Source organism: Diuraphis noxia, unplaced genomic scaffold (assembly GCF_037042655.1).
Source record: "Diuraphis noxia isolate RWA-SAM2 unplaced genomic scaffold, SU_Dnox_SAM2 contig0001, whole genome shotgun sequence".
Lineage (NCBI taxonomy): Eukaryota > Metazoa > Arthropoda > Insecta > Hemiptera > Aphididae > Diuraphis > Diuraphis noxia.
Window position 1 is genome coordinate 1,901,901 of NW_028301711.1, and position 61,074 is coordinate 1,962,974.

Sequence of the window (61,074 nt, forward strand, 5' to 3'; positions counted from 1 at the left end):
AATAAAATACTTCCATTAAAAACAGATGAAGCCTTACTGGAATTTGAAAGTAAACTAGTAGATAATGTTTTCAGATCAAAAGTGGTGAATATGATATAATAATTTATAATAATAATAATAATATAATAATTTATTAGATACAGTGGCGTATATAGGAATTAATTTCGAGGGGGGGGGGGTTTATAAAAAAAATGTATTTAAGTATTATTATAATAATTAACTTTATTAAAAAATTCATTTGAGTGTGCCGTACCAACAAAAAATTTCGGGGGGGGAGGGGTTGAACCCCTACCTCCCCTATATACGCCACTGATTAGATCAGGACTTAGATTAAAATGTTTATCTTTCTTTAGATATACAGTACAACATTGAACATTCTTATAAGATACTCTTATACCAGAATATTGATTATAATTTTAAAATGAATTTATTCATTAAAAAATGTATACATATATAAATTATACTATGAGCTTATAACTACATAATATATACGTATATTTACATCAGAATTTAAAAATGTTTTATATAATAAATTATTTAATATAATAATATATAATTAAACCTTTAGGTACATGAAATTTTTAATACTTTTATTATTATAGGTCATAGAGTTAAGTCGGTATGGACGTGTGACATTACCAGCTACTATTCGCTCTATTATGCGCTATATATTTACTGACAATTTATTTAAAAATTATAGTTATAAAGGTCAAAAGAAGAAACAAAATTTTTCATTGTTGGCGGTGAACTCTATGATATTTGGTGAGATATTTTGTATTTTGAAAGGTTCCTTATTGGGTATTATTGAAATGAATTTATCACATAATAGTATAATACACTTACACATATATAATATGATGATACCCGATAATAACTACAATAAAATTTAGTAAAATATTATAATGTGAACTATTATTGAAGGTATCTTATTTATACTAAAAAAAAAGTGATGGAAAATTATAAACCATTTCAATAAACTGAAATATAATGTATTATTTAAACTAAAATAGTTAATCTGAAAATTTTAAAATTAGAATAATTTTGTTTTTATTATTTTAAGACTGGTCAATATATAATGGGCCATTGATGGGTATACAAATAATTTTTTTAAACTTAAATCTCATAAATCAATTTTAATTTTACATTCAATATATTGTGGATTTTCCCTAAAGGTTTTTCAGATTTTTGAGTGAATAGTTTGTTAGTCGTTTATAAATAAATAGTAAATACCTAGCTATAGTGTATATTATTAAGTATTGTTGAAGTACACCAGATACACAGAAGCTAAAGGTAAATAATAATAAGATCGGATATATGTAATAATATAATAATAATATGTATAATTGATACGAATAACTATAGTGCTCTGAGGCGTAATATAAAACAACGACTAATCGTCCTACAGGCTACTACATAGAACGAATATAATGCTAGTAATACAAAATGCCTAATCAGCGTCTGCTGTACTACAGTGTGAATAATTTTACTTATAATCTACATACTATAGGGTGTGTTGTTTACATTCAACACTTCCCCTTAAACAATATACCCTAACTTAGAATTAATACCGTAAAACGGGGTAACTCCGGACAAAATTTACAGTTTTTTTTTAATATTTCTGAAAATAATGAGTCTAAAATTCTGTAAAAAATGTACAATACAGCCAATACATGTAAGAAGATGACGAAAAGCTCCTAAAAATTATTATCGTCATATATGAGCTTTTATATAAAGTTCAATATTGTCCGGAGTTAACCGTAAAATGGGGTAACTCCGGACACCTATAAAAATTCATAGAAAAACGATGTTATTATTTGAGTGGTTAACTCCGGACATTATTTCACGTTTTTAAAAAAGTGCATTGATGATTTGAACAAAGTTTAAAGTTTAAAATAATATAATATATAAAAAAATACTAAAATAAAATATGTTTATTAATCCCAAAACTTGGTAAAATGTTATGAATTAATTAAATATCCAAAAACACAATAAAATAATAAAATAAAATGAAGTAACTATACCAAACTCTGGTTAACATGTTTAAAATTCAAAAACTTAATAAATAATAAAATGTTACCTACATATTATTATTATAAAGTCAATCAATTAAAATTATATGAATCTATAGGAAAAGTGAATCGTCCACGTTTCAATGATTTTATTGGGACAATTTTTCGAACAACCTGAGACATCGTAATATTACTTTTGTCTGGAACTTGTGGGAAAATAAAAGTGCTTGACCCGTCAAAACATTTTTTTTTTCTAAGAAAGTTGACTTGAAGTAATGGAGTATTTACTTTCGAAATCTGGCCAATGTACAAAATATTTCTTTTTGTTACTTCGTATTTAACTATAATAAAATCGCCGTCATTTAATTTTGTTTTTTTACTATTAATAGTTTCATTTTCGTTAATTTTTTCCAAATTTATTTCTTTGTCTTTAGTTGCTAAATCGTCTTCCGAATAATCTTCATCATCTCGTATAAGCCGGGGTTTTTTGTTTTTGTTATTATAATTTGTTTGCGTTCCACTTGTTGAAGGTAAATGTATATCTTCTATGATTTCGTCACCATCCATTACTTTGTCATCGGGTTGATCAATATTAATGTCTTCTAACCTTATACTTTTTCCTGCCTCAATATTAATTTTTTTCCCCTGGGTTTTTTAGGTGTGTCTTTTTGAGTTCTGTAGTCGGATAAAATGTCAACGAAAGCTTGAGTCCACGAAGCGTTTGTACCAATACTTGTAGTTGATTCATCTTCATCTGTTAAACTTGGGATTTTTTTTAAAACAATTTGGTCGTTGTATGGATAAATTCCGGTTGCTCTAAAGCCAGACTTAATATTGTCCGACATATTTGTAACATTTTCAACTGTCTTTTTAAGAAGCTTGGGGAATTCAGCCTTAGGTATTGTGCCAAAATGCTTATCTTTCCAAGTATCTAAAACTTTTCTCCATTCTCTTTTAATAGGCCTAAAAATGGCCACATCGAGAGGTTGGCACAAATGTGTAGCATTCGGCGGCAATAATACAAAACGAACATTATTCGCATCGCATAACTTTATAACTTCTAGTGATAAATGGCTTGATAAGTTGTCACCAATTATCACCTTGGGCCCATCTAAATGTCTAATTGCTGGTAAATAACACGAAATAAACCAATCCTCGAAAATCGGCATGTCAAACCATCCACTATCGTTTCTGTTATAACCAGCCCCTTCTATACCACCATCAACCCATGTGGGATAAAGATGTTTTGCCTTATACACAGTATATGGGGGTAATATTTTTCCATCAGCGGACACACAAAACATCACAGAAACACTTGTTTTAGAGGTGTCCCTAACTACCTCCGGATGTTTTGTACCTTTCCTTACAACAACTAGTTTTTTTCCAGGATCATCCACAAAATTAGTTTCGTCATAGTTAAAAATATTGGTTGGTGGGACATCCTTAAGAATATCTTTTATATTATTAAAATATAATTGTAAAGTTGTTTTCGTTATACCTGCACGAACCCTTTTAATATTCTCACCAAAACGTAATGTCAAATTTTGATGTCTTCGGAGAAATGAATTAATCCAATCCTTACCTGGAATGTTATTTATAAAACGATTGCGATGACTTTTCCCTAACCTATCTAAAAACGACTTTACAACTAGCTGAATATCTCTACACTTTAGAGGAAATCCCCATTCAGAAAAAATTAATAGCCCTTGAACAAGTTTTTCCTCCTGGTCAGTATTTAAAATTGTGGGAGTACCTGGTTTATGAATAATGTTATTTGATTTGTGTGCCTTCAAGTGGTCACTTATTGTACTTCTTGGTACCTGAAATTGTTCAGCAGCTTGTCTTATCGATATATTTGTTTTCAATATAGCATTTAAAGCTTTGTCCAAAGACTCAACATTATAGTTTTGATAAGGCCTGCCGCCAACTTTTCGCACGTATGTTCTCGGCATTATACCTATTACGCACTAAATAAATTGTGTCCGGAGTTATACACCAAACACAAATTTTCGGAACTTATTAAAATCACAACTTAGGTTTTTATATAATCTAAATTGTAACTAAACCCACTTGTAGTGTACAAAAATATGAAGATAATGATAAAAACCACACTCCGATCACATTATCACACAATGTGCTGTGACTGTTATCAGTTTTGAATTTTACAAACGGCATTTTTGATTATCAACCGTTTACCTCCATACAACACGCATATTATGGAGGTCGAATATGCCGACCGATGCAAATCATTTGTTCGAGATACCCACCGATAATATTTGATAACAGTGTTATTAATTTATCAAAGCGCTTATCAAAATGATCCAATATAATTTAAAAATTGTTTAGTCCGAAGTTACCCCGTCTGTCCGGAGTTACCCCGAATTACGGTATATCTTATTCCCATCATCTCCCTGAGTTCCTGGAATCTTGGTCGTGGAGTTGGCTTAGTCAATATGTCAGCTAACTGCTCCTTGCTTGGCACATACTCCAGAGAAAACATCCCTTCACTGAACTTCTCACGAATGTAATGATAGCGAATATCGATGTGTTTTGTTCGCTTATGGTATTCTGGATTTTTCACTAGTTTGATGGCGCTTTGATTGTCTGCTTTTTTATATATTGAATAATCTACACCATACCTTTTTCTTGCATCTTCTTCAGTTTCTGAACTTGATTTTGTAAGAGCAGGTTTTTTCGATTTTCCGGTCACAACATCAAATATATCGGCTGCAGTCATCATGACTTTTATTTGGAATTTCCATGTTTCCCAATTGTCATTACCGGTTAGTTTATTAATTTTTATAGATTCGTTTTCCATAATAACAAATTATCTGTACAATGTCTGTACACTATACATGTAATAATAACAAACACAATTGCTGCGCTTCACACGATCGATGCACTAACCACGCACTGCACTATACTTCGCGAATTATTATTGCTGTACACTGTCTGTACACAAACACGCGATTCGTAAATCAATAATTATTGTATCAAACATACACGACTTTATTATAATTACCTTACTATACTGGGCCCATAACCTGTTGAAGTACACCAGATACACAGAAGCTAAAGGTAAATAATAATAAGATCGGATATATGTAATAATATAATAATAATATGTATAATTGATACGAATAACTATAGTGCTCTGAGGCGTAATATAAAACAACGACTAATCGTCCTACAGGCTACTACATAGAACGAATATGATGCTAGTAATACAAAATGCCTAATCAGCGTCTGCTGTACTACAGTGTGAATAATTTTACTTATAATCTACATACTATAGGGTGTGTTGTTTACATTCAACAAGTATAATTATAAATGTGTTAAAATTCTAGAATTTATGATCAGTTTTATTATTGTAATATTTTTTATACATAACGATATTATTGTACCATAAATATGAATATCAGAATATATAGGTACTTTCAAAATGTGCAAATCTATAAAAATAAACATACCCAGTTTAAAATTAAATTTCTAATGAAAAGCTAAGCATTAGCCACTAATACGTTTAACTTTAAATAAAAAATAAAATTGTAAATATATAACAATTATCTGTATACTTTAGTTATAAATGAAAATTTAATTTAATACCATTGGTTGTAGGTTTAGGTATTGATTATATGTACTCATTTAATCTCCAAAAAACTATCTTCAGACTATTTTTATGTTTTATAATACATTTTTTTTTGTTTAAGATGCCATTAAACGTATGAAACGATTCCAAAAATTTGACACCATTGAAGTTGAAGACCCGATCAAAATATTTTTAGCAGGAGCTAAATTCAGAGAAAAACTTTAAATAATAAAATTAACATACCCTATATATATAATGTATATTATGCTATAATCATATAAAAACATGTAATAATAGACATAATATACATATGTTAAGTACCTTATAAGTAATAATATAATGTAACATTATTCATGCAGTTCAAAATCGAATATAACGTTTAAATAATATGTATATAGTCTTAAAAAAATTGTGTAAGAAACCCAATGTATTATTCTATAATTTAATATTGTAATAATATTTAATTTGACTACCGCAATAAAAGAAATTATGTAACTACATTTTTTAATTTCTTTCAATTATATAGGTGTAACATGCTTTTCTCCAGTATATTTTCCACAGGAACAGTTTTTTTTTTTTTTTAATTTGGATGTTGAACAATAATTATCATTTTTATATTTAAAAAAAAAAAATGTTTGTTTGATTTTAAAAATTTTGGTTGTTGGGATGAGAGGTCCGGAACCTTGGACTTCCCCCCAATCCCAAATATAATTTTGTAATGATAATATTATATTATTATAATAATAATATTTTAAAACAAAAAAAATTAAATTGCTGCCAGAGATGTTACGGCCTTCTTATTTATTAAACATTATGATTTTAATGTTAATATGATGTCAAAGATAATTGTGAAATTATTATTTTCAAAATAATATTTTATTTTGTTACATTTTTAATAATAATATAATGATATTGTTGGTGCCAAACAACATTATATAGATATCAATAAAACATTTTTTGATCACTATATGATGAGAAAAAAACAATAATTTAATCATATAATTAAAAAAAAAATATTTTCTTATTATAAATAAAATATCATCTTGCTATCTGGGTCCTGCTTTAAATTGGGCCAGTTAAATTGCCGTTTAATTTTTTTATATGTTCTATGTATTCCTGCGTGACCTCCTAAAGTAATGAATCATGAAATTGTTTAAAAATAACTAATTTTTCCTCCTTACTGTATTCTAATTTAGTACAGATTATTATCTCGGTGTTTGTGTTACGAAACACATATCGTATCATAGATCGAACTTTTGCCCAATCTAAACCGTCTTTTCGCCCTAACTGGTTCATAGCTAACTTAGTTAATGAATGTTTTTCGCAGAAATATTTTAAATTCAATAATGCAAGATGCATATTTTCATACGTCACTAATTGCTTTTGTTTACTTTTCGTTATCAAAAATATTATATATCTATCGTCCGTTTTAAATTTTACAACGCCCCTGATATCCTTATTCGATTTTAGCGTTTTATCCTTTCCGAATCTTTGTTTTAGTTTGTAATTTATTCCTGACCTAAAATTATAATACTTTTCTATTTCTGACACTATATTGTATTCATTTGGTGACTCTATTAGTTCACCGTGTACCTCTTTCACGTTTCTATTGGTTATTATCATAGTTTCTGATATTTCAAGAAAGTTTGCGTAACTTTCATCTTTTATTTCTTTAATATTATACATCCAACTTAACGCGTCTACATTCGCGTTTTGTACACCTGGTTTATACCTAATTTAGTAAAATCGTGATATAATCATAGATAATATATACATGCATGGATAGGACATACCATGTATTCAAGCACAGAATAGGTGTTTTTTACCTATTCTGTGATTCAAGTGTGACCGAAGAGCATACTAGTTACCAAAATGGTTAATTAAAATTAAGGTGTGGTATCAACCATAGGTGATAACGAAAACGCAATTTTTGGCGCACATCGAAGAGAAAAATCTGGATAGTGATATTATTTATTATTTGTATTTTGCATTAAGTTGCTTATAAGTTATAACATGTTCAATAGTTTACATTTAATTGGTAAAAGAAATATCATTCATTTTTTTTATTTCGTGAAACATTCTGATGTCCAAGTATTTGTATATCACTAAATTTGTTAACTTACTGGTATCTATGAGTATTTTAAATAAACAATATTAATAAATAAATAATGAATTAAGATGAAATTAATAATTGTATTGATTCAAAAATTTTTTCTATCTATCTATATTATATTGTATGTATTCATTAAACATTAGTCAGGAGAAAAAATAAATTTAGTATACAGCAAATACACACTTATAAGTAACATATTATATATAAACCTAACCTAACCTATATTTTACACTTCATGATTATTTTTTTATAAAGTTCATTTAATTCAGATAAAAATAAAATTATATACAATACAGTTGGTTAACAATGTTAACATATTTGATTATTAGATTTTTTCCGTCTATGTTTCTATGATATGATTTAACATACTGTGTGTTTGTACTAATGTATTTTGAAATAAAATTACAGACAATGGATTCTGTTATGGATTTACACACAACACAAAATAAAATGTACGCACCAATTGAAGATTAAAATAATGAATGTATTTTTATTAAAATTGGTAGTAAAAATCTTAAGTATAGCTACAAATTGTTAATCGGACACTGGTTATTCTACGACTGTCTGACTCCCCTGTGTGTTGTCGTGACGGTGCTCCGTCTCACATAAAGAAAACCCTTATTCAGCGGTTCCCACGGTAGCAACGTCGTACGACACACACTCTGCATTATCGTTGTAATAAAATATGTGTTAATATATGTTAATAACATATATAGATATATAAAACTAAAATATGTACCATTCAGGGGTTCTTAACAATTCAAAAAACAAAGATGAACTTATGAATAAATACCAATATAATTTACAAATCATGGAATCATTAAAATTAGAAAATATTGAAGATAATAAAAATAATATATTAGAAACAAAAGAAATTAATAAAAAATTAAAGAAATAAAACATAGCATTTATTTAATAAAAATAAGTTCATCATCAAATGAATTTGAAATCAATAGATTTGATAAATTGTTTACTTTAAAAGAAGAGAAAAGAGAAATATTTAAAGGACCATGAAAGGAATAAAAATCATATTTTTTAATTTTAATGAAATCAAATAATGCATGAAAAATAAGAATGTTCGGTGGTCTCAAAATTTTTATCTGACCATTTTAGCTCCCCGTAAATTGATTAGTTTTGTTTTACGTGTGACGTCACTGGTGCGCCGCCGCCACGCGTCGCTGCCGTCACCGATCATCACTCCATGCCTCGCTGCGACGCAAATAATAGTATTATTTTTACTATTAGTGCATGATAATAATTACTAGTGTACACAGTACACACGAATATCAGTATTTGCATTATATAATATTACACACGGACACGGACGACGTACTACTTCATACTGGTTAGTGGTCATAGGCGTGCGCACGGGTGCAGCGAATGCTGCTCTCGCTGCACCTGACAATTTATATTGGATTTAGTGGGCTGGTAAAAAAATATATGGAATGATATTATAATATAGAACGAATAATTTTAAACATATTATTGAGTTTATAATTTAAAAATATAAAATATGTTCAGCGTTATTCAAATGAAAAATAATATTATTTTATCAATTCAAGTCTAAAAATAAATGGGTAATATTGGAGAAATTCGACGTACACTAGATTACAGACACTGCAGAAACAACAACAGTCAACAATGACAATTGCGCATTAATCATCCATCCAGTGCAGCGAATTCGGGGGGGGGGGGGACCCCGATTTTTATTAAGGAAATAAGTAGGCTGCTTATTGTTCATTAGGGCCGGTTAAAAATGTATGCTGCACCCGACACAAAATCCTGCGCACGCCTATGTTAGTGGTTTTATACTTCTAATAGGTAGGTACTAGGAAAGAATAAATATTTAAATATTTAAATATTACCATAAAGACTTTAGTTTTTTATAATAGCAATATTTTATAATTAATGTTGTGATATTTTGTGTTTTTTATTTGTAATTGAGTTTACATTATATCTATATAATTATAGCTTATAATATAATATATTATAGAAAACATTAAAGGTATAATACTACTATTTTTATTTTATATGATGTTACTCTGGGAGTTTGTTGTTTTCTTTGAAGCCAACGTAATTTCCATTATTTTCTGGATATTTTTTTCGAATCGCTTTCACTACACATGCTGGAATACATATTCGATTACCTGTAGAAATTATTACAATTTACTGGTCCGCAAATAATTCATTAAAACAACCTATATAAACAAAATATGTTTTAATTATTATAATATACCTTTTCCTATTGCAGACCATGAGTTTATCCAGTGAATAAATTGTTTATAGTATATAAATCTCCAAGTTTTATTCTGGGGACATGGACTTGAAAGCATTTTTTTCTTGTTACTGTTACGAGCTTTAATAATAATTTGATGCCTGGTGATGTTGAGAATTTCCTCGTCCATAATAACTTTTCGAAAAGATGGAATGTTAGTTATACAATTTTTTTACCATGCAATTTAATCAAATTGTCAAATTCGAAACAACAAACACATTCTTTATCAGTTGTCATAGTTGTACATTTCTTGCATGAACACCAATCTTTGATTTCCTTTTTTGTTCTTTCGTCGCAACTAATCGCCACTAACGGATTAACCGATATTGTTTCTAACGTTGTTTCATCAATATCTTGTAGAGTAGGTTCAAAACAATAAGGCTGTAAACTCATTTTTCCAATTCATTTTTAAATAATATACAATATAACAATTAATCACGATGGTCACAAATATGCACTGTAGTGAGCGTTATTGATGACACACCGACGACTGGCAACAACGCTTATTGACTGTGTGTAATATAATATTATTATCTGTATTTATTTTCGTAAGGGTGACCGCACACTGGTAAAGCAAAACTGCTTTAAAGCGACTAAAGTCGCTTTATTATGACTAATCAAAAATAAAACCTTTATATTTTATGGAAAACACGCACACTGATAAAGCGTAGTCAAAACAGAACATTTTTGTCTTCAGTCATGACTAATATTGTTTTATTGAAATAGAACGTGCGCTATTTTCATTAGTCATTGTCCAAGCAGTCACTGGATAATTATATCAAAATTATGCCAAATATTATTTATTTATAAATTGTCTAGAATATAAAGGTAATTATACATTATATATTATACATTATTCACTATATCTACAAGTACTGAAATACGTAATTTTGCATTGAAAACATTTATTTGATTTTTTGTTTTTATTTTTAAGTAATAATTTGTGAACAAAATATAAATATCTATAACATTCGTACAAACTAATTATTTTAACTATAATATAATATAATAGTTCAAAACATGTTAGCATATTTATAAGCATTATTTTACTTTATTCTGGGATTTCCACATTAAGTTTTTCGAGCATTGAAAATTCAAAAAATGATAAGTGTCACATTGCACTGCAGAATTCTTAAATATCTATGATTGCACATTATTTTATTCAATAGGATTATAAAATGTCGATTGAGCATGAAATGAACATCGAACATTTAATATCATTAGTCCAAGAACGTCAGTGTCTTTATGATTAAACACAAAAATTATAGCAACAGAAACATACAGGAACAATTATGGACAGAAATATCGGATATTCTAAAAATACCAGGTCTTTATATTTTTATATTTTTATATTCTTTATATTTTTACGATAGTAAAAATAATATAATAATAAAGTAGGTACTTAAAATAGTTATTAATTGATCAATTCTTATTATTTAATAATTTTACTATACAGTGTATTTATTTTGCCAGGATACAGAACCTTTATTTGAATTAAAATATTCTGTAAATTTATTTCGAAGTGATAATGCTGCTGTGGAAGATCTATTATTAGAAGATCTAATTCTACTGATATCTTGTTCAATTATTTCATTCTGTTGTTGAGAATTTATAAATTCTTGAATATCAATACAATGTTGCTCTCTCGTCATAATTAAGTTATGTAATACACAAATAGCTTTTACGATTTGGGTAGCTTTTTCTGGGCTGACCACAATTTTGTTTTCCAGCACTTTAAATTTCTTAACCATAATTCCGAATGCGCATTCTACTATTCGTCTTGCCCGCGACTGTCGATAGTTAAAAATACGTTTTTCGTTTGTTAAGTTCCTACGCGGAAAAGGTCTCATCAGGCCTGGTAATAAAGGGTATGCTTCATCCCCAACAAACACAAAAAGATATTCTTCATTGATATCATTATGAATTTTTCTTGGTGGTGGCAAATTTAATTCATTGTGTAGTAACATTTTACCAAAACTAGATTCATTAAATATTCCACTGTCACTGGACCGGCCATAATCCCCAACATCGATTGTTATAAATTTTGCGTGAGCATAAACCACTGCTTGAAGCACAATTGAGTGAAACCCTTTATAATTAAAATACTCGGAACCAGCACATGGTGGACATTGAATAGTAATGTGCTTACCGTCAATTGCTCCTGTGCAATTAGGAAAATTCCAAATTTTATTGAACTCATTTGAAATTTTAATCCAGTCTTTTTCTTTAGGCGTTAGCAAATAAATGGGTGATAATAATTTCCATATAGCAGTACATACTTCATTAGTTATCAATCCTATTGTCGTAGCACCTAGGCGAAATTGGTAATGAAGACGTTGAAATCGCTCTCCCGTTGCCAAATAACTAAAAACATTAAAAAAATTTGTTTTAAAAAAAAAAATTAAATAAAACAAAATAAAAATAAAAATTTGTATTGTAATTAGTATCCAATTTGTTGATTAATTACAGCTAATGAATGCAAGGCAAAATGGACCACGCTTCGAAATTCATTTTCAAGGCAGCTGCGTGAACGAAAAAAATTGCCATCTGGGTCCGGAGCATCATCAAGAAAAAGAAAATGGTATTTGTTTGATAATATGTTGTTTCTCTCTGATTACGTGTTGCAACACAAAAAAATGGAAAGCAATTTGAATAGTTCCCATATAGATAATGTCTTAGAAAACGATAGTTTCGTTGAAGAACCTATAGGTAGTGCCAGATACTGAACAAAATTTAGAAACAGTTGAACAAGAAGTGATTTCACAAACAATAGTTGATGAAGATGCAGAAAATGAAAAATCTAGTAATGAACCATTATTTAAAAAACCAAGAACAAACCGAAAAATGTTACCCAGTGAAAGAGTGGTGGAACCAATGTTGGAATTTCTAAAGACAAGAACTCAACCAAAAAACAATAACGAGGATACACCTGAACTTTCTTTTTTTAAAAGTATTATTCCAGATTTTTTAAAATTAAATGATAAAAATCAACGTCAATTCAAAAAAATTGTATTAAATACCATTGATCAGCTTCTCGACAGCCAAGAAACGTCGTATGAAATGCCAAGATACAATAATGCGCCACATTCTAATATTATACCTCATTTATCACCAGATCAGCAGTTAAATGCAAATCAACAACCGCAGCAATTTAATGCAATTCAGTACATTGCGAGTTCTCCAGATTTCTCCTCGTCGGATAGTTCAAGTTCTTATATTTTGCATTAATACAGTTGATTTTTCATTATAATAAATTATCATTTTTAGTATTGTTAAAAATTAAGTATAACCTTATTAAGTGTTAACTCATTTTATTATAATAATATTATAACAATAAAAAGTAATACGTTCAAGAGAATTCGCAAGTCTAAAAGAATTATTTTTATACTACCTGCTATTTTAAATTCTGAGTGGAGCGAAAAAATGAAAATGTAAAAAAAGTTGGACAAGTGGGTACCGCTCTGCTGTTCAGTAGTTGTCAAGCATGTCGTTGTAATGGATATGTTATATTTTAATTCAATGATAAATCATTGTATAAACGATTTTTTTTTTTTTAAAACACATCATTGTAAAATCAATACATTATTTCGCTATGCTCCGCTTAGAATCTAATATCTAATTATTTAGAATGTATTATTAACTTACCTCAATGTCACCAATAATTTCTCTTCTGGAGTGATACTTTTTCTGAAATTAGTATCAGGTTTTCGAATTTCATCGTTAATTATTTCTAGAATATAATCAAACGTGTCGGTACTCATTCGTGTAAAATTTCTAAATTTACATTCGTCATTTCGAAGTTCATGAATAAAACATTTAATTGTATTATTTTCAGTTCGTTTCAAGTTCAAAGGATGAACCCAAAGTTTTTTTTTATTTTCTTCCTGTTCAATTTCTCTTAAAAGAAACCATAAAATAGGAATAGCAACGTCCTCCTCGTCGGACGACATTTCGACGACTACTTGATATAGGTACTTTGATTTGACTAACTATGTTTTATCTAGTGTGCGACAACAATGCTTTATTATGACTAAAAGCAAAATGACTAAATATGACTTACATTTCTTCAGTCAATTTTGCTTTACCAGTGTGCGGTCACCCTAACGCTAAGGCTCTATATATACGGGTATGCTCATCCGCCATTTTCTATCCAATCCTATGTTATCATAATAATCGTAATCAGAATATTGTATTGCTTACGCCTTATATTTTGTTTTAAAACTTTAATAATGTGTTAAATATTAAATTACAAGTTAAAGCATCAATTAAATTAATCAGAGCTTTCATTTACGTATTTTAATGATACAGGAATGTTAATTTAATAGTGATTAATAAGTTTATTTCAGGCTAATGACCTTCGCTGTTGAGCCTATTCTTCTTAATAAAATATACATTCATCGCTCCGCTCAGGATCTAAATAATTAGTTTATTTGTACTAAGCAAAATATTATTTACCATTTGGTTTGAACTTAAAGGTAAGTGAAGAAGTTCTCTTTTTTAGTTCTTGCGATAAAATATCATTTATATTATGTGCATTGATGTCCACGATCTAGGTTGTAGATATATAATACAATTTATTTGATGTATGGCTGCATGAGTTATTTTGTACTACAATATCAACCCCTATTCCTATTTACTTTAGATTGGTAGTATATTACGTTGGTTTTAAAATGTTCTTATTTATTAATTGTAACTTTACAATATAGACTGATAATCAAAATGTATTTTTATAGCACTCACGAACAAAAATAAGAAATATGTCCTTCACATTGTCCAAAGAACTAGAAGAACTACAGAAGGTACTCCAAGAGAACATTGATTTAAAAATGCGCCTTGCACAAGTAGATGCCTTATTAAACTGTTTTCAAAGTGAAAAAATATCTAAAATATCTACCAAAAAGGAAATTAAAAAGCCAGATAAACATCACACCACAGTATCTAAAAATGATTCTGAATGAAGGTTTCTTCATTATACTCAGAATCTAAAATAGTAAACATATTATTGTTGATACCATTTGTATGATGATTTTGGACATTGATTTATAATTGTTTTTTATTTTATGAAAAGGTACAACTTTTATTAATACATTAATAGGTACACTCAAAACCGGTGATATTGAATTGAGTCCAGGCTACTTTTGTGTTTAAATCATAATATGTTTAGTTATCACACAAATTAGTGTTATTTATTTCTTGGTGTTGTATAAGTAGAATACAACAAGTGGCGACGAAGATTTGGCGACATCGTTTATATTCACTTTTCGTCACTCGCACATATAGCAAATTCTATATATTCCTTTTTGGTATTTGTCGTTAATCATGCCACAATCGGCGCAGACTAACGAGCCGCCGGCCGTAAGAACTATCTATTCGCAAGTAATCGGCAGCCCTGGAATTTTCGACCAGGACACGAATGTAAAAATATATTTCGCCCGGATAAAAAATTTTTTTGCCACCAACGGAATCACGCAAGAAAGTAAGAAGAGGGCCATTTTGCTATCCTCGATTTCGGAGGAAGCGCATAAAACTCTGTTCAGTTTGTGTTTACCAGAGGATCCCGACAATAAGACTTTCGAGTCGTTATCGGACGTACTACAAAAACACTATGAGCCGAAAAAGTCATATTTCGCCGCCCGTCACCAGTTCTAGCTAGCTGGTAAGAATCACGAAGAAAGTGTGTCCCAGTGGGGTGCACGCGTACGCGAACTCGCTTCGAAATGTGGTTTCGGGCCAGAGCTGGAGATAGTAGTAAGGACATATTTGTCGTCGGGATGGGTTCCGGAAAAATCCAAGATCGGTTACTGGAAGAAGACGCGTCAGCAACATCAACCACTTTAGGAAAATTGATGGAAGTGGCAACCACCATAGAGGCCAACATCAACGCAAGCAAGGAGTGGTCGAAGGAAACGTCCGGGGCGTTCCATTTTACCAAACAGGAAGGATTTCCAACACAGACGACACCAAAGCGGACAAATGGACGGGGCCAAACCAACGGGAAAGAGAAGTGCCAGGTATGCGGTCGTTCCAACCACGACACCGGACTATGCAGGTTCAAAAATTATTCATGTAATACATGCGGGGCAGTGGGTCATTTGGCACCCATGTGCAAAAATAGAGGTACTAAGCACAAGTCGCAAAATAAGTTTTTGACAGAAAATGAGCGGTCAGTCGATCACGAATCTTGCGTAGAATTAATTGATTCTTTTTTTGCAATTAACGATATTTCCCGAGATAAGCTCAAAGTACCTCCGTACCGCGTAAAGTTAATCATTAGAGGTAAACCTATAGCATTCGAAATCGATACCGGTTCGGTACATAGTATTATTTCCGAGTCGACGTTTAAAACGCTAATAGGTCCAAAGGTAATCGTAACTAACGACGTGGAGTTATCAGATTACGTTGGTAATAGAATTACACCGATAGGCAAGGTAGCACTCACGGTCACGTACAACGATAAAACAATCGGAATATGGGTATATATAGTGCCAAACGGAGGACCACCAATGCTAGGTAGGAACGATATAGCAACGCTCGGTATTAAAAACGTGTTTGAATGTAAATTTACCGGCGCAGAGGATAGCGTTAATACAATTTTAAAAAAGTATTCCAACGTATTCAGCGAGGAGCTAGGGACATTTAAGGGGTACAAAATATCCCTTACAACAAGGCCGGGGACCACGCCAAAATTTTTTAAACACCGACCAGTTCCACTAGCGCTAAGAATAAAAGTCGAGGCTGAAATAGATCGGTTGTTGGCCATCAACGCACTAATACCGGTCGACCACAGCGAGTGGGCAACTCCCGTAGTTCCAATTTTGAAAGAGGACGGTAGCGTCAGGCTATGCGGAGATTTTAAAATAACCGTAAACCCCGTATTGGTCAGTACAGAATACCCTCTACCAAAAATCGAACACCTTTACGCCAGAATAGCGGGAGCGAAGTATTTCTCAAAAATAGACTTGAAAGATGCCTATCAGCAGTTGGTACTCGACGATAGTTCACGCGCATTAACGACAATAAACACGATAAAAGGTTTATTCAGGTACACGCGCGTTCCATTCGGACTGAAATCATCGGCGAGCGAATTTCAGAAAGCGATCGAAAGTATCACAAAAAAGGTTGAGGGGGTCGAGGTATTCATTGACGATATAATAGTATCAGGTAGGACGATGCCCGAACATAACATACGTTTGGAACAACTTCTAAAAGCACTCGGATCAGCAGGGCTGAGAGTAAGAGAGCGTAAGTGTACTTTTATGCAGACAGAAGTAGAATATTTAGGGCATAAAATAGATGGACAGGGTTTGCATACACTAGACAAACACACAATCGCGATTAAAGAGGCAGCGGCGCCCCAAGACAGGTCGGAATTAAAAAGTTTCCTAGGGTTGGTAACATATTACACTAAGTTTGTGAAAAATGCGGCACGTATATTAAAACCGCTGTACGACCTTTTAAAAACTGGGGCGAAATGGTCATGGTCTAAAGAAGCGGATGAGGCGTTCGATAGCATTAAATCAATATTATCGTCCAAACCCGTACTCGACCACTATGATCCGTCGGTACCGATTAAATTAATGGTAGACGCGTCGTCATTTGCTATCGGCGCTGTTATATCACAGGTATACGGCAACGCCGAAAGACCAGTAGCCTATGCATCGCGTGTCTTATCAGAAGCGGAACGCAAATACCCGCAAATTGAAAAGGAGGGGTTAGCGATAATATACGGTGTTCAAAAATTCTACGACTACTTGTACGCACGAAAATTTACTTTAATCACCGACCATAAACCACTCTACCACATTTTCGGAGAAAAGAAAGGTATACCAGTTTATGCAGCTAATAGACTACAGAGGTGGGCGTACGTACTCACAGCATTCGACTTTGACATTTCGTTCGTTAAATCAGGTAAAAACGCAGCAGATTTCTTATCGCGCGTAAGAATAGGCACAGCAGACAGAGTGTCTACGGCGCCGCAGTGTCTAAACTTTATATACGACAATTGTCCGTTTAACGTTAATTGGGTCAAAATAAAAACACAAACACGAACCGATATAATCTTATCGCAGGTAATTAAAGCTATCAACACAGGTGAATGGCCAACAGGCGCGGATAAAAATGAATTGCTTAAATCATATTACACACGACGCCACGAAATTTCAAGCGAACAGGACTGTTTGATGTGGGGGTACAGGGTGATTATGCCTAGTAAATTCAGGGAGACCCTGTTGACAGAATTGCACTCTACGCACGCGGGAATGAGCTGTATGAAAGCGATCGCGCGTTCGTATTTTTGGTGGCCGGGAATCGACAATGACATTGAAAACACGGCGCGCAATTGCGAAAACTGTATACAGGTTAGACTCGCACCACCAAAAGCAGTGCTAACGCCATGGAAGTGGCCGGAACAAGTGTGGACGCGCATACACGTAGACTTTTTAGGGCCTTACAAAAATAAATTTTTTTTAATAATAGTCGATGCGACTTCAAAATGGCTCGAAGTGTTTGAGGTAAGCACGAGTACGGCGTCAGTGGTAATCGTAAAAATGCAGGAACTTTTTGCTCGTTTTGGGGTCCCCAAGTCCATAACCACTGATGGAGCGAAATGTTTCACAGGTACGGAATTTAGTACGTTCTGCGTTAACGGAAACATAAAACACTTGGTGGGAGCTCCGTTTCACCCGGAAACAAACGGGGCAGCCGAATCAGGGGTTAAAATTGTGAAAAACTTCTTTAAGAAAAACCAAACAACCAGCGCGACGCTTATACAGAAATTCCTGTTATTTTACCGCAATACACCGCACTCGGCAACGCGCCAGACACCAGCAAAATTATTACTGGGACGTAGCACCCGAACACAGTTTGATATGTTGATTCCCAGTACAAAGGACGTGGTTAGCGATCACCAGGATTCCCAAATCAAACGTCACGGTAAACGACAGCCCGAAATCCAACAGGGAGACACAGTAGCGGTGCGTGATTATCGGACGAGTGAAAACAAGTGGTCGATAGGGACGGTTACGAAAAATGTGGGAAAACAAGCGTTTGAGGTGGATACTGAGGCGGGCACTTGGAAGCGACACATAGATCAGACCATTAAAATACCAAATAGGGACTCAGGAGTGTTGGAAGCCGAACGTAACGAAACCCCACTCAACCCAAGGGGGGAACTGGCCCCAGAAGGGACCGGGCAGGATACAGACGGGCCAGACAGGGAACCCGAGACAATATCACGTTCTCGCCCGATTAGAATGAAAAGATCGCCCGACCGCTATACAACAGTAGATTTTAGGAAATAAAACCGACGCTACATGTTTATAAGTATGTATACTTTGTTTTTATAATATAGATAAATTAGCATGTAAAAAAAAAAAAAAAAAAAAAAAAAAATGTAAAATTAGATGTAAGTTTTAGTCAGTAAGTAGAATAACTAATAAGCACGGTGATAATTTGTAAGATCAAAAGCTAATCAATAATCAAATTATTTAATGTTAGGGGAGAGGTGTTGTATATCGTACATCGATACAGCACAGTCATTATAATAATTATCTTATTTAGTGACATAATACATTATAATAATACACGCGGTGGGGACTGTCCACCGCGTACGACGCCGATCGGTACCGTACACGCCAGTCGACGTTACGGTTTCACAATAAATCATAATACGTTTAGTTATCACACAAATTAGTGTTATTTATTTCTTGGTGTTGTATAAGTAGAATACAACAGTTAAGTGAAAAAAAAAAACAATACAAATTATTAAAGGCACCACATAATTTCTTTATACTTATTATTATTATTATATGATTAAAAAAAAAAAAACTATTTAATAATTAACATTATTATATTACACAAAAAGTGTAGGTACTTATACAATCATACATAATAATTATTATTTTAAATATTTTTTAACTAATTAACTCTTTATACCTATTAAGTATTTGCGGGACTCAATTCAATATTTGGGACTCAATTCAATATTTGGGACTCAATTCAATGTTATCCCTCAAAACTATTTTTTTTTAGGCTTCATTAAGAACCTTTTTTGTATTTTACTATTAATTATTTCGAACAGTTTCTATAATTCATTGCTTTATGTTTTGAATTATTTTATAACATTTGTAAATAAATAAATAAAACATGATGAAAGTGTATCAAAAATGTATTTTTATTTACATAATTTTATATTAAAATTACTTTTTTGTAGTTGAACCATGAATAGTTTTTTTTTTTTTTGTAGATTGTAAGTAATTTACTACTATATAATTACGGACAGTGAAATAATGTTTTACAATTAATGTTTTCAAATCACATCCATTATCACTTTGGCACTGAAAATTAATATTTATTTCTTTTATAATTTTAGAAACAAGATCGACTGCACCATTGTGCATGATGTGGCCTCTAAAATGTTGGTATTGTAGTTCACAATTTACTAATAATTGCACTACCAGTATATTAGGCTCTTTCAAGCCACCCATGTTTAAAAATGATTTGTAAATTTTCCACTTTTTTATTGAAACTGATACATTATCATTCCCATTTTCAAGCAATACCATTTTACATGATGAGCAACATTTCTTTATGCAAGCGTTGACTGTACTTCCACCAATATTGTAAATAAGATTTAAAGAGTATAAATCTAATTCTGAATAATTTTCTTGTAAAGGAACAGTGTCTAATATATGTGAATTGAGTGAAAATGTATCAAAGTAATAGGTATGGTCCAACTGAATAATTTCTGGTCTGATTTTTCCTGCTGCTGTGGCATGCAACTGCTTGCAATGTTCCACTAAAGTTAAATCACTATCACTACAATAATTTGTTCTTTTAACATCAGAAACAAGCTGGCTTACTGCTATGATTTTCATTACATTTAAGCAATCTGTAGAAGATGGAAGTTTGCCTATTCGTCTTCGAGTTTGGGAGAATACATTTTCTAATGCGTCTTGAGTGAAGCGATGTGTTAATATAAAATCATAACCATTTTTTAAGAGCACTTGAGTAACATCACAAATTGACAATGTAGTTAAAATTAAACCAGTATTTAATGGATTCCAACCCATTAAACTGGGTATCACTTATTGTTGTAATAAATTTCATCAGGAAATCATATTTCTTGACTTGATTCTTTTTGGTAATAGACGTTTTTCTTGTTTTAGAATTTATCATTTCAAACCACTGGTATACTAATTTTATGAAAGCAGCTGTCGCTAATGCATTTTCTGGTAATATTTGTAATTTTACAGCTACTTGAATTGCTGCGACTGTTTGCATACTAAAAAAAAACGAATAGCAGCTCCAACATGCATTTTTTGAAAATTGTTAGGAAAAATGTCTTCTCGCTTAAGATGATGCAGTTATCTCAATTCTCTTTTTTCTGTTACTTCTCTATCCCATAATTGCTTAATATAGCATCCCGATACCATTTGAGTTGGTATATTTTCTTCAAGTTTAAAGTATTCAGGAATTGTTATATAACCATTAAGTAAAGTTGATTTCAAATTCTTTAACAAATGACATTGATCTGCAATAACATAGATCGCTTTTTCTTTGTACTCAAATTTGTTCAAGCGAACTCCATTTTTGTTCACGGATATTTTTAATTCATTCCATAAGTTGCGATTTTTACTTCCCATGTCTGAAGTGATTGCCACCACTGTAAGCCCAAGTTCTGTAGCAAAATCTATGCATTCGTAAATAAATTTTTTCAAATCAGTTCCACTGGTTTTATTACTTATTATGTGGCAACCTATTACTTGTTTCCATGGTTCCATAGCTCCTCGAATTAATGCTACTAACAATTGGTTACCTTTTGTGTCATTCATATTGTTTTCCCCAGCTTCATCTGTGGAAGGACCCAAAGTTACACCTCCACTAAACTTCATTTTATTTTTATTGATACCTTCACTGTCATTGATATACATCTCATCAATACTGAGGATACAAAATTTATCCAATTTGTCTACTTTGGATACAAGTGGGATTTTCAATTCTTTGAAAATTCCAAAATTGAATTCCAGTTCACGTAATCTACGCGTAAGTGTACTGTACCCAGGCAAAGGATAATTGGTATTTCGTAAAAACTCATATCCATGAACCCCTAATGCAAAGCGAAACTTCAATGCTGCAAATACAAATAACAATACATTAAGTAATCAAATTTTGAATAGGCCTACATTATTACATGTATTGGATGGTCTCATCAAAATAACATTAATGGCAATAGAAAATTCTAACCTTTTATTATTGCCTCTGGAGACCATTCTCGTGTTCTTATATTGTTTAATGCTGCTATTTGGTCTTCATTTAGGAAATTCTTCAGCTTGTTCACTTTTTCTTCAGTAGTTTTTTCTTCTTCTAGAATTCTCAATAGCATATCTGTTTTAGTTTTGAGTTCTTCTGTCAATTTTGTATTTTCTTCTTTCATGGTGTTAATTAATTTATAAATGTTTTACATTTTCGCTTCCTAAAAAAAATCAACAGTAGGAAATAAGTGTATGAATAATTTAATTAATAAAATATATAAATATATATATAAGGTATTAATATTTAAGGTATATAACTTAAAAAAACTGGAAACCTACAATTAAATGAAAATGATTTCAAAAAATATGTTAATAATTGAAATCAGATCAAATGCACTTTTATTGTGAAAAGTAAGTTAGACCAGTATCAGTAAAAACACAATTTAACTAAAAGCATACAGTTAGAAGAAATCATTAGTAGAATACATTTCAATTAGAATGTCAATAATCTCTGAATCATACATTATGGAACTTTAAAAAAAGGTAGGTATATTGTACATAGGTGCTGTAATAGTACTTACTGCAGGATTAAATTGGTTTTCATAAGACTGATTGGCTGCATCTTCATGTTGATGATTTTTATCAGGAATAGTTTCTGAAGAAACATTTACAAAAGAAACATATTACATATTAGGTACTACACATAACTAATTCCTACACAAAACTTAAAAAAATACCTTAATGATTAATTTACCTTATATAATGATTTTCTTGGTGATGGGTTGTGTCTTTTAGGAGGTCGCGGGACATTAAACAGAGTTGGTACTGCATTTGGTTTAAGTTTTACTCGACCATCTGCTCTGTGTAGCTCAAACTCGCTTTCTTAAAAATGTGCCTGTGGGGACCGTTCAAATTTCAGTTTTTAATAATATCTATTAAATTCTCAAAATAAACTTGATAAAATTTACCTCACATAAAGCAGCACCTCTCCCAGGAACCCAATTTGCTCTTCTGCAATTAATGAGCCATAGTTTTCGCCACGTCTCATCGGCAGGAAATACATACATACGATGTCCTTTTGATGAGTGATGACTGCAATTTATGGCAGAGCAACCATCCATTTTCCAGTATTCGTATGTATTTTATAGTAAATTAATATAAATATTTAATTAGGCACTATAAATTATAAAACATCAAACCATAAATGTAATACACAAGTATTAACTAGTACAAGTATATCTACTATCTAGTATCTAGAGCCGTACCGCCACTGCTCAATAACAACAATGGATAGAAAATGGCGGACGAGCATACCTGTCTATCTAGAGCCCTAGTAACGCCAGTTTTACAAAATATATTTTTAGATCGTTGTTTATTTTAATTGATAAAATTATTCATAGTTAATTTCAATTTGTTTGATCATAATTCATAATATATTACTCTATTGGTATAAATGATCTTGAAGTAATTTTTATCATAATTTAGGTTTAAAAATGCCTCTCTGTTCGGCTTATGGATGCTCTGAAATTGATGAAAGTTCGAAACCTTTACATTTCTACAGATTTCCAAATCGTGAAAAATCACCAGACACAAAAAATAGATAGATTTTTGTAAACGAAAAAACTTTAGACCATCCAAAAATTCTAGGTTGTGTTCCAAACATTTTGAACTTGAAGACTTTAATCGATCTGATGTTCTTACAGAAAAATTGATGCCTAATACTAAAGTCAGAATAAATTTAAATGGGTATGGTCGAATTGCACTTATTTGAGTCGAACTGCACTTGGGTAAAAAGCAGGTAGTGGTCGAACTGCACTCGTTCAAAATAAAGAGTTAAAATTCATGCCTTAAGCAGGGGCGTCATTTGGGGGGTGGCAGGGTGTGCGGTTGCACCCCTTACTTTTAGAATGTTACAATTGGCCTGCGCCTTGCTGAAGCCTAAAATAATGCACGAGCCACGACCCACGAATACACAATTAGTTATATGATTAAAATCAAATTGTAATAACCGGTCTATAATGTATGGAAATAATTGAATGCAGGATAATATACATATATGTATGTATATCTATTTTTATATGGCCTGGTGAAATTTCAAAATGGCCTGCTTGAAACTTCGCACACCCAAAAAAAAACCTGAAATGACGCCCCTGGCCTTAAGGTCACTATGGACATTCACGTGTACGACGTACGTGCATAACTGCATAATGCCGTGTAACATTACCGTGCTGTTAGGCATAGCAAGAAAAAAATTTTTGTTTAACCTAACCTAACCTAATAGGTACTAAAAATTACTATTTAAAAACATAAGCATTTCTGTGTTTTTAACTGTTAATCTACTGCGTCTATCTGTGATCGTGTAATAATTATTATTATAAGCATATGATGGCATCAGTATAAAAAAAAATATAAAACATAAATAAATAAGGCATTCCGCTGTGTGGACAGTTTTGGAGCCACAGCGGGCCGGCCGACCGTGCTCGTCCTCGAGGCACGGGCAGTCGTATTCTAGCAAAATATCAGTCCGAACCTCCCGAACTCATGTTAACTAAATTGTTTTACGTTGTTTAAAATAAAGGATATAGTCTGTTATTTTTCCGAGCGTACTTTTTATTTACTTATTTAATTTGTCGTGTAGACGTAAACAACAATACTATACATATAGTAGAGAGTAGAGTAGAGCCACTAGAGGTATTCAAACTGTGCGTAGCAGCTCCCAGGGGCGTCGCGAGAGTTTACAAAGGGAGCCGCGTCATATTATTCATAATTATAACAATGACAATAATAAAATTTGATGATTTAATATAATATTATATATTTATATTATATTAACATAATGGACAATGGTATGTATAAAACAATAATTTTTAACCACGCCAATGATTAAAATCATTGTCAGTCCTAAGCCTGTAAGTGGGAAGGGAAATTAGTGTTTTATAAACGTTTAACCCCTTCAAATGCATGATATTTTTGTTGGAATACCTTTTTTGAGCCCAAGTGCAGTTCGACCACTACCTGATTTTTACACGAGTGCAGTTCGACCATTACCTTTTTTGAACCCAAATGCAATTCGACCATTTATTTTTAGGTAGTAAGTGCAATTCGACTATCCCGATTTAAATTCTGGAGTAACCCACTTTACGATCCGAAACAATTGATTTATTACCAAGTAAACGTGATTTAAGAGTAAAACGTAGGTATTACACATAGACTGCAAGTTTGATTCAATCAAGTACACCAGAAAAATCGATGCTAGTAGAAAACTACGATGGGATTAATTTTAGTGACACTAGTTTAGAACTGTCTATTAGAACTTTTTACACACTGTCGCCAATGTAGTGGCAAAGTTACATCAAAACAACATTTTATTCAAGGTGCGCTACTTTCAGTTTCTACACTGTGTGAAAAAATGGTCATAGATTACAATGGTATTCTCAGCCGAAAGTTAACAAAAAACCGGAAGGAAATATTTTGATCACCAACAAGAGCACCACCTCTCTTACATTAACTGGAATTTTGTTTAATCAGTTCAAAGCATTTTTTTTTTTTTTTTTTTTTTTATTGTTAGGGCTTCGACAACTGAGGTTATTAGCCTGGGGAACTGTAGGGGAAGGTACTGTAAGGTTTTAACTCGTGAGTTTTTTTGGCAGAATTTTGAATGGGCACTCGTGGGTTTCTGCCATGCCCGGTTGGGGGCCGGCGGCCTCTCTCTCCAGACATCTCGAAATGCCCGAAGAGCGATGCCGCCCGTGACCGAGATTCGAACCGGCGACTGCATGCGTCGTAACCGACGCCTTAGGCCGCTCCACCCCCTCAAAGCATTTTGTACAGCTATAAAACTTTCAATGTTTACCCGTCCGGTGTTTGATAAAATTATCAATAAATACGTGTACATGTTGTATGTCATCAATGGCAAGAACACAAAAATGCAAATATTAATAGTAATGTCTTCTGATTTACCTAATTGGCTGGCAGGGGAGGTCAATTCGACTCGCCTGGATTTTGTGCAAAATACTGTACATACTCTGTAATGGATATTCACTCTGGCAAAATTATGGATTTTAAATTGGTTCTAAAGGGCCAAATAAAAGGTGACCTAGAAAGACAAGCTTGTGAACAACTACTAACAGAGTTAAAAAATGTATATAATTGTGAAATTGAGTTGTTACTTACAGATAGACACAAAGGAATTCGTAAATATATGTATACGAACACAACATCCAAAACTTATGCACGAATTTGATATATGACATTTGAGTAAAAGCTTGATGAAGAAATTTAAACCATTGGAAAAAAAGTATCCTGATGCATTTTTATGGAAGTCTTCAATAAACAACCATCTTTGGTGGTCTGCCCAAAATGTGAAGGAAATGGAAAATTCTTAGTCGATAAATTTATTTCTGTATTATATCACATTACTAATAAGCATGAATGGGTTGAAGATGGTAATAAAAAATAATGTCAACACGAAAAATTAACAGAAAATGAAATTATATCAAAATTATGGTTAATCCAGATAGCGAGTCATACTATGCTTTGAAGAAAATCATTATGTCAAAAGATTTACTAAAGGACTTGGAACATGCAAAGAACTTCGTGCACACTGGTCGATTCATCGAGTCATACCATAACTTACGTTTAAAATATATGGCAAAAAGAATTATTCATTTAAAGTATAAAGATATGCAAATGAGAAGTATGATTGCCATTATAGACCATAACCATAATATAAATAAAAAAATAACAAGTGGCATTCGGGGATTGCCGCGATAAAGCTATTGCATATTAAATAAATAAGAAGTTGATATAATTTTAAAATTTTTTATTATTATTCTAGTTATACAGAAGTTTGTATCATAGAAACTATAGGCCTATGATAACTAAAATATGAAACATAAGTTTGAGATTTAATATTCTCCAAATATCTGGAAAATACGGCGTCGATGGTGGTCCCATATATTGTAGTAGATTCTTGTGGATCATTATTTATACGTAAATTTAATTTTTCTAAGAGAAACGTTATTAGTCGCTCTGATTTTTTATCAGTGAAGTTGATATTGAAATCGCCAGCCAAGATAAGTGGAAATTTATGGGAATTTCCACCAAGTATTTTTGACCCTTCTACAGTGTACTCCAGTAAAGTGCGATGAATAAAATATTCTACCTCGTCCAATTTTGGATTTGGAGTAATGTAAATGACTACAATGACTATTTCTAGGCCATTTTGCAGTTTGCATAAGCACGCACAAATATCTCCAACATTTGAGCGTCTAACATTTAAATCTACAACATTTGCCACATTTATATCAATATTCGGAGTCATAATATTGGTAGTATCATTATTATTATTTTGGTAAATGGCTACCCCACCTTTTGAAACAGTATCTCGTTTGAAATGAACGATGCAATTGAAATTAGGTATGTCGATCGGATAATCATTTGACATGCAAGTTTCACTTAGAAGTAATACATTTGTTTGTCTAGTTACGGAATCTTGTAAATCGTATTTGTTACTGTTAAGACTTTGGCAATTGAAAGTCATTATTGAAACGTCATTTATATTTCTAATAAAATCTAAGACACTTTGAGCTTTTGTCTGCACACAATTCAACGATAGTCTTTTAAATTCTTGCAACAATGAAGCGGTTGATGTAGCTTGCCTTCGATTATGATAAAATTTAAATGTAGAATCATCACTTGTCACAATATACAAATTTTCAATATTTGTTACACGAGAGAGCGCAACATAAACGAGTTCTTGTGAATGTGTTTTACTATACTCATATACTATTTCTTCAAAAGTCCCACCTTGCGACTTATGTATTTATAATAAAAAAAAAAAAAAATGATAACGCAGCATGTCTCATACACTGTGTAATTTTATCATATCCACTATCCAGATATAAATATATAAATGTATATTATATAATTTAAACCGTTTAATTATTAATTATAGGTACATTATTATTCCTTGGAAATATATCTGCAAACAATAGCCGCTGACAGCGGACCTTCGACCGCAGATAGCACGGTATGACAATACGGTTCGCCGCGCGGTAGACAGAGAGGGGGATTACGGGATCCCGCAGGTACTGGTCACGCTTTTTCGTTACGAAAATTTTTTTTTCAGTCACTACACCAGACCTGCGATAAAAGCTATGCAATAGCTTAAAAAGAATTGGGTGACAAAATTGTATATTCAAAACCTGCTGGACGATATGTTTTAAAAACCAAATATGAACATAGTAATGACGAGTGGCGTCATATACTTATGTCAGAAATAAAAAATGAAAGAAATAACACTAACAATAACAGAATTTGAGACTGTAGCAATTCCTCAAACAATAGCACCTCAACCAAAACCAAACTATGAAAATTTAATGAAAACGAAATATTCAAGATTTTCTCGTAAATAATTTAGTTTTTTAAAAATAAGTTTATTTTCTATTTTTGATATACCTACTATATCATATTATAAAGGTATGTAAAAAATAAGTTTTAAGCTTAGAAATAATATTAGAAAATAAAATTATATGTAAGTAAAATGTATTTTTTATTGTTAACTAAGCATCGGCAACTTGGGCCATTTTTTATCATTACGTATATATTATTTGATAAATGAAGATTAAAATATATAAAACAGGAAAATAGCATAAAAATCTCGATATAATATAATATAATAATGTATCTTAATTTTAAATACGTGTATCAATACACCTATTATTATTTCATATTTCTTTAAGTGTTTTAGTTTCTTAGATAAATATTATTTTAAATTGATTACTAACTGTGTGTCTGTGTAGTGCCGCGAGCCCGTAAGTAATATACGTGTTATAACAGTGTGGCAGTTGACGAGCGGCGCACCAGTGACGTCACACGTAAAACAAAACTGATGCCCGCAGATCTGCGACATACCGATGGGGAAATTGGGCGAGTGGAGACGGAAGGATCGGGAGAAAGTAACCACGCGTAGGTACCTCACGCCAGCCTATCCGTGGAACTCCGATCACATGCCGGCTATCACTCGTCCGACTCCGATCGAGAGTCCGACCAATTGAACCCAGACCGTTCAGGACGCCTAGTGCACGGAGAAGACCGGCTCGGGGTCATCGCCGCTAGTAAGCACCGCCGAGAAATCGGTGCGGGAACGGAAACCCGCGACAAAAACCGTACCGCTCCAACAAGGGTTGCGCCGCGGCGGACTAAAACTCCGTCCCCGACGATAATGCCAGCGGGAAAACGGTCGTTGTGGGTACCGGGAAGAATGGCTTCCGAAATCCCATTCCACGGGAACCAGAAATACGCCCCGCCGCGAAGACCGACAATGCCTCACGGCCCGGAAGGAAAGCGGTGTTCTGGTTAGCAGTGGAGCGCGTGCCCGGCGGGCCGCACGCGTGCGCCGGCCAAGCCCCGCGCCCGCGTCCGGCTCGTCGCACACCCGCGCCTATGTGGACGGCCTCGTGGAGACTGTGGGAGTAACGTATTAGTAGAAGGGGAGAAACTTGTCCGGAGGTAAGATACCGGCGGTCGCCGACACGGGACTCGAGACCCAACGATCGATCTCAGAAAGAGAGCCGCCGGCGGGCGGGAGGCGTGACTGGCGTCCGGGCGCCCGCGCATAAAACTCGCCGGAGAGATGAGACCGTGTCACGAAGGCGAGGAGAGAGTTCGCCCGTGAAAGACGGATAAGGGCTTGAAACATAGCCACCGGGGTCAGAGCCTCGTTTCTCCCCGTCACAAAGTTGGTTATGTCTGTCCTTTGTTACCTATTCATCGTCAAGCTTCACAAAATAATATATTTTTAGCTTTATTGTTCCATTCAGCGGATAGACAAAAATTTGGGAATACTATTATATTTAGACCACTCATTGACAAATTTAACTACTTAAAAGAAACTGGTATTGAGGTAAATACTGATAAATTTGAGGGGAATATTAAGTTCGAATTAGGTCTTATTGGTACACGTTGGAGGTGTTAAACACCATAAACAATCTGAAAACAGTAGGGCCCCGGCAGCCAAGAATAATCATTTACGACGTTGACAGTGAACTAAGCGAGACAAAAATCGCAGACGGACTCTTACAAGAAAACCCCGAGCTAGGCTTCACTGAAGACGAAATCAAAAATATGGAAGTCATACATAAACTTGGTCCAAAGGACGGTAGCACGGTACATTGGGTTATCGAAACACCAGCACACATACTACCGAAACTAGAGAACAAATCTGTGTACCTTGGCATGACAAGGTGTAGAGTTAAAGTATACAAAAGTACAACTCAGTGCTACCGATGCCAGCGGTACGGCCATACGGCTTTGAAATGCAACAACGAGAAGCCAGTCTGTAGACACTGCGCCGAGGCCCACGACAGTAGGGAGTGTGGCCAAAAAGACAAAGCCTTGTGTGCGAACTGCAAAGAGAAACACAAATCTTTAAGTTCGGCTTGTAGAGCACGAGACAAAGCCGTACAGAGTCTTCCTAGGAGCACGGATTTCGGGTCGCAATGACTGCGCCCATCCGTTTCGTACAGCACAACTTGAACAGACTAAGAATCGCCAGTCACCAACTTGCGGATGTCTGCAAAAAAAAATGGGACAGACATAGTTTTGCTGCAGGAACTCGTTGTGTCATACGGGAAGGTCGTTTGTTTCGAAACCTACCGACAGATACACACAGGAAACAAGGCTGGTGCTGCAATTATCGTCATGAATAGCAACTTAAAGGTGCTTTGTCTAGAACAGTACAAATCAGACTTTACAGTCGTGGCCAGCATAGGTCTAAGGGAGCACTCGGTACTAATTGTCTCCTCGTACTTTAAGTATTCATTGAACACTAATGTCTTCATTGAACAGCTAAGGCTGGTCTTTGACAAAGACATTAACACAATAATCGGGGTGGACGTTAACGGCCATTCAAAATTATGGCACTCGCCAGCCAGTAACGAATGAGGGCGCATTGTTGAAGACCTTATCAATGAATACTTGCTTCACACAGCGAACAAAGCAGGGACGCTGAACACCTATGAGCGAATGGGCATGGGTGCTTCCAATATAGATGTTACCCTGATTTCAAGCAGAATAGCCGGCCAAGTGACTGACTGGATGGTCACAGACGAAACGGACAGTGACCACCGAGTAATAAGTTATAAAGTTGAAATGACAAGGCCACGACCTGAAACCAGTACAACGATAAAATATAACATGAATAAGGCAAATTGGGACCTAATGACAGCTCACCTGGAGCTGCATATTGGTGAAATTGATGAACGGACCGTAGATGGCCATGCGGATGGGCTGATAGAGCTACTTAGGTCTGCGGCAGATGCGTACATCCCGCGCACTGAACCCAGCCGAGTAAAAGGAAGACAATTATGGTGGACACCTTCGCTGACACAGCTTAAGAAGGCATTAGAAAAATCCCGTAGACTAGGCCAGAGAACCGGAGAGCCTGAAACATACAGAACGCACCGAAATAGATACCCATCTGAAATCAGAAAAGCGAAGATGGCTGATTGGCGAGCCCTAGAGGGGGACTTAAACGTAAATCCTCGGGGTAAGGCATTCAGACGGGCCAAGAAGAAGGGTGCCCCACCTAATTCCATACAGGGTAACCTACGGGATCCAGACGGCGCATACACAGGGACAATTGAGGGCACAGCTGGAATGTTATTAAAGGCATTTGTGCCTGATGAAACTAGTGCCCCTAGCTACAGGCACCACGGGCCACTAGAAAATCAAGCTGAATTACCTTCTCTCCGGAAAGTAAAGGCCTCGATCTGGCGAATCAAGCCCAAAAAAGCGCCCGGGCTGGATGGAATTAATGCCAGAGTGATTCGAAGGGCATGGCCGATAATAGGACCATCGTTGACAAGGCTTTATGGCACGGCATTGGAAAATTGTTACTTCCCCGTAAACTGGTGTAGAACGTAGTAATCATATCCAAAGGTGGAGACAAAGACCCGGCAACCACAAGAGCCTATAGACCTATAAGTCTCTTGCCAGTATTAGGGAAGGCATTAGAGACTTTCATCATAAAGAAAATGGAAGATGAAACTAACTTGAGTAACATAGGGGAACAACATGGCTTCGTGCAAGGAAGATCTACAATAACAGCCACTAAAATAATGTACCGCTGGGTCCACGACACCAAAAGCAGACACGTTATGGGCACATTCCTAGACATAACAGGGGCATTTGACAACGTAAGTTGGTCACCGCTACTAAATCAGTTGGTAAAAATTGGAGCTTCAGTAAACACCATAAAGATGACAGAGTCATATCTCGACAGCAGATGGGCCCAATTAACAATGGAAGGAAGTAGTTTTGAAAAGAGGGTCGAGAAAGGCTGTCCCCAGGGATCGCAACTAGGGCCGACTCTCTGGAAAGTTGCAATGTCCGAACTCTAAGCACTTCCAGATGAAGACAACGTCAAAGTCATCGCGTACGCAGACGACATCGCACTGCTGGTAGGGGCAGCCAGACACGAAACAGTAATTGCCAGAACGGAAAGATACCTCGAGAAAATAAAAAAGTGGGCAAGCATTTACAACCTGTCTTTCTCCCCGGCAAAGACACAAGTCATGTCAGGAAGGGAGGAGTGAAACCGGGTTATACGATAGGATTTGGCACGGAAGAAGGTGTCCCAAGAATAACGGCTAAAGGTAGTGTCAGATACCTCGGGGTAATGCTGGACCCAAGAGAAGGCTACTGGAGCCATGTAGAGTCGCTGACAGAAAAATCCAAAAGCCTATATAGCAGATTTAGGGCCCTTTTTTTTTTTTTTTTTTTTTTTTTTTTATAAAAATCGGGTGGGGGGAGGAACTTAACCCTAAGGTATTACTTCTCCCCGCCACCCATCGTTTATTGTGGAAAAACATAAAACAACACAATACATTCAAAACTAATTACATTTTATGGGGGCCTCTAACCACCCTGTTTTGGTCCTCGACCTACAAAGGTATTACTTAACTAATTTGTCCTTCTTCTCTCTTCAAGCTGCTGGGCACGTTCCAACGCCTCCTTCTGCCTCATCGTCCTCTTCGCGTAAACGGACACTGCTTCCCAAGCCTGGGTGTTGCTCAGCATCTTCCCGATCAGAGTACCAACGTCCAATGGGCCAATCTCTGCCTCCAACTCCTCTCTCTCGGTTGTCCATGCCCTGCATTCAACCAGCGTGTGGTGCGCGTCGTCTAGGGTTGATGGACAGTGCCTACAGGTTGGGTCCGCTTTTTTCCCTATTCCGTGGGTGTAGTAACTGAAGCAGCCATGCCCGGATAATACTTGGGTGAGATGGAAGTCCATGCTTCCATGTCTCCTCGTCACCCAGCCTCGCACGTCCCGAATCAGTGTCCGCGTCCATTCCCCTTTTTTGGCGTCTTCAATTCTCTGCACCCATTTCACCATTGTGTCGTCTCTTGCCTCTTGAACTGTTTTCCTTGTCAGGCCTCTTCTGATTTGGAACAGCTTCCTCCTTTCCATTGCTATGAGGTCAATTGGAGGGGTCGACGCTAAAATGTATGCCGCGTCGTATGATATTGTGCGGTACCCACAGATGCTGCGAAGTGCCGCTTGCCGCTGTACCTTTAGCAGTTCCCCTCTGCTGGCCTTGGAGTATTCCAGCGAGGTTGCCCATATCGGGGCACCGTATAGCATCACCGACTGGACAACACTTACCAGCAGTCTTCTGCGTGGTTCCGTAGGACCGCCTACGTTCGGCATCAGTCTCTTAAGTGACGTCAGCACCCCCTGTCCCTTTATAGCTGCTTCCTGCATGTGTTCTCTAAACAACAGCTTCTCGTCTATTGTCAGTCCAAGATACTTCATAGTCTTAGTTATTGGTACGTCCGCGCCGTTCAGTCTGATGGTGGGTTTCCTTTTTTTGTATTGCCGTTTGAAGAATACGGCTTCGGACTTCTCCGTCGCTAATGACAGTCCGAGTGTGCTGATCTCTTCGGCGACCACTTCTAACGCCTCGTTTATTCGCCTTTCCACGTCTTCGGTTGTTTTGCCCCAGGCCATGACGAGTGTATCGTCGGCGAAGCCTATTATCTTTGTGGATTCCGGGCACCGGGCTCTTAATACTCTGTCGTACGCTACGTTCCATAACGTCGGGCCGACTACTGAACCCTGCGGCACGCCGCAGGTGATGTTCACCTCTAGTTGACCAGTAGCGGAGTGGGCGTGTGCCAACGTTGCGGATCTCTCCTTGAAGTAGGCCTGGAATGTCTGCAGCAGGTACTCGGGGACATCACGAGGACTCCCGGGTTTGATGCCTTGCGGCTACAACCGCGGACCTCACATTAGCGCTGTGCACACCTCTGCTGTATCACACCTCTGCAGCGCTGCCATTATGTGATCCCAGCCGATGGAGTTGAACGCATTTCTGATGTCAAAGCTAACGGCTACGCAGAGTTCGTATTTTCCGAGTGCCGCATTCACGGTCTCCTTCAGTGTGCTTATTGCGTCCTCGGTCGAGCGACCCTTCCGGAAACCATACTGTTCATCCGCGAGGCCTTGTGAGCTTTCCAAATGTATTTCGAGCCTCTGCACTAGTAGTAGCTCGTAGAGCTTTCCAACATCGTTCAACAGACATAAGGGTCTGTATGACGATGGTTCGTTTGCTGGTTTTTGCCCCTTGCGGAGTAGCACTACCCTTGACTTCTTCCATTTCATTGGGAAGTCACCTACTCGCAGGCACTCGTTGAACATTCCCCTGAAGAGGGTTGGTTCTGCCCTGTGGGCTGCTGCGAGTATGCAGTTGGTAAGTCCATCCGGGCCGGGTGCTTTCCTTCTGGGGGCCATTCGTTTGAAAGCCTCACATACCTCGTCCTGCGTGAAGAGTGGGATGGGGGTGTCACAGCTGTACTCTATTTGACTGGGCGGTGGCTTCGTTGGGAAAAGCGTTGCGACGATTTCCTTCAGCATCGAGGGCTCCATGTTTGCCGTCGCTGGTGGGCCTTGCAGTTTCCTCAATACTAGCTTATACGGCTTGCCCCATACATCTTTTTCTACGGTTTCGAGTAGTTCTTTCCACGCGCGTTCTTTGCTCTTTGCTATCTCCGTCCTGAGGGCCTTTTTGTGGGATTTAAGGTTCTCCAGCAGGTGTTCAGGCGCTGCTGTTTCTCCGCCATTCCTGGTCCGCCTGGTCACCGCTCTTTTTAAAGCTCTTCTTGCTGCAGTGCAACTGGAGCGGAGTTGTGCTATCTCCGGGTTCCACCAGTGCTGGGGTCTTTTGCCACATCGCATCTCGGGTTTTCTCTGGAGTGCAAAATCGCATGCGACGGTCATCCTTTTCTCGAAGGCGTCAGCTAAATTGTACTCTCCCACGTCAGCTTGCCAAATCCAATCCGCTAGCATAAGGCCTGCTTTGAATTTCTCTACGCAGATGCCCTTGGATGTGATCCAGCTCCTATCGTTGTGCGGAGTGTCATTTCTCCTGTAAGAGCTTGCGTCCGTCTGTACTGTGTACGTTATGTAATGGTGGTCAGAGTGATTTTCTTCGTCTAGTACCGTCCAATCTCTGATGTTGCGGGGAAATCCTTCCGATGCAAACGTGATGTCGACGATCTAGCCTGCTCCTATGCCATGAAATGTGGGCTCTCGTCCCGTGTTGATTATGACCAGACCTAGTCCTTCGGAGAGCTCTAGGAGTTCCTCTCCTCTAGTATTACTCTGCCAGTCGCCCCATGCGGCTGATCTCGCGTTAAAATCCCCGGCGATAATAATTCTCTCCTGGCGCCCTATCAGTTGTGCGCTCCTTTCTAGCCGTTGTAGAAATTCCCGGTATGCTGCTATTGTGGAGTTTGGTGACGCGTAGCAACTATATATGAATACTCCATTTACCTTTACCAGTACAAATTCGTCATCGGTCTCGATTTTCGCTATCGTGGTGTTTTTCCCAAACACTTTGATTGCGGCCCTATTTGTACCGCTACTTGTTAGCCATCCTCTGGTACCGTCTGTGATCCCGTGTGGGTCGCATGCGATAACCACGTCGATGTTTCTTTCAACCACCGTTTGCTCCACCAGGTTTTGAGCCGTTCGACAGTGGTTGAGGTTAATCTGAAGAAACTTAATCATTGCCTTCTGGTCTGTTTGGCCTTCCGGCCTCATTACGCAGCATTGACCTGGTCGTGGTTCGCATTTCGCAGTTCTTGGCCACATGGCCATCCTTCCTGCATTTGATGCAGCGGTTGGAACGATCTTCCCCCTGGCATCCTGCTGCTACATGCCCGGTTTCTAGGCAACGGAAACAGACCCTTTTCTTTTCCCCGAGCAGCTTTATCCTGCAGTTGCTCCATCCGATCCTCATCTTGGGATCAGCAGCTAGCCGCAATGCCGACCGTATCGAGGTCTCGATCCTTGCGGTGCTCCAACCGTTGGCTGCTGTTTGGATGGTGAATGGTTTGATGTCTGCTAGCTCTGGGTCTCTTTCGGCGAGGACTGCCCTCAGCTCCTCCATGGTTGTTGACTCGTCCAGTCCCGAGATGAGCACTGGTGCCGTTCTCATGGCCCTTCTTACGCTTACCTCATTACCGAGCTTCTCTTTTAGTTTTTCAGCAAAGAGTTCGGCCTCCTTTTTGCTGCCAACCTCTAGGAGAATGTCACCTGCTGCTGTTCTTCTAGTCCCGACCACTTCAATGCCGAGCTCTTTTAAGTTTGGTACAGCTTCTTTCGCCTTCCTAATGACATCAGCGTAGGTTGACCCAGTCGTTGGTGCGTTAAGGATGATTGCTTCGTTTTTGGGCAGCTTTTTCCTTAGATTTCTGGCCATTTTTTCCGCTACGCTTTCGGTGCCTCCCCTTCGTTCACCGTTCATGTTCTCGTTTCCTGTTTCGACTTGTCCTTTGTCTCGTTGCTGTCCTCGCGAGGGGTCGCTATGTGCTTCCGACGCCTCACTTGATGGTCGCCGGCGCGGTGACTTGCCCCTACGCCTATTCTTTCGCCGGTTCACCGCTGTTTCCCAGTTTCCAGTGTCGCTGTTGCGGTCCTGGGAGTCGTCTGTCTGCTGTTGTTGTCGCGTTTGTTGTTTCCCTTGCATCTGGGGCTCGCGCTGCTGCTGCTGCTTCGGTGGCTTTTGTTGCTGTCGTGGTCGCTGCTGTTGCTGCTGCCACTGCTGCTGTTGCTGCTGCAGGGCCTGGGCCTGTTGCTCCAGCTTCTCAGTAGTCCCACTCTGGGCCTTCACAAGCTCTTGAAGTGCCTCTGTGGCGGCCAGGATCTGGGTGCCCTGCGACGATTGGAAGGAGGCCGCCCCGGCGTCTGTTAGCGGGTTCTGTCGCACCTGCTCCTCCCTTATCTCCTTCAGCAAATTGAGGGTCTGTGCGTGCTGTTGAACTAGCTGCTGCTGCACCTGTCTAACATGGAGTTCAGTCGCGTCCGGGTTCCTGACCATACCCAGCCGCTTGGCGAGGGCAGTAAAGTCCCTAAGGTGAGCTCCCATTGACTTTACGGCCGTTTTGATCTCCATTTTTGTGTTGGAGGCCACCTGCACCGCTGTCTCCAAGGTATCCATGATGGTCGACAGGGAGTCCAGGAGTTTGGAATATTTTGCCTCTGCTTCGGCACGGGTGGAAACAGGTACTCCACCACTGCTACTCCCCGGACCTTTTGGCTCCTCATTTGTTGCATCGGCCTGATGCACTCCAGAGTTCACCTTTCTGACGGAAGGTGATCCGTTGGTTAGGTTGTTTTGCACCAGTTGGCCAGCTGGTGCGACTGGGTTCTTTTTTTGATTATCTTTTTCCATATAGTTCCCACGAGAGGGCATGAAAGTTGCGTCGCTCCGTGGCAGAGCAGCGTACCACGGAGAAGGCTGAATACTGTGGGGTGCGCCAGGTGCCCCACAGGGTCCTCGTGGACACGTAACTACTTCCGTGCCAAGTGACCCCCGTGACGAGTTAGGGGTTGAAGGGTTTTCTGTCAGGGTTGTCCTTCCCTTAGGGCATTTACTCAACGCGAGCAGGCTGCCTCCAGCCTTTCCGGCCCCAACTGACCAAAGTCAGAGCCGGCTCAAGGCTTCGCTAAGTGCTAGCAGGCTACCTCAGTCCTTACCAGCTCCAACTAATCAAAGTCAGAGCCGGCTCAGCATTTTGTGTAGTGGTTGCCTTCCACTAGGGCTTTGCTAACTGCTAGCAGGCTACCTCCGACCTGCCATCACCAACCAACCAAGGTCAGAGATGGTTCTGTGGGCTCCGACTCCAACCAATTAAGGCCAGAGCCGGGTATGGGACCGCTTGGTAGGACCTAGATAAAGGCCCGCAAGCTCCCCCACCGCGTCAAGGTGGGTCCCGTCGGGGGAGAGATTTAGGGCCCTAACCTCAGCAAACTGGGGCATCAGCCAGTTAACATCTAGGACACTGTATAAAGGTGTCTTCCTACCGAGAGTTACATACGCATCTGAAATATGGGCGGCTGGTGCAAAACTCAAAAAGTCAATTAAACTTGGGAGCATGCAGAGGCCACCGCTACTAGCATAGACTGCAGCGTACAGAACGGCGTCTACGAACTGCTTATCAGTGGATCTAGAAATAGAGAAAAGTGCACTACAAAAAAGCCTGAAAAGCGCAGAAATAAGTCTAGAGTAGTTTCAAGAACAGGAAACAGAAATATTTGGAACATGGCAAGAAAGGTATGAAACGACAAACAAAGGGGACTGGACCAAGGTTATGATACCAGTAGTATATATTTGTATGTTCACAGCCAGCTTTTCCACGGTAATTTTTTTTTTTCAAGGGGAAAATTCTCCCTTGGAGCACTCTGATTTACCGCGTAACACAATACGGTGATTACACAAGATTGTCCACCTATTTGCGCCTTACACAAAAATATTTACCGTATCAACTATTTTTCCCCGTTTTTTAAAATTTTTTCAATCAAATATTTTTATAAAAATTATATTTCAAGTAAAGAACACAAATTATTTAATAAACTTTTTTTATTTTGTTCAATAAAATTACACAAGTTTTCTTACTTCTCTAGTAAAAGGTACATATTCTACAATACGATCATGAATTAACAAACAATAAGCAGTTACACCTGTAAGAGATTCCGATGCTTCAATTTCCAATTGAACATCCACTGCTGAGGCTGTTGCCGAATCATTCTGTTTTGAAGTATCAATAACTATAATGGGTGCGTTCGATAGAAAAGTAGATGGACTCAATATAGGGTTCCGTATACTTTTTTCGTAATACGATTCTTGAAACGATGTATACATATCATATAATAATGTAAAATTATTTTTTGAAAAATCTAAATTCAAATTATCATACGGATATGCAATCGAGTTTAGAAATACTTTAACGTTCGTTAGATTACAATGGTCGAATATACTACAATCTTTTGTTAGTGTATTTTTACGACCTTTTTGTAATCCAATTATAATAAATCGGGGTTTTTCTAATTTTGAAGCGGTTTTCAAGTTCCATACTACTTTTTTAGTAGTCCCGAGTTCAGGATATTCAAAAGTTTCAAAAGATCTAAAAGGAATAAACAAACTTTTTTCTTTTTCTACAAATTTCAATAACTTTAACCTTTCTTCATCATCAACAGTAATATGCGGAACCTTCCAGACTATTTTATTTAATACAACTTTACCTGAAGCAGCAACTATATCACTTTTAAGACTTAACGCATTTAAATCAGTATGACTTCGAGTTAATATTAATTCCAATCTTGAATTCACTAATATTTTTTTATAATCTTCAAACAGTCCTAACCAATATTTCAATAGAATGCAAGCACTGAATTCACCTTTATCGTTTGTTAATTGTGTTCCATTTTTCAAATTCCAGCCAGAATTTTCGTAACAATTATAGTTATCTGGTGTACCAGATAAGTATCCTTTCAGCGAGCTTGTGATTCCAAGAACACGTGTGCTATCTACTTCTATTCCATTTATTTCTAATCGTATTTGTTCGAAGAGGTATGAATAACCATTATTACACAGTTTCACTTTATCAGGTTCAGATATTGTTCCTTCTAAAAAAATAAAGCTCTCGTGTAGATACGGATAAACATCTGTTTGCTGTACTGATATTCGTATTTCATCATTATTATTAAACGATGTTGTGTACGGTGTATATGAATGATATTCAATTTTCGTTATTTTAGAATCCGTCTCGTACCGTGAACTTATATCTAAAATATCACTTTCAGGCATTTTGTTTTAATTGATAACCTAGAGCTTGCAAAATTTTTTTATTTTTCAACGTCAATTTTTTTACTTTATTTGATGTTACCGGTACCACTTTAGTCTTATGACTAGTTGAACTGATCTGAAGTAGCGGATTTATATTGAATTTTAATCCCATATCAAGATCCGTAACGTTTAATATGTAACACGATTGTCAATGCCTCACCAAAATTGTTAATCAATTTATGATCTTGATCAACTAACTGAACGGTTATCGTATCAATATTTGTTTTATTCAATTTGTAATATATTAAATTTGACGGTGACTGTACTACTTTCGATCCTAGCGTTTCACTAGGGAAAAACTCATAAATCGAATGACTTTGAAGATGGTTGTTGAATGATCCTTGAGCTATATTACACATTACTTTTATAGAATTAATTGTGTTTAAATTCATAGGTTTTTCCGATCTATGAGTAGATAAGAGTCTTTCATACTCTGGCTTATATTCTCGTTTTTCAAAACCCAATACAGGTGCCATGCTATGTGCAATCTCAAAGTGTAGTATTCCATTACATTTTATATTTGATCTGAAATCGTTAGGATCAACCGAAATGTCACATGTTAACTGAGTTTTGAATTTTTCATTATAAATATTTATTTGTTCCTTAACGCGATGCTTAATATCTTTAATTTCATAACATCCCTCTTCCAGTTTAATATAACACCACATACGATCATTATTATTATTATGATCACCTACTTCTATAGCAAATTTATTATTATGTTTATTGATATTCGGGAATGAATTAAATGTCTGCAAACATAACAAAGCAATTTCTGAATCTTCGTAAAGGTTTATAGACGGAAAATAATTTGCAGATAATGTGGTTTTGTCCCCGGTTAAACTTAAAGTGACTGACTCGTACATTCTAATATCTGAGATATAAATTTAATAATGAAACTAGTGACGCTTAATATGCAGAGCAACTGTCAATGTCTCATTAAAGTTATCGATCGGATTATTGTTTTGATCAACTAACTGTACAGTTATTGAATTAATGACTGTTTTGTTTAATCTGTAATATATCAAATTTGGTGGCGACTGAACTACTTTCGATCCAGTTCTTCCACTAGGGAAAAACTCATATATTGAATGACTTTGAAGTTGATTGTTGAATGACCCATGTGCTATATTACACATAACTTTTATAGAGTTAATTGTGTTTAAATTAGCAGCTTTTCCCGAACGAAGATCTTCATGTAATGGTCCATAGGTTCTCTTTTCAAATCCAAAAACAGATGCTATACTGTTTGGAACATTTAACTTTAGTCTTCCATTGCATTTAATGTATGTTCTAAAATCGACGTGATCAATAGATACGTTGAATGTTAGCTGTGTTCCCCATTCATTATTGAAGTGATATAACTCTTTCTTAATTTTGTTGTTAATATCTTCAATTTCATAACATCCTTCTTCCAAAATACATATAAACGTTTTTTGTTTATGCGCATGATTTAATGACGGAATTACATCTATCTCCAGTCGGTTATTAGTTAAATTTATGTTTGGAAATAAATTTCGTGTTTTCAAATATAACAAAGCTATTTCCGAATCCTCGTAAACGTTAAGAGGTGGGAAATAATTCGTGGATAATAAAGTTGTGTTTCCAGTCAAACTTAATGTAACAGATTCATGCATAATAAAAATTCAAGACATAAATGTCCACAGTTGAATGAATTGAAATCTTGATAGTTAGAATAATTATATATTATTTTATACTCTTTAAAATAGTGTTGTAATTCAATTGGTGGAGGTAAATCACCAAAGCTATCAAAATATACTACTTTATCTTTATTTTTATGAAACGCTACCCAATGACTTCCATTACCTGAAGATATATCTAAGTTTAAAATACCACATTCATTTACATACGGTTTTTTAGGTAAGTTATCACGTGAAAACACTCCACGGAAATGATTGATTTTCAACTTTGTTATACATTTTATAATATCTTCTGACGAAAGCGGTCTGTTAGGTAGCGTATTTAACAGTTTTTTTTCCATACCTTGTTTTTGTTTAAATTTAAACCACTACCTTTTTTTCTTTTTGAATTTTGAATTGCATTATACACACTAGCACCTCCAGACATTAAGCTACCAAGTGCTGACAATCCCGCAAATATAGGTATTAAGGGAATTACACCTCCTGTTTGTCTCGGTGGTAAAATCAGTCTTTTGCTACCATTTTTTTTCTTAGACATTCTTTTTTTCTTTACTGCTATCATAAGATTTTTTATTTTTGTAGCACGTTTCTTTTTATAACCCATTCCTATTTTTCTTTTAGCTTTCATCGCGTTTGTTACTGCATACGCAACAATTTTCTCCTTTTTAGGAGTATCTATAGCTTTAAATCTTTCCCAAGCACGATTTTCTAACACTTCATCAGCTTTATGTCTATCGTTTAAATTTTTACTAGATGCATACGCAATATCGTGATCACGACAAGCAGTATCCAATGGATTTATTCCTATGTCACCACGATTTAATCTTTTTTTTTAATTTTGTACCTGGCCCACAAAACTGATAACCTGGAACATGAGATTCAAACGGAAGACTATTTATAAGAGAGTTTACAATACCTTTACCAGTCTTTTTCGATTTACACTTTCGAGTTGAACGCATCATCAATAACTGAATATAAAATAAAAATCTTTGAGTATTTATAAGAAAATGGATTTAATTGAACAGAAAGATAAATTAGAAATAATAAACGTAGATGTACAAATATCGAAAAAACCATCAAGACATGGTTCGTTATTACCTGATACTATACGTGCTATATTAGTTGGTCCTAGTGGATCGGGTAAAACAAATATAATGTACAATCTAATCACACATGAAAACGGGTTAAGATTTGAAAATATTTATTTATACTCTAAAAGCTCTAATCAAGAAAAATATGTTTTGTTAAAAAAAATAATGGATGATATACAAGGTGCTAATTTGTTCATATTTACAAACGCAGATAAAGTTATAAAACCTAACTTAACTAAGAAAAATTCTATTATAATTTTTGATGATGTAATATGTGACTCACAGTCTGTTATTAGAGAATACTTTAGCATCTGTAGACATTCAGGTGCTAGCTCCGTATTTTATTTAGCACAAACATATTCTAAAATACCAAAACAGTTGGTAAGAGATAACTCAAACTTTTTAATAATTCTGAAACAAGATGACATGAATTTACGTCATATATTCAATGATCATTCGTCGACAGATATGGATTTCTCAGAATTTCGGAAAATTTCTCATTTATGTTGGAATCAAAGTGATTATGGGTTTATGGTTATTGATAAAACTCGAGAAATGAATGAAGGAAGATATAGATGTGGTTTTCATACGTTTATTAAAATAAAATAATTATATATATATAATATATATATAATGTAACATTGTTATTATCTACATAGTCTTGCCAGTGGTCATACGATACAGTAATATTGAGTTTATTATTTACTATGAACAAAGAAAAAGTTTTGCTGAAAAATTTAATAATATCAAAAAAAAATATTAAACGAAAAATAATGGAAATGAAACGTGGTATTATAGATTCAGATAACTATTTCCGTGAAGCATTTAAACCAATAACTGAACCACTCAGTACAAAAATAGAAAAAAATACATCGTGTAACTTACAACTAGCTGATTATAAAAATGCAGAAACCTCATATACTAGTGGAGAAAATGAAGATGATGAATTAAATTCGACATTTGTAAATTTTTTTGAACGTCCTAAATCACAACGTTATGATAAATCTTATGGTTTACATTATGATAGAACTAGTGATTCTTACAAAATAGGAGATTACTCTGTAACTTTTAGCCATGGTAACTTACAGCTGCTTAATAAATACTATCCATGGACATTAGGACTACAGTCTTTATTATGTGAGAAAGAACCAAAAAATACAACTATACAAGATATGGAATCTTATTACGATATTTTGAAAACTTCTCGAGTTCATTTAAAAGCGGATGGGAAACCAAAAACCTCAAAGTTTCATAAATGGGCGACCGTTGTAAAACCTCTCTACGAAAGAATGAAAAATGAAGAAAAACAGTTAAACGAAGAAATAGTTAAAATTAATAACTCTAGAGCTCCTCGGATAAGCTTTAAACAATTAAACGAACATTTATCTAGTTCGAGTGCTAAACGTAGTAACGTTCATAATAATACAACCATAACAAATGAACCATTTGATTTTAACCCTACAGCAAACAGTTCTATGTCTGTAGATCCTCCAGTTGAAAAGATGTTTAATTTTACTGCATCACCACATGCTAAGAAAGGTTCTGGTTTATATAAAGATGTAATACCTCAAACACAGTTAGTTTATTATGATGATCCAAATGAATTAGTAACTAGATTAAATCTTTTAACATCATCACAAAGAGTTGGTAATACTGGCGTTAGTAATGAAATCATATCTATTTTAGAAGAATTACGTGAGAGGAATATTATAGTATAATGACAACCTTAGAGAATATAGCTAATGAGCTACATCGACCAGCGAGAAAAATATTTCCTAGACGTAGCGTAGTTACACGGTTTAAAGATGATCTCTGGCAAGCTGATTTAATAGACATGCAGTCACATTCTAGACAAAATAAAGGTTTTAAATTCATTTTAATCATAATTGATACATTTACCAAGTATGTATGGGTAGAAGCATTGAAAAATAAAACAGCGGAGGAATGTACAAAAGCTATGTTTAATATATTGAAAAAAGCTAATCCAAAATTGTTACAGACAGATAATGGTACAGAATTTTATAATAATCAATTTCAAGATTTAATGAAAAAATATAAAATTAAACATTATAGTTCATTCAGTGTCATTAAGTGTTCAATTTGTGAACGTGTAATACAAACTCTTAAAAATAAAATATATAAACATTTTACTGCAACAGGTACATGGAATTGGTATAATACAATATCAAAAATTATACAAAACTATAATAATACAAAACATAGAACAATTAAATGTACACCAAGTGAAGCTCGAATGGATGCAAACAAAATTAAACTTAACACACATACAAATATCAAAACATTATACAAACCAAAATTTAAAATTAACGACAAAGTAAGAATATCTAAATATAAACATATATTTGATAAGGGATACACACCAAATTGGACGACAGAAATATTTACAATTTCAAAAATTTTACATACAAATCCAGTAACGTATCAATTAAAAGATGAATCGAACAATATAATCTTAGGTGGTTTTTATGAACAAGAAATTAAATTAACTGATTTTCCAAACACCTTTCTTGTTGAACGTGTTATAAAAAAAGTTGGGAATAAAATGTTTGTCAAGTGGTTAGGTTTTGATACAAGTTATAATTCATGGATAACGTTGTCAGATATATTAAAATAAAATTTTATATTATATTATTTTTATCATATTATTATATTTTACCTTTTTACTGTTTTTCTTTGATAACAATAAAAATTTGTTTATTTACATGAAACATTTAACAATTAAAACATTATATAATACTGATAGATAGCGCTTTTTGTTTATTTCGATTGCGGATATATAAAGTTTTTTAATTTATAGTGGCCATAAGCCAATGTATTAATCCCATCATCCATTATATAACGTTTATCATCGTTAGCACTAAGAACAAGCTTAGTCATAGTTTTCGAATGGACAATATGTTTATTGGATTGAATAAAATTCATTTTTCTATGAGTTTGTTTATCCTCAACAGTTATATGGTTTATAAATGCATTTAATATATCCATGTAATTTTTAAATTTCATGTGATTTTTAATTATATACTTTTTTACACCTTTTGCTTTTTTTTCCTCAACACTATGTACAGTTTTATACGCATATAATTTCGGTCTTAATGAGACAAATTCTTTTAGAATTATTCCTTTCATTTCATCCTTAAAATATCCTGGTTGATTTTTATGTGTCTCACTGAAACAATAATGGTCTTTAGGATAATTAGATGTATCAAAATATGGTAGTAAACTATTTTTTAAATCATCGAAAAAATTTGTTGTTTGGATAGCGTATACCAACGAATCAGTATCTGAATACAAAGAACTAATTTTAGCACCATATTTTTTTTTCATTACATTATAATGAAAGTCATACATAAATGTTTTTGAAACATCTAAAATTGCGAATCCTACATAAATTGCCTTGTCAAATTTAATGATTTCCTTACGCTGATGAATAGCCATAAGATTCTCAGTGTATATAGTTCTGTCTTTAAAATTAGTTTTAACCATTAATTTCCTAGCTTTTTTTGCTGATGAAACAAGTTTTATAGAAGTTCTTGCGCGAACATTTTCCATACATTTACCGAAAACGCTATTGATTAACAACTTCCAAAAATTTTTTTCAAACTCGTTTTTAGCTTCAACTCTCATAGTTGTACACAATTCAATGTATGATGCCATCCATTTGCTTTGTGAAAAGCTAATAGCTCGATGAATTTTCGTCACTTTAATACCGTTTAAAATCGCCTGTTTTAAGTTTTTATAATGTACTATATAGTTTTTTTTTGATGATAATGTAGTAAGCAATTTCTTAGCTTTAGAATTAGGAGGACACTCATTAATGGGTAAAAATGGGAAATCATTATGACTTTTATGTAAATACTTAGGGTACTCGATATCAACTTCTAATATATACCCAACTTCTGAATCATCGGCAATTTTAGTGACATCGATATTGAGATCATTAACCCACTCAAAATCTTTGAAAGGCAATTCTGTTAACATAGATTTACCATACAAATTTACACAGTCAAGATATGTAATCCATGTGATTGGTTCATTCGAATTATAGTCCAGTCCTTCAATATTTGGTATATTTGCTTTAACATATCTTTTAGTTGATTGACAAATGCCCCCCCGGATTGAGTTTTCAAAAAAGAGGAGCATGTTGTAATCCTTTAACCTTTCCAATTTTACCTTAGTGTACTTAAGCATACAATCAAAAGCAAATCCAGGAGCAGTCATGTAATGAGCAGGATCTAATCTGAGAGTAGATAAACATAAGTCTCTAAAATTTTCAAACACGTCAGCCAGTATGGTAACGTCAGTCTTTAAATAAAGATCGCTATACTCACCTAAAGTCTTTATATCGAATGTTCGCCATATATTTTTAGCATGCATATAATCTTTATCGCTTATTTTTTCGTCTGTCAAAGAGTTATAAAATTCAGACTTTGATGGTAAGAAAGTATCATCTAATTTACTCCAACTATCGACATATTCATAAGGGAAGATTCCTTTTTGAGTGACTAGATCTAATGCTTTCATGGAAAATTTTTTAAGAGTTTCTCTAAACCTCAACTTATCTTCAGATAAATTTAATGCAAGTTTACTTAATGATTCGCTCATGAAACGGAATGTATCGACAAATTTAATACTAAATCTATGTGCGATTTCTTTACTAAAGGATATATATTTTTCTGACGAATTAGGAATAACGTGAATATCTTTATCATTACAACCAAGTTCCCGAATTATGAAATGACTATCGTACGATAAATTATGGAAGAAAATTGGTACGAATGAGGGGTTAATTATTTCAAAATTACATTGAAGACAAATACATTGTCTATATTTACCAGTAAAATGACAGTGATCTCGAACTTTAATTAAATTATTATTTTTAAAATGTCTCGAACATTTTCCACAAAACTTAGTATTTTTAAAATTACTTTCTTCTTCTTTAGTTAATTTATTCATCGGTTTATTTGTTTGATAAATTTTATTAATATTATTTCCAATAACAATCATATTTTCCATAAATTTTTTTGCAGCATTTTCACCTCTATAAATTACCACCTTTCTCGGAATTTTGAACTGTTTTACTAGTTCTTTTGATATAACATCATAGTTAACTTTGACATAAAACCCATAGCTCATAATTTCATGTAAATGTGTAGCATAAGTTTTAGATTTTTCGTAACTATTAAATTCACTAGACTTATTTTTAGGAGTTAAAATACATTCAAAATCTGCATAAATAACAATTGGTATTCTCTGTGTATTTTTATAGTTTTTAAAATAAATAAAATCATCATCCCCCTTTTCAAACATTATTGGTCTCCCTAATTGGTTCTTTCTACAATTATGCTGGTGTTCACTCAACCCTTTCTTACCCCAAAGTTTGCTTTTACATGGCTTTTCACTAAAAGTAGTAAAACATCTTTTACAGATAATTAATCTGGAACAGTTTTTAGTTTTCTGACTTCTAATAAATCTTGAAAAATTTTTTATATAACAATAGTGTGATGTGTTATTATTATTAAACAAAAGTAGATCAAAATGTTTTTTTCTTTCAGTATTACAAATATATAGAGGGAAAATATGTTTTTTATCATTTAAACTATAAATATTAATTGATACATTATTTATACGTTCAAATTTTTTTATCTGCCTGATTGGTGTAGGAAAATCTATACATTTAAAATCTAAGCCACTTTTTTTTTCTAACATTTCAAAATATTTCTTATTAAAATAAGTTTTATTTGAACGATTGTCAAACTTTGATAGTATTGAATATTTAAAACATTTAACATCATTATTTTTTACATTTATGACTGCTCTTTTATCTTTGATATATTCAGGAAGATCTAGATACGTTCCTCCTCTGAGAGGATTTACTATATTAATTCTCAATTGTAATGCATCTATTGTTTTAAGTGACCAGCCAGAAGCTTTTGCTAAAAAATCATCTTCTTCACTTAATAATTTATTGAACATCCCATTCAGTAATTTATTAAAATCAGAGGAATTACATGCAAGTGTATTAGAGGTTTTAAATGCTATATCCTGTACTTCTTGTGTGATAATTCGTTCATATACACTATCTACATATAAATTAAATTTTATAGATGTTTGTAGACATGATTCCTTTAACTTTGGAATTATTTTGTCTAAAGTATAGTTAAAAAAAAGTGTGTAGTCTAAAAATTTTAAATTATTCTTAACTATAAAAGTTTTTGAACATTTTTTAAATCTTTCAATTTCAAATATTCCTTCATCAGCATATGTCATTCGCTGACGTTTTGTCACCATTTTTCTTTTCATAATTAAGCTGAAAATAAATTAAATGGAAAAAAAAATATAATAAACAATAATAATATTGTAATCACTTTATTATTTTTTATAGTATAAATCATACAATATTCAGCAAACCTAAGCAACTAGTTTAAAAAAAAAGAAATTAAAAACTTAATTATTATTTAATAAATCATATAGGTATGATAAATGCAATATACAACTTTGTTGGCATCGATAACCTATATGATTAGATTCATCGTAATCACCTTTAATTTCTTTTTTTTTTTTAATAAATTTTCCCTAGTCGACTTCAGGTTTGTTTTTTTGATTTTAATATTAATATCGTTAATCATTTTTTTAAATTTTTTTTCTTCTCTTTCACCATATTTCTGATTTTCCACCTGTTGTTTCAACACTTCATTAATTTCTGTTTTGATGTATGATGTCATGTTTCTACAAATTATATAGATATTTGCAAACTATCTGCTAGTAATAAAATATTAAAATAGTAACACACATCATCATTAAATAATAATTGTTTTTATTTTTACAAGCAAAAAAACATAGCTATAAACATTAAATTAAAATCATAATTTCTTAGAAAAGTAAATGTCATGAAATGTTTGACAACGTATCATCATATCCATACTATATCTTTCTCCATAACAGATTTCCATTTTTCTAACATAATCAATATATTTATTACCATATTTATTAAATATTTCTCTTTTTTCTTTTAAAGAAAACAATTTATCTCTTAATTTATTGATTTCAAATTCATTTGATGATGAACATATCCTGATTAAATAAATGTTATGTTTTATTTCTTTAATTTTTTTTATTAATTTCTTTCGTTTCTAATATATTATTTTTATTATCTTCAATATTCCCTAATCTTAATGATTCCATGGTTTGTAAATTATATTGATATTTATTCATAAGTTCATCTTTGTTTTTTGAATCCATTGTCTGTAATATTATTTCAAATTCATTAATGTTAATACACAGTATGTTAAATCATAGAAACATAGACGGAAAAATCTAATTATAAAATATGTTAAACAACTGTATTGTATATAATATAATTTTTATCTGAATTAAATTAACTTTATAAAAATAAAAAATTAAGTTTAAAAATGTAGGTACACATATTATATATAACTGCGTATTTGTTGTGTACTAAATTTATTTTTCTCCTGTCTAATGTTAAATGAATACATACAATTTGTCATAGATAGATATATTTTTTTATATCTAATAGCAGCCAGTCTTATTGAATACTTATTAGAATTAGAATATTATACTACCTATTTAAATTATTAAAAGTTAACTCAAATTGAGATATTTTTATGTAAATATTGAATATTATACTATGAAGTTTAAAAAATATAGGTACACACATCATATATTACTTAAACCTGTGTATTTGCTGTATAATAAATTTATTTATTTTTCCCTTGAATAATGTTAAATGAATACATAAAATTTAATAAAGATAGATGGAAAAAATGTAATAAAATATATTAACCAACTGTATTGTACACAATTTAATTTTTATCTAAATTAAATGGACTTTATAAAAATATTATCATGAAGTTTAAAAATGTAGGTACACAAATATATATTACTTATAACTGTATACTTGTTATATACTAAATTTATTTTTTCCCTTGAATAATTTAAATGAATACCTACAATTTAATATAGAAAAACTGTAATAATCTAATATATTATTAATCAACTGTATTGTATGTAATTTAATTTTTATCTAAATTAAATGAACTTTATAAAAAGATATAATCATGAAGATTAAAATGTAGGTACACATATTAATATATATTACTTATAACTGTGTATTTGTTGTATACTAAATTTATTTTTTCTCCTGTCTAATGTTAAATGAATACATACAATTTGTTATAGATAACTATATTTTTTATATCTAATAGCAGACAGTCTTATTGAATACTTATTAGAATTAGAATATTATACTACCTATTTCAATTATAAAAACTTAGCTCAAATTGAGATATTTTTATGTAAATATTGAATATTATACTATGATATTCATGAAGTTTAAAAATATAGGTACACACATCATCTATTACTTATACCTGTGTATTTGTTGTATATTAAATTTATTTTTTTCCTTTGAATAATTTTAAATGAATACCTACAATTTAATATAGAAAAAAAATGTAATAAAATATATTAACCAACTGTATTGTAAATAATTTAATTTTTATCTAAATTAAATGAACTTTATAAAAACATAATCATGAAGATTAAAATATAGGAACACATATCATATATTACTATAACTGTGTTCAATGTTAAATGAATACATACAATTCATTATAGATAGACATATTTTTTATATCTAATAGCAGACAGTCTTATTGAATTCTTATTAGAATAAGAATATTATACTACTTATTTCAATTATAAAAACTTAGCTCAAATTGTAATATTTTTATGTAAATATTGAATATTATACTATGATAATATAACATTTTTTTATATTATTGATATCAAATATTATAAAATAATAAATATTGCGTTCGGTGATAATATTAAGCGGTGATAGTGCTAACTGTTCTATGGTGATAGAGACGGTATATATTTTTAAGGTTATGTTCGTTAATAGTAGATTGCTGATGTGTAATAAAATGTAATTACTATCTTATAAATATGATGTTAACATTTTATCATATAATATATAAACATAGATAATATTATCATAAAACTATATTATTATAATGATGATGTGTTTAAATCATTGTTATTCTGTTTCTAGTTTTTTTTTTAAAATAGGAGTAAAGATTAAAAGTTTTAATAAAATAATAAAATAGGTACTTACATAGTTAGTGTTGAAGTATTCTAAGTCTGACTGTTGACTGTTTTCTGAGTCTGGCTGACGGTTGCTATTGTTGTTGAAGATGTTTTACGTTTTTGATGGTCTGTTCTGATGTAACTGTTTTGCTGGAGAGTCGAGGATGGTTGCTGTTCTGTAGCTTCTTGGTCTGTTAGAGCTGCTGGTGAACTGATGACTTTATGTTTAAAAATTCGGTGTTTTATACTAGAGTTTAACCCTCTCTTTGAACATTGAGTATTAGGTACCTCTCATAATCCTGAGATGATTGTACATTATATTACTTAATACCATTCTCTTTTGTCCATGTAAGAACATGTTTGTAGTCTTTCATGCAAATTCTTATTACATTATTATATGAGAAGTCTATTTGAATATATACATTCTAATTTATTTTAAATTATATTTGATATTTTAACCAGTTCATATAATGTCTTGTTCATATATAATCATTTTTTTTTTGGAAATGTTTTTTCAGGTCATTGCTATTAACCTTTAACGTTTTTATATCTGAAATCCGGTTCATACTAATTATTTTTTTGATTCTAATAAATGTTAATATTATATACATATATTATACTATTATTGCTTATATTACATATTTGTTGAAAAGTCTTTTGAGGTCATTAACGTTGTTATATCAAATCTGATTTTCAAGGCGGGTGATTATTTTAGATCCTGTTTCTTTAATAATTCATATAATGCCACTTGTGTTCATGTAAAACAAGTTTGTAGAAAGGTTTTTCAAGTCATTGCTATTAACATTAGCATTTTACATATATAAATTATTGTGGTAGTGGCTAATATCTGTGTATAAAAGCCAATGTAAAACCATTAACGTTCATCAGTCCTCAACACAGTCTACAACGCAGCTCAAAAATGTCTTATAGAACATCAATTATTTCTTCAGAATCAGAGGTAAGTAAAGTTTTTTTAAAAACCAAATAACAAATTGGAGGTCAGTCGTAACACTACTCAACGTTATGGTTATAATTATTAAGAAACATAAAAAAATAAAATATGTTTCTTTTAGATATCAGTTATAAAACCACTTGTACATTTTTAAATAAAAAAAAAAATATTATTTTTATGATCCATAGAATGAACATTTCAGTGAATCCGTTGACTCTAAAGTTAAACCGTTAGCATCAACATCTAAAACAAAAACCACTTTAAAACGTGGTGTTGAGAAGACGAATGAAAAAAAATCTACAAATAAGAAGCAGATGAAAATGGTTAGTTAAATTATTTTTTATTATAAATAAAATATATATATATATATATATAAATTATATTTTTCATTTATAGAATGCATCATACAGAGACAATGTTGGTGATCGTTTAAGATCAGAAGAATATGATGAGGAAGTTTTCAATTCGCTAACTTTTCGACAAGGTGACGGTTTAATTACGATAAAAACTACATTTGAGGAGAAGCCAACAGATTACTGGGTGATAACACATTATAAATGTTCAAATATTGAAAATGTTCCGGTTAAGGATAGGTAAATAATTTATAATTAATTTACTTTTTTTAAACTATTGTTAATCTTTTTCAATAGGTATTTTTATTATCACTTCATTTCATGATTTAAAAAATAATAATTATAGGTGGAAGTTTAGTGAAGCTGGTGTTAAGTTGTATACAAGCGAAAAGTCAAAAGACCAGACATTGAATGTAAGCTTGAATCAGACCATGCAGTCAATATTTGACACGATGCTACAAGACCCAGGACGTCGTACAATCAAAAGTAAAATAATAGGCTAATTATTATATGTTTTTTTAAAAAATGAGTTTTTTATTGAATAAACAATACAATATATTATATAAATATTTGTTTATTTTATACTATTAAATCCTGAAGTATTAAGTCTGACATTGTATTAAAATGGTATTGTAATATTTCATATAGGAATGATGTGTCATCGTTTTGCAGATGAGTGTAATAACTAAAATCATAGTTTTGTATATACTGGTTTGTGAATTCATTTCTCTGACAACTGATAGGTAGACCACGGACGTCGTTTTTTATTAGATCGTAAGCTGTGTTAAATGTAGCTTGGTAACTTGGTAGACGTTTCTGTTTTTCTACAATGTAGAGATCTACACAATGTTGAAGCTGTTTAAGTCTACATAAATCTATATGTGATAAAGTGATATAATCATCATTGATATGTAAAGTAATTGAACTCTGCTTAACATTAGTTGAATATGTAAAGTTATCAGATATTTTTGTTCGTCTACATCTGGTGTGTAAATTATTAGTAATTGAAATGTAATTAGATTCAGACATGAGTGTAAACCATTGTTCTAAGTTTAAAGTAATTATCTTCTTTGATAATTTACATTCTAATAACACAATAATCGAAATTTGTTTATTAATTAATAAACCGACTGTAACGCTCTTCTTACTATACGGACGAATGTCGAAGGTTGATTTTGATACGATTATAGGTAGAACCATGATGAATAATATTTATAGTAATGTTTCAGACTATCAATATGAAAAAATCTAGTATAATGTAACTGATGGAACATATACTTTGAACTGAGGTTTTTTTTCATCAGTAAACATATTATATACTAAATCTGTTGTAAAAAAAAAATGGTAAAAAAAATGTGAACGTACAGTTCAGTAGATTAGTGTGTAGTGAAGGGAGTAGAGGGAATTATTTATACTTACTTACCTGAAACATGAAATTAACTTATTAAATTAACCTAACGCACTAATCCACTGAACTATACGTCCACGAGATATTAGATTAAAAACTAACACATATAAGTTGTTTATAATATTTTTTTTTTATTTATTACAACATATAATGAAAAGACATGATTTAGCAAACGGTGTCGTATGACCTAGTTTCACAATTACAAATATATTCATTGTTACAATATTTACTTAACACTTTTTGAACAAACTGATTTCCCTTCATTAATAATACATATATACACTTTGGATTATATCTGCAATGTTCAATCCAAACGTCATCTTCTCGTTTCCAATTATGAAGAATAAGTCCACAGCAAAAGCATTCGACGATATCTTCTACTCCTGTATATTTTAACCCACATTCAGCTAGAGCATATTTATTTTGAAAACAATTTAAAGGAAAATGTTCAAAAGATCTTAATCTTGAATAAATTGAAGTATATCCTGGATGGGTTGGAACTGAATTATTTCGTATACGATGAACTAATGATTGAAAATCGCTTGTAAGTTTTGGTAAATTCATTTCTTTAATTAATTGAAATAATAACTTGAAAAACACAACTCGAATACACGACGGATCAGCAGTAACTAAATGTAAAATTATTAACTTGCAACTAAATAGTAGAAATTAAAATATATAAATTTTTAAAAACTAGAACAGTGTAACCAACATGATTAAAAACATAAAAACAATCTCCCTGTAATTTTTATAAAAATTAGCGATATTTGATTGAAAAAATTTTAAAAAACGGGGAAAAATAGTTGATACGGTAAATATTTTTGTGTAAGCCGCAAATAGGTGGACAATCTTGTGTAATCACCGTATTGTGTTACGCGGTAAATCAGAGTGCTCCAAGCGAGAATTTTCCCCTTGAAAAAAAAAAATTACCGTGGAAAAGCTGGCTGTGAACATACAAATATATACTACTGATACCCAGTGTACGTGAGCGGTATATGCTACCAATGACACTAGACCACTATACAACACAAATGTTGACAGGACATGGTGACTTTAAATCCAAACGATTTCAGTCCAAGCTAGTGGCATCACCCAACTGTGAGTGCAAAAATGGGTCCGAAACTGTACAGCATGCGATGTACAGATGCCCGAGAACCGAAGAATACTGAGCCGAGTTGAAGGCAGCTATGGCCGAAGAACAAGAGGACTGGTCACCCAGGAACGGGGCTTTTCTCAAAACGAGAAGAACATATGAGGTGCTAAGGAGGTTTGCCAGGAAGTCATTAACTAACAGAGCAGACAGATAAGGACCAGAGAATGATCTGGCCAGCCGGGGTCGCCGTCTGGGACGCGGACACGCCGAAACCTTCGGGGACTAGGGTATTGCGAGGTTTTGACCGCGACCTCATGAAGAGCGGGTCGATCACTCCGGTGATGCCTCCGAGAGGCGTGATACAGGCTACCGAGCCTCTAACTCGGGGGTCGCGGCCACTGCGCCGGCAGCGAGCGCTGCCCGGTAAGGGTCCACCATGAACCCGCGGTACACGGCCCAAATCTTGGTAGGATCACAGCTGAGGTTTAGGCCGACGAAGCTCGGTCCGGGCATCACACCATTGATGTGCTTTCCTAACGGGAGCGAGAATGGTACTTCGGGATGTGGGAAACCTACGCACGGACACTCTCCCGACTTCGTTGAGAACGGGTGCTCCGTGCGGGGCTGGTGGTCCATCGACGACCCACGACCGCTGTCCGCTGGGTCACTCCGGTGGACACCGGCCGTGAACCTCCGTGGCTCTTGACTAGCGCACACCGCTAACATAAGGTCCACGGTTGTAGCCGCAAGGCATCAAACCCGGGAGTCTTCGTGATACTTATGAGTTATGATGTACTATTTTTTTTTTTTTTACCTATTCAATAAATATTGCTTTAGACTGTTTTAAGTACGTGTTGTTTTGTCCTTGGTACCCTAAAATCTGTTCAAAATACATATTTCAAGTTCATGTCGACGACGAATCTTTCAAATATCCCTAGCCCCTAGGGATAGGACAATACTTTTATTTGTGGTAAGTAGTATATATTTGTATGTTCACAGCCAGCTTTTCCACGGTAAAAATTTTTTTTCAAGCGGAAAATTCTCGCTTGGAGCACACTGATTTACCGCGTAACACAATACGGTGATTACACAAGATTGTCCACCTCTATGCCTCTTACACAAAAATATTTACCGTATCAACTATTTTTTCCCGTTTTTTAAAATTTTTTCAATCAAATATCGCTAATTTTTATAAAAATTACAGGGAGATTGTTTTTATGTTTTTAATCACGTTGGTTACACTGTTCTAGTTTTTAAAAATTTATATATTTAATTTCTACCACGGTTTAAAATATATATATATATATATCTTAAACCGTGATTTCTACTATTTAGTTGCAAGTTAATAATTTTACATTTAGTTACTGCTGATCCGTCGTGTATTCGTGTGGTGTTTTTTCAAGTTATTATTTCAATTAATTAAAGAAATGAATTTACCAAAACTTTCAAGCGATTTTCAATCATTAGTTCATCGTATACGAAATAATTCAGTTCCAACCCATCCAGGATATACTTCAATTTATTCAAGATTAAGATCTTTCGAACATTTTCCTTTAAATTGTTTTCAAAATAAATATGCTCTAGCTGAATGTGGGTTAAAATATACAGGAGTAGAAGATATCGTCGAATGCTTTTGCTGTGGACTTATTCTTCATAATTGGATACGAGAAGATGACGTTAGGATTGAACATTGCAGATATAATCCAAAGTGTATATATGTATTATTAATGAAGGGAAATCAATTTGTTCAAAAAGTGTTAAGTAAATATTGTAACAATGAATATATTTGTAATTGTGAAACTAGGTCATACGACACCGTTTGCTAAATCATGTTCTTTCATTATATGTTGTAATAAATAAAAAAAATATTATAAACAACTTATATGTGTTAGTTTTTAATCTAATATCTCGTGGACGTGTAGTTCAGTGGATTAGTGCGTTAAGTTAATTTAATAAGTTAATTTCATGTTTCAGGTAAGTAAGTATGAATAATTCCCTCTACTCCCTTCACTACACACTAATCTACTGAACTGTACGTTCACATTTTTTTTACCATTTTTTTTTACAACAGATTTAGTATATAATATGTTTACTGATGAAAAAAAACCTCAGTTCAAAGTATATGTTCCATCAGTTACATTATACTAGATTTTTTTCATATTGATAGTCTGAAACATATTATTATAAATATTATTCATCATGGTTCTACCTATAATCGTATCAAAATCAACCTTCGACATTCGTCCGTATAGTAAGAAGAGCGTTACAGTCGGTTTATTAATTAATAAACAAATTTCGATTATTGTGTTATTAGAATGTAAATTATCAAAGAAGATAATTACTTTAAACTTAGAACAATGGTTTACACTCATGTCTGAATCTAATTACATTTAAATTACTAATAATTTACACACCAGATGTAGACGAACAAAAATATCTGATAACTTTACATATTCAACTAATGTTAAGCAGAGTTCAATTACTTTACATATCAATGATGGTTATATCACTTTATCACATATAGATTTATGTAGACTTAAACAGCTTCAACATTGTGTAGACCTCTACAAAACAGAAACGTCTACCAAGTTACCAAGCTACATTTAACACAGCTTACGATCTAATAAAAAACGACGTCCGTGGTCTACCTATCAGTTGTCAGAGAAATGAATTCACAAACCAGTATATACAAAACTATGATTTTAGTTATTACACTCATCTGCAAAACGATGACACATCATTCCTATATGAAATATTACAATACCATTTTAATACAATGTCAGACTTAATACTTCAGGATTTAATAGTATAAAGTAAATAAATATTTATATAATATATTGTATTGTTTATTCAATAAAAAACTCATTTTTAAAAAAAAAAAACATATAATAATTAGCCTATTATTTTACTTTTGATTGTACGACGTCCTGGGTCTTGTAGCATCGTGTCAAATATTGACTGCATGGTCTGATTCAAGCTAACATTCAATGTCTGGTCTTTTGACTTTTCGCTTGTATACAACTTAACACCAGCTTCACTAAACTTCCACCTATAATTATTTTTTTTTTTTTAAATCATGAAATGAAGTGATAATAAAAATACCTATTGAAAAAGATTAACAATAGTTTAAAAAAATTAAATTAATGATAAATTATTTACCTATCCTTAACTGGAACATTTTCAATATTTGAACATTTATAATGTGTTATCACCCAGTAATCTGTTGGCTTCTCCTCAAATGTAGTTTTTATCGTAATTAAACCATCACCTTGTCGAAAAGTTAACGAATTGAAAACTTCCTCATCATATTCTTCTGATCTTAAACGATCACCAACATTGTCTCTGTATGATGCATTCTAAAAAAAAAAAAAGGAAAAAAATAAAAAAAATAAAACAATGGCTGAAATGGATATAGATAAAGCCACAGCTTTGATTCCGGTGTGTACAGGAGCAAAGAATGTATCAGAATTTATTAATACATGTGATATCGCGGTAAAATCGGTAGATAAAAGTAATTTACCATTATTAATAAAAATAATAAACTCGAAATTAGCAGGTAATGCACTAGAGGCAACAAAATATAGGGACACAGAAAAATGGGAGTATATAAAGTCAATTTTAAAGGGAGCATTTGAACATAGAGCATCTGAGAGAACGTTAACAATAGGATTAAATTTCGCGCGTATGAAAGAAAATGAGGACGTAACCAGTTTCGCAGGACGAGTTGAGGAATTATTTTATAAATTATGTAAGGAAGGTTCGAAAGATATGACAGAAGAGGAAAGCAAAGTATATAAAAAACAACTTAAAAATCAAGCATTAATAATTTTTGTAAACGGTTTACCGAAACATTTAAATTTAGCACTAAAAGCTAGGGATCCGAAAACGTTAGAAACTGCTATGCAATTCGCAAAAGATGAGGAAATGGAACATAATGCTAACTTACAAATGGAAAAATTACAAAAAGATTTAGAAAAACAAAATTTAAACGGAAATAGTAATACATCGGGAAATAATTTCAAACAAAATAATAATAGTCAAAATTTTAATCGCGGTGGTCAGAATAACGGATATAACAATAATAATAATAATAATTTCAGACGTAGTAACGGTTATAATAATTTTAATCGAAGTTTTAATCGTGGCGGATATAACGGGTATGGACGACAAAATTTTGCTAATAATAATAATCAGAATATGACAACTAATAATAATAATAATAATAATAATAATGCATGTTATAATAAATTGTGGAAAGAATAGTCATTTAGCAAGAGATTGTAGATTACCAAGGCAAAACAACGATACACAGTTCGGTACCAATAATAGGCAACAAAATGCAAATAATAATACGCATACAATTAATAATAATAATGGACAACTACATTGTATCTATTGCAATAATGTGGGACATGAAATTGTAAACTGTTATACTAAATTACGTAATGAAAGGAATAATTCTAATGTTTCAAAAAACTCGATGGTGCCAACTCAGGGCGTCAGGTTGGTGCAGGAGATAATAGACGCAGAATCGCCATTAAACAATGTTTACATGTAACAACCGTAATATATAATAATCACGTAACAGTAGAATCACCTAATTTTAGTACAAAAACAATTACGTTATTATTAGACACAGGTAGCGATTTAAATATTGTTAAAATAAATAAATTAATAGGCAAAACGGTAATAGACGAAAATCAGAAAATATATTTAAAAGGGATAAATGAAAAAATAGTACCGACTATAGGAAAAACTAAAATAAAATTAATAATTGATAAAAAAGAATTTATAACAGAATATCAAGTAGTGAATAAGCAATTTCCGGTTGAAGGCGATGGCATTTTAGGACATACATTTTTAGTAGATAATAATGCAGTTATAGATATTGCAAATAATATTTTAACAATAAAAGATAATAATGAAATAAATGATGATGAAATATGTTTTAGTTTAG

At 33.5% G+C, this 61,074-nt stretch overlaps 8 protein-coding genes and 3 pseudogenes across 8 annotated transcripts; 5 read left to right on the top strand and 6 right to left on the bottom strand.

The window, feature by feature from the left end:
* Positions 1-9,748: 9,748 nt before the first annotated feature.
* LOC149059249 (uncharacterized) lies at positions 9,749-10,379 on the bottom strand (annotated as a pseudogene).
* Positions 10,380-23,730: 13,351 nt separating this feature from the next.
* Positions 23,731-26,192, top strand: LOC149059250 (uncharacterized; annotated as a pseudogene).
* A 12,246-nt stretch (positions 26,193-38,438) lies between these two features.
* LOC149059251 (uncharacterized) lies at positions 38,439-40,396 on the bottom strand. Its single transcript, XM_089223280.1, has 2 exons — positions 39,943-40,396; positions 38,439-38,754 (listed from the first exon to the last, which is right to left on the bottom strand). The coding sequence occupies exons 1-2, from the start codon at positions 40,392-40,394 to the stop codon at positions 38,439-38,441; spliced, it is 768 nt and encodes a 255-aa protein (XP_089079406.1). The 5' UTR covers positions 40,395-40,396.
* Positions 40,397-40,524: 128 nt separating this feature from the next.
* LOC149059252 (uncharacterized) lies at positions 40,525-41,299 on the bottom strand. The gene has a single exon (XM_089217788.1). It carries the CDS (start codon positions 41,297-41,299, stop codon positions 40,547-40,549), a length of 753 nt encoding a protein of 250 aa, XP_089073914.1. The 3' UTR covers positions 40,525-40,546.
* A 1,794-nt stretch (positions 41,300-43,093) lies between these two features.
* Positions 43,094-43,744, top strand: LOC149059253 (uncharacterized). Its single transcript, XM_089217595.1, has 3 exons — positions 43,094-43,234; positions 43,391-43,566; positions 43,652-43,744. The coding sequence occupies exons 1-3, from the start codon at positions 43,102-43,104 to the stop codon at positions 43,742-43,744; spliced, it is 402 nt and encodes a 133-aa protein (XP_089073721.1). The 5' UTR covers positions 43,094-43,101.
* Positions 43,745-43,892: 148 nt separating this feature from the next.
* LOC149059254 (uncharacterized) lies at positions 43,893-44,972 on the top strand. The gene has a single exon (XM_089216193.1). It carries the CDS (start codon positions 43,893-43,895, stop codon positions 44,901-44,903), a length of 1,011 nt encoding a protein of 336 aa, XP_089072319.1. The 3' UTR covers positions 44,904-44,972.
* A 590-nt stretch (positions 44,973-45,562) lies between these two features.
* LOC149059255 (uncharacterized) lies at positions 45,563-47,713 on the bottom strand. Its single transcript, XM_089217918.1, has one exon. It carries the CDS (start codon positions 47,578-47,580, stop codon positions 45,964-45,966), a length of 1,617 nt encoding a protein of 538 aa, XP_089074044.1. The 5' UTR covers positions 47,581-47,713; the 3' UTR covers positions 45,563-45,963.
* Positions 47,714-48,045: 332 nt separating this feature from the next.
* Positions 48,046-52,469, bottom strand: LOC149059256 (uncharacterized; annotated as a pseudogene).
* Positions 52,470-52,799: 330 nt separating this feature from the next.
* On the top strand, positions 52,800-54,183 carry LOC149059257 (uncharacterized). Its single transcript, XM_089215666.1, has 4 exons — positions 52,800-53,269; positions 53,452-53,586; positions 53,660-53,856; positions 53,963-54,183. The coding sequence occupies exons 1-4, from the start codon at positions 53,231-53,233 to the stop codon at positions 54,117-54,119; spliced, it is 528 nt and encodes a 175-aa protein (XP_089071792.1). The 5' UTR covers positions 52,800-53,230; the 3' UTR covers positions 54,120-54,183.
* A 4,816-nt stretch (positions 54,184-58,999) lies between these two features.
* On the bottom strand, positions 59,000-59,473 carry LOC149059258 (uncharacterized; the record flags this gene model as incomplete). The annotated part of the gene is made up of 2 exons (XM_089223287.1): positions 59,000-59,166; positions 59,277-59,473. Coding segments are annotated over 2 exons (354 nt in total), but the record flags the coding sequence as incomplete, so codon positions are not given.
* A 40-nt stretch (positions 59,474-59,513) lies between these two features.
* Positions 59,514-60,675, top strand: LOC149059259 (uncharacterized). Its single transcript, XM_089223292.1, has 2 exons — positions 59,514-60,293; positions 60,376-60,675. The coding sequence occupies exons 1-2, from the start codon at positions 59,514-59,516 to the stop codon at positions 60,673-60,675; spliced, it is 1,080 nt and encodes a 359-aa protein (XP_089079418.1).
* The last annotated feature ends 399 nt before the right edge of the window (positions 60,676-61,074 follow it).

What these genes read in the sequence shown, in the direction of transcription:
- LOC149059251 (XM_089223280.1), bottom strand. Translation starts at nt 40,394, where the DNA reads ATGCCTGAAAGTGATATTTTAGATATAAGTTCACGGTACGAGACGGAT. An exon ending in TTGAAATATTGGTTAGGACT is followed by an intron (nt 38,755 to 39,942) that starts GTTTGAAGATTA and finishes CTCTATTTCTAG; the next exon opens with ATCCACTGATAAGCAGTTCG.
- LOC149059252 (XM_089217788.1), bottom strand. Translation starts at nt 41,299, where the DNA reads ATGTACGAGTCAGTCACTTTAAGTTTAACCGGGGACAAAACCACATTA.
- LOC149059253 (XM_089217595.1), top strand. Translation starts at nt 43,102, where the DNA reads ATGGATTTAATTGAACAGAAAGATAAATTAGAAATAATAAACGTAGAT. An exon ending in AGTTGGTCCTAGTGGATCGG is followed by an intron (nt 43,235 to 43,390) that starts GTAAAACAAATA and finishes TCATATTTACAA; the next exon opens with ACGCAGATAAAGTTATAAAA. An exon ending in CTAAAATACCAAAACAGTTG is followed by an intron (nt 43,567 to 43,651) that starts GTAAGAGATAAC and finishes ATTCGTCGACAG; the next exon opens with ATATGGATTTCTCAGAATTT.
- LOC149059254 (XM_089216193.1), top strand. Translation starts at nt 43,893, where the DNA reads ATGAACAAAGAAAAAGTTTTGCTGAAAAATTTAATAATATCAAAAAAA.
- LOC149059255 (XM_089217918.1), bottom strand. Translation starts at nt 47,580, where the DNA reads ATGCATGCTAAAAATATATGGCGAACATTCGATATAAAGACTTTAGGT.
- LOC149059257 (XM_089215666.1), top strand. Translation starts at nt 53,231, where the DNA reads ATGTCTTATAGAACATCAATTATTTCTTCAGAATCAGAG. An exon ending in TTATTTCTTCAGAATCAGAG is followed by an intron (nt 53,270 to 53,451) that starts GTAAGTAAAGTT and finishes TATGATCCATAG; the next exon opens with AATGAACATTTCAGTGAATC. An exon ending in ATAAGAAGCAGATGAAAATG is followed by an intron (nt 53,587 to 53,659) that starts GTTAGTTAAATT and finishes TTTCATTTATAG; the next exon opens with AATGCATCATACAGAGACAA.
- LOC149059259 (XM_089223292.1), top strand. Translation starts at nt 59,514, where the DNA reads ATGGCTGAAATGGATATAGATAAAGCCACAGCTTTGATTCCGGTGTGT. An exon ending in GGTATGGACGACAAAATTTT is followed by an intron (nt 60,294 to 60,375) that starts GCTAATAATAAT and finishes AATTGTGGAAAG; the next exon opens with AATAGTCATTTAGCAAGAGA.